At 45.6% G+C, this 60,948-nt stretch overlaps 2 protein-coding genes across 4 annotated transcripts; both read left to right on the top strand.

The window, feature by feature from the left end:
• The first annotated feature begins 3,091 nt into the window (after positions 1-3,091).
• POLE4 (DNA polymerase epsilon 4, accessory subunit) lies at positions 3,092-13,985 on the top strand. 3 transcript variants are annotated; one of them, XR_011363842.1, is made up of 5 exons: positions 3,092-3,414; positions 4,464-4,548; positions 5,226-5,267; positions 6,821-6,903; positions 13,883-13,985. XR_011363842.1 is itself a non-coding variant. In XM_069976633.1 (4 exons), the coding sequence occupies exons 1-4, from the start codon at positions 3,181-3,183 to the stop codon at positions 6,832-6,834; spliced, it is 375 nt and encodes a 124-aa protein (XP_069832734.1). In that variant the 5' UTR covers positions 3,092-3,180; the 3' UTR covers positions 6,835-7,216. The 3 variants fall into 3 exon arrangements, 1 of the variants encoding a protein (XP_069832734.1); XR_011363841.1 differs by lacking the exon at positions 13,883-13,985 and adding an exon at positions 6,989-7,216; XM_069976633.1 differs by lacking the exon at positions 13,883-13,985 and having other exon boundaries at positions 6,821-7,216.
• Positions 12,438-33,143, top strand: LOC138796576 (uncharacterized). Its single transcript, XM_069976185.1, has 9 exons — positions 12,438-12,521; positions 13,462-13,554; positions 13,883-13,985; positions 28,365-28,460; positions 28,558-28,700; positions 28,920-29,187; positions 30,417-30,595; positions 31,782-31,840; positions 32,098-33,143. The coding sequence occupies exons 1-9, from the start codon at positions 12,438-12,440 to the stop codon at positions 32,246-32,248; spliced, it is 1,176 nt and encodes a 391-aa protein (XP_069832286.1). The 3' UTR covers positions 32,249-33,143.
• Positions 33,144-60,948: the final 27,805 nt, after the last annotated feature.

Here is a 60,948-nt window from a genome sequence, read left to right as displayed (position 1 = left end):
GTATAGAAAACCTATATCCAGTCCTCTATACAGTGTGTCAGTATGGAGAACGTATATCCAGTCCTGTATACAGTGTATCAGTATAAAGAACCTATATCCAGTCCTGTATACAGTGTAACAATATAGGGAACCTATATCCAGTCCTGTATACAATGTATCAGTATAGAGAACCTATATCCAGTCCTGTATACAGTGTGTCAGCATAGCGAACCTATATCCAGTCCTGTATACAATGTATCAGTATAGAGAACCTATATCCAGTCCTGTATACAGTGTGTCAGTATAGGGAACCTATATCTAGTCCTGTATACAATGTATTAGTATAGAGAACGTATATTCGGTCCTGTATACAGTGTATCAGTATAGAGAACCTATATCCAGTCCTGTGCTGTACAGTCTGAGCTGTATACAGTGTACCAGTATATATAACATGTAACAGGAAGCAGCTGCAGCTCACAGAGCATTGTCTGTGTCAAACTCCCAGTCCTCCAGTTGTTGAAAAACTATTATTCCCCTCATTCCTGGACAGACAAAGCTTTAGATATCCAGCCCCGATGGGAGTTGTAGTTTTGCAACATCTGGAGGGCTGCAGTTGGGGTTGTAGTTGTGGAGCAGTATGCAGCTGTCAGGACATGCTGGGGGTTGTAGTTGTGGAGCAGTATGTAGCTGTCAGGACATGCTGGGGGTTGTAGTTGTGGAGTAGTATGCAGCTGTCAGGACATGCTGGGGGTTGTAGTTATGGAGCAGTATGCAGCTGTCGTGACATGCTGGGGGTTGTAGTTGTGGACCAGTATGCAGCTGTCAGGACATGCTGGGGGTTGTAGTTGTGGAGCAGTATGCAGCTGTCAGAACATGCTGGGGGTTGTAGTTGTGGAGCAGTATGCAGCTGTCAGAACATGCTGGGGGTTGTAGTTGTGGAGCAGTATGCAGCTGTCAGGACATGCTGGGGCTTGTAGTTGAGCAGCATGTAGCTTTCAGGACATGGTTTGGGTTGTAGTCGTGGAGCAGTACGCACCTGTCAGGACAGGCTGGGGGTTGTAGTTGTGGAGCAGTATGCAGCTGTGAGGACATGCTGGGGGTTGTAGCTGTGGAGCAGTATGCAGTTGTCATGACATTCTGGGGGTTGTATTTGAGCAGTATGCAGCTGTCAGGACATGCTGGGGGTTGTAGTTGAGCAGTATGCAGTTGTCAGGACATGCTGGGGGTTGTAGTTGTGGAGCAGTATGCAGCTGTCAGGACATGCTGGGGGTTGTAGTTGTGGAGCAGCATGTAGCTGTCAGAACATGCTGGTGGTTGTAGTTGAACAGCATGCAGCTGTCAGGACATGCTGGGGGTTGTAGTTGTGGAGCAGTATGCAGCTGCCATTGCCCCCTGGTAGTAAGCCCCCCCCCCCCTCAGGTAGCCATTATCCCCTGGTAGTAAGCCCCCCCCTCAGGTAGCCATTGCCCCCTGGTAGTAAGCCCCCCCCTCAGGTAGCCATTGCCCCCTGGTAGTAAGCCCCCCCCCCTCAGGTAGCCATTGCCCCATGGTACTAAGTCCCCCTCAGGTAGGTTAGCCATTACCCCCTGGTAGGTAGTACTCCTCTCTCCCATGTGGACAATGCCCCCTGCACAGTAAAAAAGCAAAAAACCCATATACTCACCTTTGCAGCTGGGCTCCTCTGTCCTCCAGCATCTCCTCTCCCTGTTCTGTGTACATGAGTGACGTCACTCATCTGCCAGAGCTATGGGGGAGAGAGTTGCCACTTGTGGCGGGAGGCAGAATGACTTTTGACAGAGCAGGAAGCCGATGTCTCCTGCTCTGCCAGTGTGACTGGGGTGCGGGGGCTAGGCTTGGAGGGCGGGGGGGGGGGGGGCTAGCGGGACACATAGGGGCTTACCGGGGACGGCGGGACATGACTCCAAAATCGGGACTGTCCCGCTGGATCCGGGACAGTTGGGAGGTATGAGTAACGTCACACCATGAGACGTATTCACATTGCTGCTTTTTGCCACTGAAATAAAATCAATACCAAGACTTTTATTATCCATCGTCATTGGTGTCACTTTGTTCAATGCTAAAAAATGAACTAATTACAAAAAAAAGTCACCGCAGCTTTAAGAGATCAGAGAGGTCCTTAGGGGGGATGGGATTCAGAAAATTCAGTGTGAAGAAGTTAAATAATATGATATATCAGGTCCAGATTAAAGCCCCTATTACACGGGCGACTGGAGGAGCAAACGAGTGCTATCAGACTGGTTTTCTTCCCGTTCCCCGCTGGCTGCTGCCGCAGCATGTTGAAAGGGGAAACAACAGCAACGATAAGCAGACATCGTTCATGTCAGCCGATTGTTGCCTCCTATTAAACGGGGCGATTATCAGCCGATAATTGTTCTATGTAATAGAGCCTTAAAGGGGTTATCCAGAGCTACAAAAACATGGCCACTTTCTTCCAGACACAGCCCCACTCTTGTCTCCAACTTGGGTGGGGTTTTGCTGCTCAGTTTCATTGAAGTGAATGGAGCTTAATTGCAAACCGCACCTGAACTGGAGACAAGAGTCGTGTTGTCTCTGAAAGTGGCCATATTTTTGTAGCACTGGATAACCCCTTTAAGGGTATGTGCACACTAAGGAATATGGCAGATAATCCACTGCAGATTCCGCAGCTTGCCCCCTGCTCGTGGCCACGTGCATCTTCCCCCATAATAGGAACCACCCAGATTCCTTAGTGTGCATATACCCCAAGGGTGTGTTCACATGTACAGGTTCTGCAGCAGATCCTGTACGTGTGTACGCACCCTTATAGGGGAATAAATGGTCACTGCAGATGATGGGAAATAGCTCCTGTAGCCTATAGAGCTGGCTAATCTCTCAAGACTGGTGAAGAGTCGGACCTGGTCCTTTTGAGACAATGGGAAATAGCCAATTCAATGTGAGATGGCAAAGTACTAGAACTATTCAGGACTTGACCACTAGGGGGCGAGAAGGTCCTTGCTGTGGAGCCTGCTAAACCCCATGACTGGGAAGGACCAGGTCCATCTCAATTATGGGATTTAGTCACTTTTCATGACGTAAAGCGCATGCGCCGCCGATACCCGTACGCCTGAACTACCAATAGGAAACGTCCCCTCCTCCCGAACCTAAACATTATAAGTCACGTGATATTTTCCCGCGCTCATCTCTGAGTACAGCTTCGCTTCCATGGCTGCTGAGGAGGAGGTGACTGCAGGTGCCGCAGCTGCGGTGTGTGAGGTTGGGGAGAACGAGACCGGCGGTAAGAGTGCGGGAGAGGAACCCGAGGAGACGGCGGCCCCCGCTCCGCCGCCACAGAAGCTCGGGAGGCTTCCCATGTCCCGTGTGAAGGCGCTGATGAAGTCGGATCCGGACGTGTCCTTGGCCAGTCAGGAAGCGGTGTTTATCATCAGCAAAGCCACGGTGAGGGCTGAGGGGGAGGGGCGGTGACGGCTAAGGGGGAGGGGCGGCCACGGTGACGGCTGAGGGGGAGGGGCGGCCACGGTGACGGCTGAGGGGGAGGGGCGGCCACGGTGACGGCTGAGGGGGAGGGGCGGCCACGGTGACGGCTGAGGGGGAGGGGCGGCCACGGTGACGGCTGAGGGGGAGGGGCGGCCACGGTGACGGCTGAGGGGGAGGGGCGGCCACGGTGACGGCTGAGGGGGAGGGGCGGCCACGGTGACGGCTGAGGGGGAGGGGCGGCCACGGTGAGGGCTAAGGGGGAGGGGCTGCCACGGTGACGGCTGAGGGGAGGGGCGGCCACGGTGACGGCTGAAGGGGAGGGACGGTGACGGCTGAGGGGAGGGGCGGCCACTGTGACGGCTGAGGGGAGGGACGGTGACGGCTGAGGGGAGGGGCGGCCACGGTGATGGCTGGATAGGGGTGGAGAGACGTTCCGGCCACAGTGAGGGGGGGGTGTGTCTTGTAGGGCTGTAAATAAACTATACGTTTTAATAGTTCTATTACAGAGTATTATAAATCAGTATACAGAAGCATCCCCGCGGGTTGTCCTTTTAAATATCTTGCTGCTGGTTTGTATCAATCAATAAGAATGTTATCCTTACCAGTGCACGTTTCTCTGGTGTCCTCCGCTGACTGCAGAAACTCCACTTCTGAGACAACTTCTTGGGAAAGAGCCCGCTCAGCCAATCACAGGCCCCGGGACTGTCCCATCTGTCAGTGATTGGCTCCGCAGGCTGTCACTCGCAATAAGAGTTTGTCTCCGAAGTGCAGGCTCCGCAGTCAGCGGGGGACGACACCGGGGGGAGGGGTGGCGCAGGTAAGGATTCTTATTGCAATATTTAAAAAAGGCCGACTGCTTGACAACCCCCTTGAAGTAGATATGTTTTCGCAGTTTCATGGCGTTCACCAAAGGTAAAAATGGAGGAAATACTACTGGATCACCGAGCTAGTAAGACAATTTACCTTATATACAAACATGTATATCAATATAATGACTTTGTTTTCAATAGGAATTGTTTATTGAAACAATAGCTAAAGATGCCTATGTCTATGCCCAAAGAGGAAAGAGGAAGACCCTGCAACGGAAGGACCTGGGTATAGATCTTTTTATACATTTCTTTACTTCCGGACAGGTCCATAGCTACTAAGCTTGTGTTGCATCATCCTAAAGCTCAGTACAGTAGGGAGGCTGGAGCTGGGGTAACTATTGTTTCTTGATTGGAGTTCACCTGCCTAGACTTCGTCCCCCACTGCTTCCTCCATTTAATTTGAGACTATTGATATAAAGGCAATTGGGCCTGTAATATCATTCACTATAGATCATACCTAGCGTAATAACAGATCCCTATAGATTACACCTATGCTAATAACAGATCCCTATAGATTACACTAATCCTAATAACTGATCCCTACAGTTTACACCTATCCTAATAACAGATTCCTATAGATCACACCCATACTAATAACCGATCTCGCCCATCCTGTTAAGTAACCAGATCTCGATCATCCCTAGACATAACCTGCAAGTATTTGTGCCCATCCCTTGAAGATCATTACTCTGCTTAGTATTAATCTTTATTGTGATCAGACACGTATAGACAGCATAATGGCCACATCTATACATTCCCTTGGAGCTGTATCTATTTAACCAACTACATTTCTCTTGCTGTAATCTCCCCATCACACTAGTTAGGTACTCCGTGCATTTGTTGCTGTGGTATTGGCTTATAATAAAGATATAGGTGTATATTTACAGTGTCTTTCTGTTTTAGATAATGCAATAGATGCTTTTGATGAATTCGCGTTTCTGGAAGGTAAGTTATAATGAGTTAGTTATAACTGACACTTTTTAAACTTAAAAATAATTTTTAGGGTATATTCACACGAACAGAGGCTGCAAATCCGGCAGCTCCTGGCGTCCTGCTCTCCCGTCCGGCCAATCAGTGGCTGCGACTGGGCAACACACTCATTGGCCGGACGGGAGAGCAGGACGCCGGACCCGTGCAGCCAGGAGAGGTAATGTATGCTTACAGCGGGGGAGCAGAAGGAGGTAGAATTACATACTCGCTGCGGTCATTCAGACCGCAGCGAGTATATAGTGTGTTGGAACTGCCAGGACCTGCTGGACTCGCAGCGAGAATCTCGCTGCGAGTCCGTTCGTGTGAATATACCCTTAAAGTGATACTGTCCCCTGCGGTTGCTCGGATGATGTTCTCAGCAGAGGCGGGGCTTCTAGGCCATCGAGCCCCCTTTTCCTGCCTCAGTACATGGCGTTTTCTTCACTAGGATTGTGTGCTTTCCCTGTCAGTATAGAGAGGGAACTCTGTGACACTATCCTCAATAAATAAATGAATGCAGGTATAAAATGCCATAAAAAAAGCGCAAAAAGCTGAAAAAACTAGCATTTTTTTGTGCCAAAGCCAAATTGGATTCACATGGGAGGGAAAAAATAAAGGAAGTACTTCTTTCCTGTTGGATCCTCTTCTGGTTTTGGCACAAAAAATGCTGTGTGAGATTCAAGCCTGTTTGGACATGGAGTCACCAGAAAGAACCCACTCTTTGTATTTTGTGCTGTCATCCTTACTTGGACTACTCCTCTAAATATGAGGCCATTTTGTGAGAATAGCTGATGCTGTTACTGGTGGCAGCTTCTCTATCAGTTTGGTTTTAGGACCCAAAAGCCTCTGTAATGGTGTGTGAAAAACAAAGACATACCCCATTCTGGGAACTGCACCCCTCAAAGATGTTATCTAGGGATGTCTTGCATCATTTTATCCCCATGGCTGATAGCGCCAAAAAACAAATATATATATTCATGGCGGCCCGCTTCTATGTCACCACTGCAGGGCCCTGAGGTACCAGAGAACTTACCACACCTGCTAAGTTATTTACCTGTGGGGTAGATTAAGAAGTTTTGTTTTCTTTCCTGGTATTCTACTTGATGTAACTGTATATGTAAGGAATGTGTAATACATCGGGGGGGGGGGGGGGGGATAAATAAAATGTGATCTTTGTAAGAAAATTAAAAAAAAATTACCCTAGTTTAACACAGATGTGTGCATCCCTACAAGTACCGCAGAGCCCCTCCTGTCTTCCTGGTTTCCGAATATTAGGGTCTTTACTAGCAATTTCATGAGAATGAAGGTGTAAGTGACTCCGATATGGCATTGTCCTGGGAAGTTACAGCGAATGTTTTTCTATGTATTTAGAGGGGGTTATTTCCCATATCTACCCTAGAAGGGGGGAATTAAAAAGTATTTATTTTCCTTTTGTTTTACACCTTCATAAGCAGCCCATCACCTACTTATAAGAGCATTGCACAGCTGTCATGTAACATTACATTGAAAGTAATTTATTTATTTTGTAGGCACATTGGACTGACCGAACAACAGAAACAGATCTCCTACTGATTCCAATATTACATAAAATTAGCAGAAGATTCAGCCTATAGTGAGTGTATACACATATAGCGGGTGCTATACAGCTACCATGTGGGACAACATCTAGGTTTACTTTTTCTAATTTTTTTTGTTAGTAAAACTGTGGACGTATACTACGTGGCAGTATGTATTATAATACTTCATCATTGTTCTCCTGAGTGTTCATTTGCCCTATGGGCTATATATAAAGCCCTCTTCTGCTGTACGGAAGAAATCCCGGGACTGTCCTTAGTGGAAAAACCTACTTTTGTTTTTAAGTGTACATAGTTAAGTGACTTTCTTGTTTGTATCATTGTTTATATATTAAATTATTATTGAAATCAGTTTTGTGTGTCAACAACTATCATCAACATTCTGCAACAAAGCAGGTCCATACTTTAAGCAGGTATATTTGCTTATTCCATACACTGCACACCAGGCTTTCTGATGAGAGCTGTCACTTAGCTGGCTGCTTCTGCCTCCTTGCATAGCCACCAATGCAAACTTCTGACCAGCCTCTGACACTTCCAAAGTTTGGTTGACGTTTAGGCTCTAGGGCTGTAACAGGGTTTGTTAGAAGCTAAATATACCAAAACACTTAGGGCCACATGTATCATCCGGCGAATGGATGATTTTCGGCGGAAAGTGCCGATTTGCGTCTTTTTTTATTCAAAAATGGCGGATTTGCGAATAAAATATTCGCAAATCGGCACTTTCCGCCGAGTACGCCAGGGGGCGGAAAGTGGGCGGAACGGAGGGCGCGGACTCAGAGTCCGCGCGATTTACCATCCGTTCCGCCAAAATGTACGCCGAAAACCTACTCCAGTCCTCAGCTGGTGTAGGTTTTCGGCGGTGCGCAACGGCGCGCACGGGATTTATGTAGAGGCAGTCCGCCTCTACATAAATCTCCGTAGCGCCGGAGTTGCGGGGGCATTTTTACGTCCGGCGTAAAAAACGCCGGACTTAATAAATGCCTCCCTTAGGGTAATTAAACAATTGCACATTTGTGATGCTGCATTCATGCGATGCAGTTTTTTGCAGAAACTTGTCATTTTGTCTTTTTTCCAAAATGGTTTATGGTTCTAAAATGGTTATGGTTTTAATGTGATTTAGGGAAAATGACAGTAAAAATAAAACCTGTGTATACAGGATCAAGTGTAACTTAACAATCCAATTGAGTTTTGTACGCTAATACGTAGCATACACAGAAAAGAATGCTACATATGACAGCATCATGATGCTCTGCTTGTCTCTGTGCGGACAGGAGGCAGGAGCGTTTAGAAGTCTCTTCCCAGTGTTCTGTTTCTACAGAGTGAAAAATACAAAGACATTCATTCAATGTGGAACTATTGGGCCAAGCGATGTGTGGAGAGTGCTCTGGGCCTACCTTATTGGCTGTGCTGCAGCTGGACACAGTGACATCAGAAATTGCCTGTGACTGGGGATGATGCGTTGTCACTTGAGTCGGGGACTATACAATTTTGTAGTCCTATTTTCCATTTCCTGTCTATGGAAAAGCTGCTGAAGCGGGGACTATTAGGCCCCCTTGACACGTCCGGAAAATCCACGACTGATTTCCGGACCCATAGGATTACATTAGTCACGGACACCCTTCAGGATTTTTCCTGAAGGGTGTCCGTTCTGGGAAAATAGGTCAGGATTTTTTAGATCCTGTCCTATTTTCATCAGGAAAGCGTCCGGACCTGTGGATTGCCTGGGAGAGCCCCCCCCCCCCCCCCCCCCCCAAAGGACCAGTGGAGAAGGCAGTTCCTGTCCTGCAGCGATCCGCCGCTGGGATTCTGCAACCCCCGCTGGGGCTAGCATGGTACATGAGGGGGAGATGATGGCATGGCACGAGGGGAACACGATGGCATGGTACATGAGGGGGAGATGGTGGCACAGTACACTAGGGGCTGTGTGGGTACTTGGGATGTATGTTGGAATAATAGACCATATTGAAAAAAGTTTTTTTTTTTCCATCAGAAAATCCTAAAGACATTTCCTTATGGTTTCCTTAAGGTAAAAACCGATTATTGTCAGGAAATCCTGATGCTTTCCTGATGCCATTTGAGGCCTCCTGATCAGGATTTTCTGACAGTAAAAACTGACACTGACGTGTAAGGCCCCATTCACACGTCCGTGTCAGTTTTTACTGTCAGGAAATCCTGATCAGGAGACCTCAAATGTCATCAGGAAAGTATCAGGATTTCCTGACAGTAATCAGTTTTTACCATCAGGAAAAACCTTCATGATTTCCTGATGAGATAATATGGTCTAGTATGCAAACATAAATCACAGGTACCCACACAGCCCCTAGTGTACCTGGATGGCCACAGGCTGCAGAACTACAACTCCCATCATGGCCTGCCTGCAGAGCCATGATGGGAGTTGTACTTCTGCAACCTGGATGGCCACAGGCTGCAGAACTACAACTCCCATCATGGCCTGCCAGCAGAGTGCAGTGCAGAGGTCTGGGCGGTGGTCGGAGGTCCTATTTTCCAGAACTGACACCCTTCTGGAAGGGTGTCAAGTGTCTAATGTTAGCCTATGAGTCCGGAAATCGGTCCGCATTTCCTGATAGGAAATCTGGACAGATTTTCCGGACGTGTGAAGGGGGCCTAAATGGGGCCTTGGTGATTCAACAAAGTCATGGTAACAGAATGCAGAAAACAGAAAGTTTGATGCAATGTTGCCAGGACAGAAATGGTGTTTTTACCTGAAAATATTGCTGTTGTGGTAAAATAACATAGACTTGACTGGTGGGGAGCATAAAAGTCATAATTAGGGATGAGCGAATTTACAGTAGTAGCTAAACAAAGTGCTTTGCTAGGCTCTGTAGTCAGCTGTTAGGCTGAATCCTCTGTGATTCACAGCACAAAGCTCTGAATGGGGCACCTGCCCCCCTGACACTTCTTGTATTGCTTTTAAGCCCTGAATGTGTCAAAGTACTCACAACAGGCAGAAGAGTAGAAACTTTTTTTTTAATGAAGTGAATAACAGATATGCAGAATAGAATAGCTCTATCAGAATATGCAAAGTTGTTTTTAATGACAGGGCCCATTTAAACATTTTTATAATTTTTACTTAGCAAGAAAAATGTTTAAGTAGTAAAATAATACAAAAGCTACTGTATGTGTAGCATTGTAATTGGACTGACCTACAGAATCAAGATAATGATAAAGATTACATTGAGTGACATTCTTAATGGTGCGTTTACACAGACAGATTGAAGGCCCTATTCCACCAACAGATCTGACGACAGATTATCTGCCAAAGATTTGAAGCCAAACCCAGGAATGGATTTGAAAAGAAGAGAAATCCAGTCTTTCCTTTATGACCTGATCTCTGTTTATAGTCTGTTCCTGGGTTTGGCTTCAAATCTGTTGGTGGAATAGGGCCTTTAGCTGACAGATCTTGGAAGCCAAAACCAGGAACAGACTATAAACAGAGAACAGGTCATAAAGGAAACGCTGAGATTTTTCCTCTTTTCTAATCCATTCCCTGTCTGTCTAATACATCTGTCTGTGTAAACGCAGCATTACACCCATTGCAATCCTGAGAAATAGGCAGATGAAGCGCATGGCAGCACAGTTCCCCGGCTGTCAATTAAATCCAACTTATTAACTCCATTATATAGCTCATTCAGTGTCTAGCAGGTTAGATCCACTTGTACTATAGCTGATAGCTTTAGTCTACCAATAGCAAGTAGGCAGCTGATAAAATCTTTCGGCTGCATTTGCTGCTGAAAGCTGCAAACACCTTTTGGATATTTGTTTGGCCAAGGAGCTACCAAATTAAAATCTCATCTTTACATCTCAGTCAAGGAGTAGTGGCTGAGCTGCTTAAGTGGAAAAGCCTGGCTTTTTTCTTTTCTTTTTGCTTGCCCTCACTTTCAAGGCCCTTCTTGTTTGATGTACAGAGCTCTGTATATCAACCAAGGAAGGTCTGGGAGCCATGAGAAATAAAAAGACTTTATACTTTCAGCCCCAGTATAGTCTAATTAGCGTGTAGATGTTAGCAATTTTCCAGCAGTTTTCTTATTAGCAAATAGAGCTTTTGGAGAGATTGTGTTGAAACAAAACCTCACCCACCATGTTTAAGTAGTGGCAAGGGGCTAATGTCTGTCTGTTGTGGATCATTCAATTTTTTTTTTTTTTTTTAGCAGCTTTGTAAATGATGTAACAGAGGGTCTTCCCACATGCAAGTTTCTATCCACTGATAACCAATAATAAACGAGAAGCAATGTCAAAACCAGTTAGAAACATTAGCAATATGTGCACCATACCGAGAGAGTGTCAGTCTCCTACCCCATTGTCCCCTGCTCTACACCATTCTGGCTGAAAGGGCAGGGCCTTCCCACATGCAAGTTTCTATCATTTACCTATGCAAAGAGGCATAAATTGTAGTTAAAATATGTACCAGTTTTGAGCTGCTGTAGACATCTGAGCAGGTGTGATAGATTTATCGACAGCCGTGTGTCTCTTAATAAATCCAGAGCAGGCCCCCCTTAGTAAAGCCTTAAAGGGGAACTCCAGCTTTTTTCCCCCCTCTTTTCCTCAATTAACACACATTGCAAAGTCATAATTTTGTAATGTGTGTTAAAAAGCTGCCTGTAGCCGTTCCACCTGCTCCCTCCTTTTTCTTTGCCCTATCCTCTCCTTTTTTTCTTACATCAACCCACCCCACCAATCACTGGGAGGTTTAGTTCGCTCCTAAGAATAGAGTTTAATTCCCTGGAGGGGGTTAGTTGGTTAATTAGTTGGTTACTAGTCGGTTGGTGGAGAGTGAGCCAGACCTCTCTTCTTAAAGCGTAACTGTCATTTCAGGGCCATTTTTCTGAAAACATTAAATAGCAACAGTACAAGCGATTTTAAGAAACTCTGTAAAAGGTTTTTTGTACTAAAAGAGTTTCCTTCTGTACTGAAAAAGCAATCTCCCAGCCTCCCCCCTCACATCAAATGAAGCAGGATTTCTGTCTCCATTATGTGGCTATGGAGAGGGGAGGGGCTGTTAGGAGTGACTGAGCATGGAGGATTTCTGCAAAGCACAACACCCTGCAATCTTCTCTCAGTAAGTTCATAGATAAGCACTGACCTTTCTGACACCTGAATTTAGCGTTTTAGGTGCCCAGAGAGTCTACAAACAGCTGACCTTCATGTCACCTCTTCCTGCTCCCTCATCTCCCTCAGCCCCTCCCCCCTTCATAGGCTTACATTGGAGAGAGCAGAGCCCGTCTTCACTGGCTTCTCTGTAATGAAGACGTGTTTGCCTGATAATGCACAGATAAGAAGTCAGGGGGGGAGGCTGGGAGATTGCTTCTTGAGTACAGAAGGAGGCTTTTTTGGCTGATAAAACCTATTACAGAGTTTCTTACAATCGCTTATACTACTGATTTCTGCAATAAAAAAAAACATGACAGTTACGCTTTAAGCAAGAAGCTACCTCAAGTATGCAATGCTAGTCACCTCAGGAGGAAAGGATGTTGTCCTAGCCAGAGATAATTTCTACACAGGGCAGTGACTCCAGTGGAACAAAGTGCAGTTAGCCTACGTATCTCACTGCAGAATGCACAGCTATCCTGGAAAGGTTCGAGAAGTATGCTTCACCCAGCTCAAAGACCTGGGACCTCGTATTACCCTGTCAGGACAGGTACCCTGACACTGTAGGGCATTAGGTGGTAAGTAAACATGAGTACGAGTATCTTCTTTTCACATTGCAACTCTCCGCTACGCTATCCTGGCAGAGTACATTTGACAGGGCACTCGAGAAGCTGCTCTACTCTACTCTCTTCTGTTACACAGACTACCACTTCTTCGCTCTCCTACCTGAAGTTATTGAAGTGTATTGCATTGAAGTACAAAGTACGTTCTGGTTAAGTCACTGGAGACTGCATATCATTTTGCACCAACACACACCAGCGTACACCTGGCTTATCCAGATTCTGCGGAAGCGGGCTCCATCCAACTGGCAGTCAGTAACAAAGCCACTCCAGGCTACTGTGACAAGTGGCCAAGTGACTCTACACCCACTTAGCAGCCATAATACCTTTCAGCTAACCCCAACGAGACATTACCAACATCCCTTGCTCAGACCGCATATGTAGTGATTTAGTGTAGCTAGTGATGTAGTGTAGCTTTATTTCACTACCTCTGCATCTATTGGGTTTTGGATATACACTGCCTCCAGCTCTGAGCATTTGTCAGCCAATTTCCCTCAACGTAGTATCCCTTTTTATAAAAGAAATAATAGATGTAAGACATCCTCTTAAATAGGCTTTCAGGGTGTACCACAAACACAAAGGGTCCCATACTCTCCATGGGACCTGAAGAACTCTCCTAGTTGGTATACGGTCCATAAGGCCAATTAATTGAATCCAGAAGGTAAGTCCTCCTCACATCCTTCGCTGAGGGAGTTAAAGACACTGTAAGAGCCCTATTACATGGGACGATTATCGTGCAGACAATACACAGTATGCTGTTACTACCTGTAATGCTTATATTAGAATAAAGTAAAGAACTTTTTGAATTTAATTAAATTTTTCTTTTCATCTCCACGCACATATTGTGATCAATAATCTTTTATCTTTGAGGTTGAGCCCAACAATAAGGACTTATTCGATATTATCTCAATCCGATATTATCTTACATGGGATATACTGTGTATGCATCGTTATTTTGTCCAGGTGGGATTGGCAGTGGCGGCCCCGATCCTCTGTGCCGTTTAGCATCATTTAATTGTGTTACTGCATCATTTTTTTGAAAATGCTGCAGTACTACAATGAAACCCTAGCATGTGTGAACATAACCCTAATTTCACTGTAGACTTTTGCACAACCAGTAAAGTTGCAGCACCTGCTTGCGGCTGGTCGGAGATGGTGAATCATTCAGGGGATTGGGGGATCCAGCCAAGTCTCCTGTGACATCATACCCTGCCCCCTTTTTGCATCATCAGCCTGTGCTCATCAACCACACAAAATGTGAGACCGATGCATGTAATCTTTGTCTCCTAAGGTGGGAGAGCAGAGGAAGCAGGAGACAGTGTGGATTGGTACAGTGGCCAGTTTTCTTCACTTCCTGGATTTCAATCAGCTACCAGTGTGGCAGAACTGTTCAGGTATGGTAATACATTGTATAGACACATCAATATAACTTTTAATGTACTTTTAATAGAAAAAAATGTTTTCCTTATGTGGAGTTCCCCTTTAATTGTTCGCTGTAGTTCTGCATTTGTTCACTAGATGCGTCTCCTGGAGACACAATAGATGGGTTAAAGGGGCTATCCAGCGCTACAAATATTTTAGTTAGTACGATGGGACCTTCTACGCCGCTCTTTAGTTTTATACACCCCTCGTCTTCCTCACCTTCAATCCTAATATCTTCCCTTATAACTGTTTCTAATTTATCTCTGGACTCTGACATTGGGTAAACTTGGAGAAATTTGTAAATCTTCTGCCCTTAGAAACCTGTGGGGGCAGAGATGCTGGTCCTCGAGATGGGCCCTAAAAAAAGGCCTGAGGAGCCTATTTCTAGTTCTCCCACAATTATAATACCCAAATTTGTAGTGGATTTTAGGGAAATAAGCATAAGCAACTGGGAGAAGCGAAGAACATATTTTTTATAGTAATCCCATATAGCGATCCACTGTGTGTCACATTTGTTAAAGCAATCCCGTATAGTGATCCACTGTGTCACAGTTTTTATAGTAATCCTGTATAGCGATCAGGGGCGGTCTTGGCATTTCTGGGGCCCCAAGCGAAGTTATGTCTGCCCCCCCCCCCACTCGACACGCGTTCCAAAACAATAGACCGCTGTGTGTTGCCCCCAGTAGTATATACCCCTTGTGCGCTACCGCCAGTAATATATACCCCTTGTTTGCTTCCCCCAGTAGTATATAGACCCCTGTGTGTTCCCCCAGTTATATATAGCCCCCCGTGTGCTCCCCCCAGAAGTATATAGACCTCCTGTGTGCTGCCCCAGTTGTATATAGACCCCCTGTGTGCTGCCCCCAGTTGTGTATACCCCTGTGTGCTCCCCCACTAGTATATAGGCCCCCTGTGTGCTCCCTCAGGGGTATTTAGCCCCCCTGTGTGCTCCCCCACTTGGATATAGACCTCCTGTGTGCTCCCCCACTTGGATATAGACCCCTGTGTGCTCCTCCAGTAGTATATAAACCCCCTTTGTGGTTCCCTCAGTAGTATATAGGCCCCCTGTGTGCCCCACCAGTATTATATAGACCCCTTGTGTGCTGCCCCAATTGTATACAGACCCCTGTGTGCTCCCCCAGTTATATATAGACCACCTGTGTGCCTCACAAGTAGTATATAGACCCCCTGTATGTTCCCCCAGTAGTATATAGACCCCCTGTGTGCCTCACAAGTAGTATATAGACCCCTGTGTGCTGCCCCCAGTAGTCTATAGCCCCCCTGTGTGCTCCCCCTGTTATATAGCCCCCCTGTGTGCTCTCCCACTTGGATATAGACCTCCTGTGTGCTCTCCAAGTTGTATATAGACCCCATTCTGCTGCCCCAAGTAGTATATAGACCCCTCTGTGAAGCCCCAGTAGTCTATAGCCCCCCTGTGTGCTCCCCCTGTTATATAGCCCCCCTGTGTGCTCCCCCCAGTTATATAGACCCCAGATGTGCGCTCCCCAGTTAAACAGACCCCTGTGTGCTCCCCCTCCCATATAGTATATAACACAATAAAACAAACACTTATACTCACCTGGGTCCGGGCGTCTCCTCTTCTCTTCACTCTTGTGGCCACAGGAAGGGTTTTCCCTGCGATCACAAGAGGCCGCACTCCCCTTGTCCTGGCGCCGATGCTCCAGTGATGTCACTGGAGCGTCGGCACCACAAGGACAAAGCTGCCACTTGTGAGCGCAGGGTAAACCCTTCCTGCGGCCACAAGAATGACTGACAGGAAGGGAGCCAATGTCTCCCGCCCTGTCAGTGCTGCTGCATGTAACTATGAGCGCTCATTACGAGTGCTCATAGTTACAGTTCAGATGGCAGCAGCGAGCGCGGCAGCGGCCCTGTCCAGCGGTCTTGAGCACAAGAGCGGGGCGTGGGGGCCCCCCTGGATGTTGGGGGCCCCAAGCGATCGCTTGGGGTGCTTGGTGCCAAAGACCGCCACTGATAGCGATCCACTGTGTCACAGTTGTCATAGTAATCCCATATAGCGATCCACTGTGTCACAGTTGTCATAGTAATCCCATATAGCGATCCACTGTGTCACTAATGTTACAGTAATCCCGTATAGCGATATACTGAGTGTCACAGTTAAAGTAAACCCATAAAGTGATCCATTGTGTGTCACAATTGTTATAGTAATCCCGTATAGCGATCCACTGTGTTACTGTTGGTATAGTAATCCCTTATAGCGATCCTCTCCCATACAGTAATAATTCCACTTTTTGGTGTCATGGGCATTAAATTAAGTAGGTAAGTGGGTTGCCCCCTGTATGTAGGATCCCCTGCTATACCCCCATATAGTAATAATGCCCCTTGCTGTGCCTCCATATAGTAATAATGTCCCCTACTGTGCCCCCATATAGTAATAATGTCCCCTGCTGTGCCCCCATATAGTAATAATGTCCCCTGCTGGGCCTCCATATAGTTATAATGTCCCCTGTTGTCCTCTATATAGTAATAATTCTCTCTGCTGTGCCTCTATATAGTAATAATGTCCCCTGCTGTGCCCTCATACAGTAATAATGTCCCTGCTGGGCCTCCATATAGTAATAATGCCCCCTGCTGTGCCCTCCATATAGTAATAACCCCCTGCTGTGTCCTCATATAGTAATAATGTCCCCTGCTGTGCCCTCCATATAGTAATAATGCCCCTCTGTGCCTCCATATTGTTATGTCTCCTGCTGTGCTCCCATATAGTAATAATGTCCAGTGCTGTGCCCTCATATAGTAATAATGTCTCCCGCTGTGTCCTTCATATAGTAATAATGCCCCCTGCTGTGCCCTCATATATTCATGCCTCCTACTGTGCCCCATATAGTAATAATGTCCCTGCTGTACCCCCCATAGTAATAATGCTCTCTGTGGTGCCCCATATAGTAATAATGTCCCTGCTGTACCCCCTCTGCCTGCAATTAACCTGACGCCCCACACACACTACCTCACCTGACCTGCCCCCACACACACTACCTCACCTTATCTCCCCCCCCAAACTACCCCCCCCCCCCACACACACACACTACCTCACCCCCCCCCCCCCCACACACACACACACTACCCCACCCCACCTGACACTCCCCCCCCCCCTCCACACACACTAACCCACCTGACCCCCCCTCCCCCCACACACCACCAGGCATGCTGGGAGTAGCAGTTATTCAATAGGTTGGGTGAAAAGTGCAGTAAATGAGGAAAGCCCTATGACCATGGAGCCACGGACAGTGCGCTGGGCACATAGTGCTCTTCCTGCCAGCCTGGATTATTACACTGTTCCCATAGTCATTGGTCAGTGCCAGGTCCAGTGCGCTAGGGCTCCAGCCTATCAAAGGCCTACACATGTGTGATGAGCATGGGCCAGTGAGGAGGCGCCAGCTCCCCGAGGTACCCAGGGGAAGACTCCGACTCCATCATGCATAGACACCTTTTGGCTTTCCAGGCCATGATAGGAAATGTCATTTTTGAACAGCTGGAGGGCCGCAAGTTGTTTATCACGATTCAAAAACATAATCTTTTGCTTTAAGTAAAGTGAATAGCATCCGCTGCCATACATAACATTATACATCAGTGGTGTGTACTTGACAGAATGAGGCTATGTTCACACTGCGAATGATTCCGTCCATAGATCGTACGCCGCCGTACATGTGCGGCTGAAACTACGAGCGTGGGAAAAATAAACATGCGGCCAGATGCGTACGAACCGCAAACATACGCCTGTAATACAGTTATGCTTTCCTAGCTTGTTTCGAAGCGATCTGAGGCAGGTCATTTACTTGGAAATCTTTGCCCAGACCCGTAAACCACACAGAACCTTTTGGATCGAAAAATCAAGTTCAATTTGGCTGAAATAAGTACTTTGTAAGGGACCGCATGGAAATCCACGGGCGTGAGTTTCAACATTTCCGTCCTCAAACAACGGTCTTGTCCATTTTTCACGGCGCCGTATACAATCCAGCCGTAAGCTCATACGTAGTGTGCACTGTGCGGGCGCATATCGTATACTTTCAAGCGACCGCATCAACCTCAAAACTACGTACGCAGTGTGAACATAGCTCAGGCTGGGTTCACACTACGTATATTTTAGTCAGTATTGTGGTCCTCATATTGCAACCAAAACCAGGAGTGGATTAAAAACACAGAAAGGCTCTGTTCACACAATGTTGAAATTGAGTGGATGGCCGCCATATAACAGTAAATAACTGTCATTATTTCAATATAACAGCCGTGGTTTTAAAATAACAGCAAATATTTGCCATTAAATGGCGGCCATCCACTCAATTTCAACATTGTGTGAACAGATCCTTTCTGTGTTTTCAATCCACTCCTGGTTTTGGTTGCAATATGAGGAACACAATACTGACTGAAATATATGTAGTGTGAACCCAGCCTAGATCTGTGACTGATCCTGTGAGAACATTCATTGCCTGTCACTTACGATTATGTTAGTATGCTAGTTTCCTTTTTGCATAGAATAAATCAGCCATTTACAGTGGATAGAAGACTCATTTGGTGCCAATACTCTGTAGGAAGATTATTACACACACTGGTTTGTGATAGATGTGAAAGATGATCTTAAAATCAGGGTTGCAGTACCAGCCTACACCACTAAATATCACTCTATCAATTAGAAACTACCCAAAAATAAAATTGTATACAATAGGAAAAGACAATGGGCTTAGTTCATAAAAATACAAAGAATTTTTATTATATATAGTAGGTACCAATACATAAACAACATTTACAGTATAAAATGAAGTTAAAAAGTATGACCACAGTAAAAACACATATAAGACAGGTGTCAGCAATAAGTTATTTTACCCATAGCAATTTTTCAATATGGGAATATATCTATAAGGTGCACAAAATCACGTACTGCCCTACTACTGCCTCTGTTTCATTCAACATATAGGCAACCAAAGCCAAATGGCCATTGTAATATTTATAGTTTATTGCACCTATCCATATTGTCCGACACCACACAAGCCGTTCCTACGTACGTTTCGCTGTTACACGCTTCCTCGGGGAACTGCCTACTTCTGATCTCACCCCCCTTAAATATGCTTCAATTCTAATTGACAACCCGGCACTTTCCGGGACTGCGGCATGCTGGACCGGAAGCGGAGGCCGCGTCACATCCGGTCTGGCAACTCACCCCGAGTGCGCATGTCCGCAACGATAACGTCACGGACATGCACACACCAGGTACTGAGGCCGACAGGATGCGACGACGACGTCAGCAACCGCCCCAGTGCGCACGCCCGGGAATGCTAGGTCACGAGACTCTATTTGACCAATCGTGGGTATACTCTCTATAACGCTGAGAAATACTATCAAAACCATTCAATACATGGGCGAGCCTGACTCCTAGCTCTAGCAATGGTATCATATGCACATGATTGTAAACAATTACCAAATAGTCATTGCCATAAAAGAAATAATCTGTATATGTGTATAAAAAAGGTGAAAATAGTGAACATGATTATAATTAAAATATCACAATTAAAAATAATTGATTATAGTGAAATAGTGAGCATGTGAAATATATCACTATGATAAAAAACACGCAAAAAAAACAAAAAAACGCATGATGAAAAAAATCACTAGTGTGAATGGTGATAAAAAGAATATATTCTAAAATTATATTATCAACCAAAAATTGTGTAACTCATATATTATATATATACACAAAGTGGAATACATGTATATATACACCCAAATTTCAAAATATAAGGCAAGAAATTGTTCATTGTATATAGCAAAAGAATAGCATGACTCATCACATTGCTTTTCAACGTTATGTAACATAGCGTTTCCCATGTAGAAAACTATTTCTCACAGCGTTATCAGCCTCATTCCCCCAACCAGAAGGGGGTCCCAAAAATGTCCATTAGATGGTGTTTTTCTCCAAAGTCCCGATAGTTTAGAACAAATAAAAAACCTAGTAATAGTAATAGTAAGAAAACCTGCAAAAAGATAGTTTTGCAAAGTGAAAGAAGCAAAGAAAGAAAAAGAAGACAGAAAAAAGGATAAAAAACAAATATTAACCCCTTCCCCCAATATGACGTCCAGGGACGTCATGAAAAGCAGTGGCAGAATGCATCATGACGTCCCTGGACGTCATGCTTTCCCTGCCTCCCCCCTCTGTCCCAAGGTGAGATCGGGCAGCAGGAGGAGGCTGTGTCACACAGCCTCCTCCTGCTGCCACTGCCCGGAGGGGAGCCGCGCTCCCCCCCCGGGCAGTTAACCCCATAAACGCCGCGGTCAATGCGACCGCAGCGTCTATGGGGAGATTCAGTGTCCCCCGCCGATCGGGCGGCGGGGGGAGGCTGCAGAACGCTGCCTCCCCCCACCGCCACTCAATCTGTGTCCCCTGGCCCCCTCCCCTCGTCCCCCGATACTGGCTGATCGCCGCTACTACCGTTTTAGCGGCGATCCGCCGGTACCGGGCATTACCGGCGCCGCCGATAGCTTTCATCTCCCCCCACCGTGAATCCACGGTGGGGGGAGATGAAAAATGTCCCCTCAGACCCCAGATCAGCCCCCCGATCACCCTACCCGGGCGGCCATCAGATCCAAGATGGCCGCCCCCATCCCTGCGAACAAACGATGTTTGTTCGCAGGGATGGAAATTAATTAGTGATCAAAGCCCCATGCTCTCCGCCACCGGAGGTAGCGGAGAGCATGGGGCAGTGATCGGGGACCCCCCCGTGTGGGCCCGGAGCAGGCGATCGGCGGTATATTTTATATACCGCCGATCGCCTGTTCCCAGTGCTGATCAGCACTTTTTATCCCCTGTCACCATAAATCATTGGTGACAGGGGATAAAAAGTGTCACTGTGCCCCCCCCAAGTCGCCCCCCACCCCCCCAGTCACCCCCGTCCCCCAGTCACCCCCCCTTCCCCACATACTTTACCTGATCCACGGAGCTCCGTCCTCCTCGACGTCCAGGCTGATTCTGAAGTGCGCATGCGCTCCAGAATCAGTTATCTCAAAAAATTTAAAGTGACAGAGACCAATTTGGTCTCTGTCACTGAACTATGATTACTGTGATAGAAAATATCACAGTAATCATAGTAATTCAGTGAAAATTAATGTATAAAGTACAAAAAGTGAAAAACATACAAAAAAATAAAACACACACTTTTTATTATAGTAATAATTGCACTTTACTCCCAGATTACCCCTAGCCCCCCCAAGTTACCCGTAACCACCGCAGGTTGCCCATATCCGCCCCAGATTGCCCGTATCCGCCCCAGATTGCACGTAATCACAGCACATTGCCCATAACCACCGCACGTTGCCACTAACCACCGCACGTTGCCACTAACCACCACATGTTGCCCATAACCACCGCACGCTGCCCATAACCACTGCACGTTGCCACTAACCACCGCACGTTGCCACTAACCACCGCACGTTGCCACTAACCACCGCACGTTGCCACTAACCACTGCACGTTGCCCATAACCACCGCACGCTGCCCATAACCACCGCACGTTGCCACTAACCACCGCACGTTGCCACTAACCACCGCACGTTGCCCATAACCACCGCACGTTGCCCATAACCACCACACATTGCCCATAACCACCGCACGTTGCCCATAACCACCGCACGTTGCCCATAACCACCGCACGTTGCCCATAACCACCGCACGTTGCCCATAACCACCGCACGTTGCCCATAACCACCGCACGTTGCCTGTAACCACCCCAAATTGCCAGTGAGCCCCTCCAAATGGTCCGTAATCAGCCCCGATTGCCCGTAACCCCCCCATATTGCACGTAACCACTGCACGTTGCCTCTAACTCACACGTTGCCAGTGACCCCCTCCAGATTGCCCGTAACCACACCAGATTGCCGTAACCACCCAAAATTACATGTACCCACCCCTGATTACCTATAAACACTTCAGTTTATCCGTAACCACCCCAGATTGTCTGTAACCACCCCATGTTGCCCGTAACCACCCCAGATTGTCTGTAACCACCCCATGTTGCCCGTAACCACCGCAGATTGTCTGTAACCACCCCATGTTGCCCATAACCACCGCAGATTGTCTGTAACCACCCCATGTTGCCCGTAACCACCCCAGATTGTCTGTAACCACCCCATGTTGCCCGTAACCACCACAGATTGTCTGTAACCACCCCATGTTGCCCATAACCACCGCAGATTGTCTGTAACCCCCCCAGGTTGCCCCTAATCACATGTAATTCCCCCCAGATTGCCTTTAACCACCGCACGTTGCCTCTGACCACCGCACGTTGCCCCCGACCACCGCACTTTGCCCCCGACCACCGCACGTTGCCCCCGACCACCGCACGTTGCCCCCGACCACCGCACGTTGCCCCCGACCACCGCACGGTGCCCCCGACCACCGCACGGTGCCCCCGACCACCGCACGGTGCCCCCGACCACCGCACGTTGCCCCCGACCACCGCACGTTGCCCCCGACCACCGCACGTTGCCCCCGACCACCGCACGTTGCCTCCGACCACCGCACGTTGCCGCGTTCCCAGATTACCTATAAGCACTTCAGTTTATCCGTAACCACCCCACGTTGCCCGTTACCACCCCACGTTGCCCGTTACCACCCCACGTTGCCCGTAACCACCGCAGGTTGCCCATAACCACCCCAGATTATCCGTAACCACCCCACATTACCTGTAATCTCATTTTTTAATTGTATTTTAGTAACTGCGCTATTCTAATAACCATTACTAGCTGCGGTTTTGCTCCAGCAAATTAGCGCTCCCTTCCTTCTGAGCCCTGCTGTGTGCCCATACAGTGGTTTATGCCCACATATGGGGTACCGTTGTACTCAGGAGAACCTGCGTTACAGATTTTGGGGTACATTTTTCTCCCATTCCTCGTGAAATTGAGAAATTTTAAACTAAACGAACATATATTGGAAAAATTCGAGTTTTTCATTTTTACTGTCTTATTTTGAATACTTTCCTCTAATACCTGTGGGGTCAAACCGCTCACTGCACCCCAGGATGAATTCTTTGAACGGTGTACTTTCCTAAATGGGGTGACTTTTGGGGGGGTTCTCTTCTGCTGACACTACAGGGGCACTGCAAACGCACCTGGCGCTCAGAAACTTCTTCGGAAAAATCTGCACTGAAAATGCTAATTGGCGCTCCTTCCCTTCTGAGCCCGGCTGGGTGCCCATACAGTGGTTTATGCCCACATATGGGGTACCGTTCTACTCAGGGGAACCTGCGTTACAGATTTGGGCATGCAGCTTCTCTCCTGTTCCTCGTGAAATTGAGAAATTTCAAACTAAACAAACATATTATTGGAAAAATTCAAGTTTTTCAATTTTACTGTCTTATGTTGAATACTTTCCTCTAATACCTGTGGGGTCAAAATGGTCACCACACCCCAAGATGAATTCTTTGAGGGGTGTACTTTTCAAAATGGGGTGACTTTTGGGGGGGGTTCTCTTCTACGGACACTACAGGGGCTCTGCAAACGCACCTGGCGCTCAGAAACTTCTTCAGCAAAATCTGAACTGAAAATGCTAATTGGCGCTCCTTCCCTTCTGAGCCCCGCTGTGTGCCCATACAGTGGTTTATGCCCCCATATGGGGTACCGTTGTACTCAGGAGAACCTGCGTTACAAATTTTGGGGTGCGGATTCTCCCATGTTCCTTGTGAAATTGAGAAATTTTAAACTAAACGAACATATTATTGGAAAAATTCGAGTTTTTCATTTTTACTGTCTAATTTTAAATACTTTGCTCTAATACCTGTGGGGTCAAAATGGTCACCACACCCCAAGATGAATTCTTTGAGGGGTGTACTTTCCAAAATGGGGTGACTTTTGGGGGGGTTCTTTTCTACGGACACTACAGGGGCACTGCAAACGCACCTGGCGCTCAGAAACTTCTTCAGCAAAATCTGCACTGAAAATGCTAATTGGCGCTCCTTCCCTTCTGAGCCCCGCTGTGTGCCCATACAGTGGTTTATGCCCACATATGGGGTACCGTTGTATTCAGGAGAACCTGCGTTACAATTTTTGGGGTACTTTTTTTCTCTTTTTCCTTGTGAAATTGAGAAATTTCAAACTAAACAAACATATTATTGGAAAAATTCGTGTTTTTCATTACTGTCTAATTTTGAATACTTTCCTCTAATGCATGTGGGGTCAAAATGCTCATCCTACCCCAAGATGAATTCTTTGAGGGGTATTCTTTCGAAAATGGAGTGACTTTTGGGGGGATTCTATTCTGCTGACACTACAGGGGCACTGCAAACGCACCTGGCGCTCAAACTTTTTCAGAAAAATCTGCATTAAAAAAGCTAATTGGCGCTCCTTCCCTTCTGAGCCAGGCTGTGTGCCCATACAGTGGTTTACGCCCACATATGGGGTACCGTTGTACTCAAGAGAACCTGTGTTACAAATTTTGGGGTGCAGATTCTCTCATGTTCCTTTTGGAAAGGAGAAACTTTAATCTAAACATATATATTATTGGAAAATTAAAATTAAAATTAAAATTTTTTAAGGCCTAATTGTGAATACTTTCCTCCAGCCCCTGTAGGGTTAAAATGCTCATTATACCCCTAGATTAATTCTTTAAGGTGTCTAGTTTCCAAAATGGGGTCACTTATGGGGGTTTCCAGTATACAAGCCTCCTAAATCAACTTAAAAAAAGAACTGGTCCCTAAAAAAAATCAGTTTTGGAAACTTTCACAAAATGTGATAATTTGCTAATAAATTTCTAAGCCCCATAACAGCCTAAAAAAGTAAAATATGTTTCCCAAATTATGCCAGAATAAAGAGGACATATTGGTAATGTGATTTAGTAACTAATTTATGTGCTATGACTTCCTTTTTTAGAAGCAGAGAATTTCATAAGTTCATAAAATGCAAAATTTTCAAATTTTTCATGATATTTTGATGTTTTTCACAAAAAACACACAAAGTAATGACCAAATTTTGCCACTAATATAAAGTGCCATATGTGACGAAAAAACAATCTCAGAATCGCTAGCATACGTTAAAGCATCACTGAGCTATAAGCGCATAAAGTGAGACAGGTCAGATTTTGAAAAATGAGCCTGGTCATTAAGGCCAAAACAGGCTGCGGCGGCAAGGGGTTAATACATGGATTTACAAAAATGAAACAAAGCTACAATTCTCATTCATGCCCATGGGGGCCAGGGTACCTAAAATAGTGATCCAACGACATTCCTTTTGAGCTAAAATCTTCCGCACATTGCCCCCTCTGATTCCAACTTTGACTTTCTCAATCCCTCTCACCAGAAAACTCTTTGGGTCACTGTCATGATAGAGTTTAAAATGTTTGGGTATTGTTTTTAAAGTTTCGATTTCATCGATATTTTTTGCCGCCACAATTCCCCTTACATGCTCCCTCACTCTGATCTTTAACTCTCGTGAGGTGAGTCCCACATATATCTTGCCACATCCACACGTGGCGTAATACACCACGTGTGTACTGCTGCAAGATACGTAGTCCCTAATTTTATACTCCCGTTCTCCATCAGCCAAGGAGAAGGAGTCTGTTCTTAATATATTGGGGCAGGCCACACAGTTACCACAAGGGTAACATCCAGTTCTCACATGTGTCCGTCCAAACGGATTTTCTGGTTTTGCCACATAGTAGCTTTTAACGAGAATATCTTTTAAATTCTTCCCCCTTCTTGCCGTCATAGCTGGAACCTTGGGCAACTTTGCTGCTAGCACTGGGTCTGTACATAAGACCGGCCAGTGCTTTTTGAAAATTCCCCTCACTGTTTCCCACTTGCAATTAAATGTAGAGACAAATCTAATCATACCATCATTTTTATTATTTTTGATCTTTTTACCCGTCTGTAATATATCTTCTCGCCTAGTGTTTTTTGCTCGTCTAAAGCCCTTCTCTATCGTTCGATTACTATAACCCCTTTCTCTAAAACGACCCTTAAGATCCTCTGCCTGGGTTTTAAACTTTTTTTCAGACGAGCATATCCGTCTCATACGCAGAAACTGACCAGTAGGTACAGCTCTGATAGTGGCTGGAGTGTGTGCGGAAGATGGCGCATCCGAAACCTATTGAGAAATGAGTTCTGAACAAATTGAATTAACAGCTTAATAATTTAGTGGAATCCTAAATAAAAACCGAGGTCACTTTCATTTACTGTCAATAAGGATTTAGTCTTTATTCATTTCTCACCTATTGTTTGTAAAGTCATTGTTGTCTTGACAGTTAAACAACTAAACTAAGGGCCCTATTACACTGTGCAAATTATTGTTATATCATTTGAATTTAAACGATAATCTTTTTGTGTAAATGAAGGCAACACTCAAATGACCAATGAGAAATCTTTTGTTTGGCGGGGACACAAAAAAAAAAAACGTTAATTGTTCGCTAATCTTTCGCTTTAATTCCTCATTCATTCACTGTAATTCCGCATTTGTTGTTTAATTGTTCAGTGTAAATCTTCATAGTTCCTTCATGTGCTGGAATCAGATGGAGTAAACAATCGTAGTAACAATTGTAACTAATGGCTATCGTTCTGTGTAATATAGTGAAAGAGTTCAGGTTAACAATAAACGTTATAGTTTGCGATCATTAAAAGTCGCTTTGTCTAATAGGACCCTAAGGGACAAGACTAAGGGTATGTTCATACTGAGCAAATGTGGCGGAGTTCTGCAATGGAGCTCTCGGTGTGACACTGTTTCTCTATATGTAATGACATGTCAATTCTTTGAGCAGGAGCGGAGGTGCGCGAGCCTTCCCATAGAGAAACAGTGTCACATTGAGGCAGATGGGATTTCACGGCGGAGAACTCCGCCATGGAATTCTGCCACATTTGCTCAGTATGAAGGTTCCCTAAGGGAATAAACTAAGAGACATTGAGGGCTTTCAAATTTCCTGAAGACAAATTGTACTAGTTAGTTTGTTATTAGACGAGCCGATGTCGGCCCAATCAATACTGTAAACAAGTGCCGATCTGCTAGATCATTTACTGGGCCTATTACATGGCCCACTAGTCGTTTATAAAGGGAAGCACGGACATCGTCAGCGATATCCATGCAGCCTTTGCCTAAATACTTTTTACATTACCTATCCACGTTCCCATTCTCCTGTGTTTTTCATACTTCCTACCTGGTCCCATATGCTGCACCTTCAGAGCTGACAGGCCGGTCAGCTAATCACTGGACCACCGCGGCCAGTGAGTGGCTGAGAGGCCTGTCAGATGAAACAAGCCACTCTGAAGCTGCGGTGCGCGATACCGGGGAAGAAGCATGCAAAATGTAGGAGGAGACCGGGAATGTGGCTAGGTAATGTAACAACTGTTGAGTCATCCAGTTTTGGTTCAGGGCCCAAAGAAAAGATCAGCAGATGATTGTTTTATTGGCTGATTGCTGTCTCTATTACACGGAGAGATTATCAGTTTGTGTAATAGGGTCCTAAATTGAGGTATATTCCTTTATCATGGTGATAGGTTAACTAGAGTCCTCATCCTTCACCCATATTCCTATATTTCAGAATGCTAGCTATATTGTTCTCCTTTCTGCAGAATGGCAAAACCCTTGAAGTCTCAGTTTATCAGAAAACTGCTGTGAAGTTAAACACTGAAGCGTCATGAAAGCTTTATAACTACAGATAAAAGCCAACTGAGAAGAATGGCTTTTCAACTATTTTCTTCCTTTTGAAATAAAGGAGACTGAAAGCTACTTAGGGCTTCATTTGGCTAGCACAAGTGGTTTGTGCTCACACCTCAAGCCGAGCCGATCAATAAAACCAAAAGATGACCTGAGCTTAGGGGGTCATTTGGTATTTAAAGCGACCCTTTGATGTGGCCCCTGACCACTGTCTCCCAGACATTTAAGTGGGGAAATTCAATTAGTTGAAGGGTTTTTGACACCACTTTTGTGTTGTATTAGGATTACAATCTCGCTGGCCTCTTATTGTAGCCTCTGCATCAATATACATTTTAAATCTGTCTGCCTAAGGATATAAAAGTCTGAGCTGCAAGTGTAGAAGCTCATCCAGAATCTTGAAGACAACTTTAGGAATCAGACATGGAGTATTCATTTCTGCTGAAGCTTAATATCTGCACTTTATTTTGCCTCTTTTGTGCTGCCTGTAAGTATTCCCATTATACGTATAGTTTTATTTACTTATTGATTCTATTATCTGTTATTTCCATAGTGCTGAGACGACGTTTGCAGAGAGAACACTATCATTTCCTCTATCACAATAGAGTGATCTCTTCCTTATGTAACTTCAATCTAGTATGCTTTACATTTTTTATGCTTCCTGTGACCTAATGTAGTAAACCTTCCTGCAGATGACGAGGTGATAAATCGGCCGACTGACAGGAAGAATTTATTTACAGAAAGAGGATGCTGTAAACGCCAAAGCAACTTTGTCTACATTGGACAAGGTAAGTGCTTGTGTGACCAGTGCCATAGGACTTATGCCTGATATTATTCCTTTTTGTTGTGCATTTACAATAATACTGTGTATGCTTCTCTGTGTAGATATATCAGGCAGTCCTGTAAGCGTGGATGTCGGCTTATGCAGATCTCACTGTGGAGTTCCGCAGAGAATAAATTCTCACAGTTCTGGATTCCCTGGGCTTCCCAAGCATTCATCAATGCTGGATTTTCTGAAGCATAAAAAGGTTATTATTATTATTATTATTATTATTATTATTATTATTATTATTATTATTAGTAGTAGTAGTAGTAGTAGTAGTAGTAGTGGTATTATTATATTATATTATCTTTTCTATGTTTGTGACTTTTAGATTCGCTGTATAAGCCTCAGATTTTATTTTCTTCTAAAGCAGTGTACTATGTTTGATTTATACATTTTGTATAAATCTGTCGTGTTTTAATAGTTACGTGAGAGAATGCCTGAAGCAGCGCTGACACCAAGCTCAGATCCATCGTGTCCCCATGAAACCAGCTGTCAGCCAACAAAGGTTGGCCTAGAGAGGGTTCTGCTATTCCAGGGAATTCAAGAGGTGGAGGTGATCGAGGACTGTCAGTGCAATCCCATCCCCCAGGATTGTATCCGAATGCCATTTCTAAAGACCTTCTTTCCAGACACACCCTTTGAGTCAACAGTGGATGTTGGGAAATGCTCCAGTCCTACAGATAGTTCAGGTATAGTTAACTTGCGTCTATTTATATTTAGTGACCTTTAAATGCATAGACCCAGATTTATTAATCTGTGGAAAACAAAAAACTGGTGTCATTTGCCCACAGCAACCAATCACAGCTTAGGTTTCATTTTACAAGAGCTTGTAGCTGTGATTGGTTGCTGTGGGCAAATGAAAACAGTTTTTTGTTTTCCACAGATTGATAAACCCATAGGGGTAGATTTATCAAACATGGTGTAAGATAGAATTGTCTTAGTTGCCTCCGGCAACCAATCAGATTCCATCTTTCATTTTCCGAAGAATCTGTGAGGAATGTAAAGTGGAAACTGATAAGTTGCTAGGGGCAACTAAGCCAGTCCTACTTTTCACTAGTTTGATAAATCTCCCCCATAGTGGTTAGATTCAGAAAGATAGCCAATGATTCACAAGTATACCTGTACATTTCTAATGACAAGAACAAGTATGCATCAGACATTGCTAATGACAAGAACAAGTATGCTTCAGACATTGCTAATGACAAGAATAAGTATGCATCAGACATTGCAAATGACAAGAACAAGTATGCCTCAGACCAGGGGTGTAACTACCACTGTAGCAGTCATAGTGGCTGCTACAGGGCCTGCTGCATCAGGGGGCCTGCTGGCCCGCTCCTGCAATACAGTGGGCCCCCTGAGCTGAGGTGGCCTCCCCGGTTCTGCAAATGTCCCTTTTACTGCAAGCACTCCTGATGAGCACTTGCAGTTATGACTTGGTGGTTAGGGAGGTGGCTGGCCCTATCAAAAGTTTGCTATGGGGCCCGGCCATTTCTAGTTACGCCCCTGCCTTAGACATTGCTAATGACAGGAACATGCATGCATCAGACATTGCGAATGACAGGAACATGCATGCTTCAGACATTGCTAATGACAATAACGAGTATCCATTAGACATTGCTAATGACAGGAACATGCATGCATCAGACATTGCGAATGACAGGAACATGCATGCTTCAGACATTGCTAATGACAATAACGAGTATCCATTAGACATTGCTAATGACAGGAACATGCGTTCTTCATACATTGCTAATGACAATAACAAGTATCCATTAGACAATGCTAATGACAGGAACATGCGTGTATCAGACATTGCTAAGAACATGCATGCATCAGATATAGCTATGACAACATCTGGGATACCTTATTGGCCTCTGGCACCTAAGCTTGAGTAACTTTTAATTATATCACTTCACAGGTCTTCAGTGCGCTCCAACTAAATTTGACACCGTAGTAGTTGAAAGTCCAAATGGAGCAGAAGTGGTGCAGACTGTGGAGACATGTGAGATGAAGGAGAACTGTTACAGGGTCTCCTATCTTGAATATTACTATGAAGTCCTATATAACATTAAGGGCGGCAAAGAAGAAAGACTTAAGGTAATTCGTCTGTAATAACTCAATATATATACCACATGTCTCTGTTAAAGGGAAACTATCAGCTGGTTTGTGCATATGAACCGGCTGATAGTTCCTGGTAGTCGCTTACTTCCTCTTATCGGCGCCAGTTTTCCGAAGCTTGTAAGTACTGTGGTTTTGGTGAAATTCTATCCTATAATAATTTGCATATTAACTGGTTGGCAGCACTGGGGGACGTTCCTCAGCCCCCCAGAGCACAGTTTGGCCCATCCACTGTCTCAGATGCTCACATCTACTTATGCATAAGCAAACAGGCTAAAATATGCATCTAAAGGCGTGAGCATCGGAAGCGGTAGGCAGGCCAAACAGTGCTTTGGGGGGCTGCTAACAAATTAATTTTGTACGAATTTCACCAAAATGGCAGGACAAGCTTTAGAAGACCGGCGCCGGTAAGAGGAAGTAAGTGGCTACCAAGAACTGTCAGCAAGTGCATACAAATAGTTTCCCTTTAATTAGAGCGATAAGTACACATCCAATGCTGTGGTCTAACAGTTATTTGTGTAATATATGTGACTAAGCTTCATTATACATTGCTGATATACATAGTTACATGTTAGTTTTATAATGCTATAATGAGCTAATAAATATGAGATGTTCCAGTATTATGAGAATAATAAATACTAATGTATAGAGTATAATAAATAAATAAAAGTGTATAAGTATAATGTATAAAGATTATAATAAGTGTATGAGTATAATGTTTGCAGTATAATAAGAGTGTATGAGTATAATGTATAGCGTATGAGTATGAGTATAATGTATGCAGTATAATAAGAGTGTATGAGTATAATGTATACAATATAATAAAAAAGAGTGCATGAGTATAATGTATAGCGTATGAGTGTGAGTATAATGTATAAGTCTGTGATTAAACAAGAAAACAATAAAGTGTTAAAAGAGTAAAGTAGTGTATGAGTATAATGTATAGAGAAAAATAAATGAGTGTATGAGTATAATGTATAGAGCATAATAAGAGTGTATGAGTATAATACATAGAGTATAATAAAAATATAATATGTTTCCTTTTCTATTCAATGGACAAGGCCCTCCCTTCTTGTTTTGCCCCCCACCCCCCACGTTTTGCTTTTTGTATTGTATGCAGAGATGGGAATGTGATTTGAAAGTCTTTGTCTTGTAAATCTTGTAGGAAATTGATGTAGGACGGTGTTTAGGAGGCTGCTCTTCAGGAAACCATTGTCTGCTCAGGTAAGCACAGCTGGATGACATTCCATCCTTTCTAGTGATAAATAATTGTCATGTAGACCAGAACACTGGTGTAGACATATGTAGATACTAAAAAATCCTGTGTTGTTTATCTCACAATATTATATGCCTTTTATATTTTTATATTTTTTTTCTCAACTTTTCCAACTTTTGATGCAATTCTGTGTTTATAGCACTACTACCAGGGTGGAGGATGCAATATAACAAAGCTAATTATAGAATATTTCTTATTTCTTCAGGGATTCTCGAAACAGGGATCACTGCTTAGTGTGGGCTGAAGGATCAGGCAATGGTTGTGTACCCCAGGAGTATGAAACACATACTTTCAGAAGCAGGAATGGACATATTCGCTCTGTGTTGGCCATTAAGACGTGCAAATGTCAAATGTAAAAGTAACAATATAACATTTCTAGGGCACTTTGTAGTTTATACTGGCGTTAAATAGATTTTTGTTTTGCTCATGATACAGTGTCTCACCTTATATAACACCTTGTTACCTTTGCATATTATCTGGGTGCTATGAATCTTTTTGTTACATTGTTTATGGGCTAATACTCTTCTGGAAACACCTACTAAACTACACCAGTAGTGCACCCCTATCTTATACAAGACAGATATATACGAGCAGGGAGGTGTACTGCATCATGAGTGATACAAATTATCTATCCACTTATACTGCTTTATGTACAGTGTGATGACCAGGAACTCTCAAAGTTGTCTTTTTAGCACTATTATCAGTGGCCTGAGATATCGATTCTCGGCTACATTTCCTCTAAACAAAGGCACTTGTTTCTAGGTGCCTATGTGTAAGGTCACAGTTCAACTTTTATTTCTTTGAAAGGTGTGTTTTTACATGCAACAAAAAAGATCCCTATATGTAAAGTGACAAATTCCAGTTGTATGAGGTTGATAAGGCTCTGTTCACATCTGTCAGGTGGTTTCCGTTATGGTGGGTCTGTCTCACAACAAACCCTACTTACTTATTATGGGGTCCATCAATGGCCATAAATTACAGAATCTGTGGTCTCGGGCACATATGTGAACATAGCCAGGATCACTAAAGATGGGAATCATTTCTGCATGTACACATTTATGCATTGTGAGTAAATTGTGCTCAGCATTTAGAAGCCTTTGCTGTCAGACATGTGGGCTTTGAATCTATTCTTTCTTGCTCTTAGAGAATAACTTTAATAAATTCCAATGATTTTAAGGATCTGAATATGTTATGTATTCCGTGACATGTCGGAGCTGTGTACTTACCTGTAAATGTATATATTTATTTGTAGTGTTGCAAAATTGTAAATAAATGTTATTTTGAATAATTTTTTTTATAAAAAAAAATATATATTGGCCTATTAAAGGAGTTTTATAAGAATAAAATGTGTTCTAGTGCAGCTCTGTATACACTGGTGCTACAGCTTTGTATTTACAGGATCTGGAACATGGTTTTTCCCCTATTGAGGTTTGTTTGGCCTGTAAAACACAGTTATCACTGAACTCAAGGAGAACAGCGAAAAAAATTCCAATGAAGTACTCAATCAAGAGTCTCCACTGATGCCCCCAAAAATTTAAATATGCAAAACAAGAGTCTGTGGAGCCTCAGTTACGAGTCTCAAAACACGGGATAGCCAGATATCTCTAGCCTGTTGCCAACGGGGTGCCTCCATGATGGGGAGAGCACCACACCACCCTGATAAATAACCCCTAAGTCCCACTCGGTTGCAAGTATTGGAACATAGACAGGGAAACAACAGGGTGGCCCCTTTTGTCAATGTCTAACTCAAGGTGCGAGTATTGCAATCATGACAAGGGCTTACAAAGGCAGGCCTCCACCCACAGACAGCCGTTTCGGGGTATTTGCCCCTCGTCAGTGTGGGGTAGGATTCTGGCTAGTTGGGGCAATGACAAATCAACCAACAAAACACAGTTATCACTGAACTCAAGGAGAACAGCGAAAAAAATTCCAATGAAGTACTCAATCAAGAGTCTCCACTGATGCCCCCAAAAATTTAAATATGCAAAACAAGAGTCCGTGGAGCCTCAGTTACGAGTATCAAAACACGGGATAGCCAGATATCTCTAGCCTGTTGCCAACGGGGTGCCTCCATGATGGGGAGAGCGCCACACCACCCTGATAAATAACCCCTAAGTCCCACTCGGTTGCAAGTATTGGAACATAGACAGGGAAACAACAGGCACCCCGTTGGCAACAGGCTAGAGATATCTGGCTATCCCGTGTTTTGAGACTCGTAACTGAGGCTCCACGGACTTTTGTTTTGCATATTTAAATTGTTTGGCCTGTATCCTGAATGGGGAAAAGCACCAAAACAAAAAAGGATCTCACAAACAACAAAAGGGTTAGGCAGTTAAAATCAAATTGCCTCCCTTCGTCTTCACCTCCCCCACATCCTGTGGGATTGGGGCTTGTCATTGAGTCAGGAGATCCCCATACACATTTCATGGTCATTTGGTCCAACTGAAATCACCAAAATGTGGTAAAATATGTTTATTATGTAAAGCCAGCTTGGATATCTTGGTGAACCTACCTGCTTTTTGCCGCAATAGCTGTTATAATATAATGTCTAACAAAGGAAATAGTAGTGCAAAAATTTGCTTTGGTGTAAGAGTGGATTTGGATTACAAGCACGGTCCCGGAACGAATTATGCTCGTAATCCAAGACACCACTGTATACATATATATATATATATATATATATATATATATATATATATATACAGGGCCGGCCTTTGGGGTGTGCGACCTGTGCGCTTGCACAGGGTGCATCACTCTCGTCTAGCTGGGGGGGCGCTGAGGCAGAGAGACAGCTGTGCAGCTGTCTTTCTGCCCGAGCGCTTCCCTAGCTGGCCGCCCGGCGCCCCCCTCCTGTGCTGGCTTCCCCCAGCCTCCCCTCCCCACGGGCGCCGCGTACTGTGTCCTATCAATCTTGTGACTGCTTGCGGTCACAAGATTGATAGGACAGTACGCTCCCGGCTGATGCGTGCTCCCTGGGAATTCCCCAGCAGAGCACGCATCAGTGACCTCTGCGTCAGCCGTCCGCCATGTACTTCCGGCACAGGGAGGAAGTACCGGCCCCAGCGTGCGCTGAAGTCACTGGTGTGTGCGGTGCCGGTGACTTGCCCAGAGAGCGCGCATCGGCCGGGATGAGACGAGAGCCGCGGCGGGGGAACGAGGAATAGGTGAGTTGTGTGTGTGTGTGTGCAATCAATAGGGAGGCATCTATAAGGGAAGAGACAACAAGGGGGCAATCTATAGGGGAGGCATCTATAAGGGGGGGAGACAACAAGGGGGCAATATATAGGGGGGAATTTATAAGGGGGTAGACAACAAGGGGGCAATCTATAGGGGGGAATCTATAAGGGGAGACAACAAGGAGGAAATCTATTGGAGAGGCATCTGTAAGAGGGTAGACAAAATAAGGGGGCAATCAATAGGGGAGGCATCTATAAGGTGTGAGACAACAAGGGGGCAATCTATAGGGGGGCATCTATAAGGGGGGAGACAACAACAGGGCAATCTAAAGGGGGAGACAACAAGGGGGCAATCTATAAGGGGGGAGACAACAACAGGGCAATCTAAAGGGGGAGACAACAAGGGGGCAATCTATAGGGGGGCATCTATAAGGGGGGAGACAACATTAGGGGGGCAATCTATAAGGGGAGACAACATAAGGGGGCAATCTATAAGAGGGGACAACATAAGGGGGCAAGCTATAAGGGGGCTATCTATAAGGGGGACAACAAGGGGGGCGATCTATAAGGGGGCAATCTATAAGAAGATACAACATAAGGGGGCCATCTGTAAGGGGGATGGACAACACAGGGGGGCCATCTATAAGGGTGACAATACGGGGGCCATCTATAAGGGGATGGACAACACGGGGGCCATTTATAAGGGGTACAACACAGAGGGGCCATCTGTAAGAGGGGCCGAGGGGACAACATGGGGGAATCTGTAAGAGGGGCAGAGAGGACAACACAGGGGGGCCATCTGTAAGAGGGGCAGAGAGGACAACACAGGGGGGCCATCTGTAAGAGGGGCAGAGGGGACAACATGGGGGGGGCATCTGTAAGGGAGACTACAAAGAGGGGGCCATTTATAAGGGAGGGCTACAGAGAGGGGGGCCATATACCATAGGGGGACTACACAGAGGGTGGTTCTTAAGGAGATCCACATAGGGCCATATATAGGGAAGTCTAAACAAGGGGCCATCTATAAGGAGGCTACACAGGGGGGCATATACTATAAGGGGGTCACATAGAGTCAGCCTACCCACTAAATAAGGGTGTAAAGGGGCCAATACAGATGTGCAGTTAGTATAGAGATGAGGATGGTGCCAGAGTGAGGAGACTAATATGTTTCTCTGGCAGATTCTGTGGATTCGTGGCTCGGAGAAGTTCTCATAACGGCCCAGGGCAGATGGAGAAGAAGATGAAAAGAAAAGAACTCCGATCAGAGAAGACGTCTTCTGTGAGTCACTGGATATAACTGCACTGTAATGTAAATGATGTATAGAACCTGTGTAGGGCTGGCTCTACCTCTATAGTGATCTGTGTACAGAGGATTTTATTCAGTAGTGGCGGTAGTTTTAGTCAGTATGTGGTGGTGTTGTTCAGTATCAGTGGTGGTGTTAGTCAGTATGTAGTGGTGTTATTCAGTAGCAGCAGTGGTATTAGTCAGTATGTGGTGGTGTTATTCAGTTTGCAGTGGTATTAGTCAATATGCAGTGGTATAAGTCAGTATGCGGTGGTAATATTTGTTACTTGTAATCTGGTACTGTGTTTTATTGGATTTAGTATACTGATTTGGTCAGTAACAATATGATAGTGATGGTAGTGGTTGTGGTGTGGCGGTAATATTTGGGAGGGTCGGGTGATGGGTGCTGGATATTGTCTGGAGGAGTAGGAGCTTTATAACACCTTAAGGGGGTCTCAGCAGACCCCGTGGGGGGAGGGGGGTCACCGAAAAAAGTTTCGCACAGGGCGCCAATTACCTTAAGGCCGGCCCTGTATATATATATTAATCCCTAGACGTCCTGGGTCGTCTAGGGGACTTCAGAGCGGGGCCGTGTCGAGGTGCCTTCCCAAAGAAGGCCTACTGTTGTTGGCTGTCTCCTAATTAAGTTGGAGAATGGGTCCGGATCCCCTCTCCCACACCATGCACTTAGAATGAAGACACAGACAACGTATCTTGCAAACAAGTCTGGTGTAAATGGCCCCAGTTTTATTATGGTGATCACATTTTATAGACAGATAAAATATAGGGTGGTAACAAATGCTAATAAGACATAGATGAGGCGGTGCTAGTGATTTAGATATTCAGTCATGCGCAATAGCATCTATATTAGTATCCATTATTATTATTCAAAAAGGTTAGAATAACACATTCTGTGCAATGATACTTTCACATTATTCCCACTGTAACAGACAGGCAACTTTCCTCTGAGAATGTCCTTGAACACTGATAAACATGTCTCTGAGGGAAATAGTTCTTGAGACAAAACATTCTTTCTAGTGTCATATCAGAAGTTTTCTAAGGTAAGCAATGTTCCAACTATCTCTGAGAACCCACCTTTGTTTATACCGAAAAAAACCAATGGATATGAATGTAAAATGCAAAGTCATACACTATATACGTCGTCAACTTCAAAAAACTAATAACTACGGATATATTTTGACAGATATGGTATTAAATGTTCAATTAAAATTGTTTACATAAGGATGTTGATACATACATAAGGATGCTAAAAAACATTTGTTATCTGCTTATGAGAATTATAGAATAACATTTATTATCTGCTGGGAACAGGTTTATTATCTGCTGGGAACAGGTTCAGTCACATAGGAGAGTTCCATAATCTCGAAACCAGCTGTATATCCTTGAACAAGTTCAGTGAAAGTTCCATGAGAAAAAGTCTTATTGTTTCTTTCAAACTTTGGATGGAAAAGGATTTATTTTTCTTTCAAACTTTGGATGGATTAACTCATTCCTCTCAGGCCGCGTGATCCCTGGTGCCGCTTGTAGCCCGAGACCGCGGCTATTAGCGGGAACGGTCCGATCGCCATGCCCGTTAATTAGGTATTTAGATGCATCTGTCAAAGTTGACAGCTGCATTTGAATACTTGTAGCCTATTCCCTGGTTTCTAGTGAGGGTATGCCCCCCCTACCCCCCCAGGGTAGTCGCAGAGGAGCGATCCCTGTGTCCTCACCCGGCTAGGGTCTGCACCGTGATGTCGCTGATCCCGGCTTGGCACTCGATTGCTTTCGGCTGCAGCAGCCGAAAGCAATCGAGTGACGATCTCATTGAGCTATGCAGTATAACTATACTGCATAGATCTTAATGAGAGATCAGTGTACTTATACTAGAAGTCCTCCAGGGGGGCTTCTAGTATAAGTGTCAAAAAAAAAAAGTGTTATTATTAATAAAAAAAGCCCCCTCCCCTAATAAAAGTTTGAATCACCCCCCTTTTCCCATGTTATAAATAAAAATAAATAAACGTGTTTTGTATTGCCACATGAGCAATCGCCCAAATTATTAATTTTATCACATTCTTGATGTTGCACAGTAAACGGCGTAAGCGCAAAAAATCCCAAAGTGCAAAATTGCGCATTTTTGGTCGCATCAAATCCAGAAAAATTGTAATAAAAGGCGATCAAAAAGTCGCATGTGCGCATTTAAGGTGCCGATAGAAAGTACACATCATGGCGCAAAAAATGATACCTCAAACAGCCCCAAAGACCAAAGCATAAAAGCGCTATAAGCCTGGGAATGGAGCGATTTTAAGGAACATATATTTGTTAAAAATAGTTTGAATTTTTTACAAGCCATCAGATAAAATAAAAGTTATACATGTTACATATCGTTGTAATCGTAACGACTTGAGGAACATAAATAACAAGTCAGTTTTACCCCAGGGCGAACGGCGTAAAAACAGAAACCCTTTAAATAAAAAAAATGTGGTTTTCATTTTCACCACACATTTAATTTGCAGTGTACTTTATGAAACAATTCAGCCTGTGATTACAAAGTACAATTACTGGCGCAAAAAATAAGGGCTCATGTGGGTTTCTAGGTGTAAAAATGCAACTGCTATGGCCTTTTAAGCACAAGGAGGAAAAAAACGAAAGCTCAAAAATTTAAATTGTCCCGGTCTTCTAAGGGTTAAAGAGCTAGATTCAGCCACTAACCCAAAGAATTCAAATAGGGATATCTGTATATATTGTACAATTATGTTGTTCAAAATCATTACTGTTTTCCAAACGTTTAATTTGCTTCTTCAGAAATAATCATAAATATAACAATAGGCAAATAAAGTACACAAGAAATACTAAGGGAAGACTGAAATCTAACAAGCTTACATCAAAGAATGAAAATCCTACATAGAAATGAATAAGCAATCCATTTTTATTAATGCTTCATATAGCCTAATCGAAAAAGAACCACAGCCCACATTGGGCAAACAATAAACCAAAGTCCCTAATAATATAATATGACCAAAAAGAAAAGAGAGAAAAAAAAATCGGATAGACCAAAGAAAGAAAAAAGAATTTTCACGTCTAGGAGCACATTTGATGGAGAGAGAGAGAGAGAGAGAGAAAGCATCAGGTACAGCATTAGCTAACCCTATATAGAGATAGAGAGCATCAGGTACAACATCTGGTAACCTTATATAGAGATAGCACTGGGTACAGCATTGGGTAACCTTGTATAAAAATAGAGTGCACTGGGTACAGCATCGGGTAATGCTAATGGAGATAGAGAGCATTAGGTACAGCACTGAGTAATCCTATATAGAGATAGAGAGCATCAGATACAGCATTGGGTTACCTTATATAGAGATAGAGAGCATCAGCTACATCATTGGGTAACCGTATATAGAGATAGAGAGCATCAGGTAACCCTTCTATACAGATAAAGAGCATCAGGTTTGGTTAATCCAACATAGAGACAGAGAGCATCAGGTAACCCTATATAGCTCAAATACACAGTGAGCCAAAATTAAAAACTTGGATGAAGTTGCGGGCCAACCTTGATATTTAATGAAAAGTGCATGTGGCGTTTCTGGCACTGCCTATCCTAAAGTAATTGTCCCCACATGATAGTTACCCATTATATCCCTCAAGCAGTAGGAAGTCCCATAATTGTGCCCCCTGTAGTAGCCCCCCCTCCCAATAGTGCCATACATACTAGCCAGGCCTACTATTAGATCCCCACATAGTAGCCAGCCCTCACAATAGTGACCCATATATTAGCCAGCACACCTAATAGTGCCCAATATAATAGCCAGCCCCCCGATAGTGTCCCATAAAGTAGCCAGCCCCCAAAAGTGTCTTATATAGTAGTCTTCCTTCCAATAATGCCCAATATAGTAGCCAGCCCTCCCAATAGTGTCTTATATAGTAGCCACCCCTCCCAATAGTGTCTTATATAGTAGCCACCCCTCCCAATAGTCTTATATAGTAGCCAGCCCTTCCAATAGTACCCAATATAGTAGCCAGCCCATTGTCCCATTGTCTCTTATATAGTAGGCAGCCATCCCAATAGTCTCCTATGTAGAAACCAGTCCCTAAAATAGTCTGATATGTAGAAGCTAGTCCCTAAAATAGTCTGTTATATAGTAGCCAACCCTCCCCAATAGTCTCTTATGCAGGGGTGTAGTGAGGGGGGGCAGGGGGAAGCTACTGACATACCTGTGTGTGCTGGGAGCAGTGGCGTCGCTACAGGGGTCACAGAGGTCGCAGTTGTGACCGGGCTTGGTGAGGGGGCAGGGGCGTAGCTAGGGGTTCAACCTGGGGGGGGGGGGGGGGCGAGCAAGTCTGAGTGGGCCCCCAACCGATTAGGTTACCCATAGGGAAACTCAGCAGACGACAATGTTTTCTGAATAATAAAGTGTATATTTTACTACATTATTTAAGGTGAATAAAAATTAAAAGCTCTGGCTTTCTACATTTAACAAAGAGAACAACATAAAAATTAAAGGAATTATCTAAGATTAGGAAACATCGCCACACCAATCTCAATTTGTGTGTAGCACTGCAGCTCAGTTCCACTGAAGTGAATGGAGCAAAGTTGTAATTTCACACACAACCTTGAAGCAGTGGTGGCTCTGTTTGTGGAAGAAAGCAACTATGCTTTTTTTAATCTTGGAGAACCCCTTTAACCAGACTTACTATGCTTACGTATAATAGCGTTATAGGTAACAAGCTTTTAGTCATCTATCTATGGGTCAATTTACACAGAGAAATTATCTGACAGATTATCTGCCAAAGATTTGAAGCCAAAGCCAGTGATGGATTTAAAAAGAAGAGAAATCTCTTCCTTTATGACCTGTTCTGTGGTTATGGTCTGTTTCTGGCTTTGGCTTCAAATCTTTGGCAGATAATCTTTCTGTGTAAATGGACCCTATCTATCTATCATGTGAGTTTACAGAGTGGGAAGGGAGGATAGAAGACAGAGGAGTAGCTAGCATTTCCCCTTCAGGTAAGCTCCTTATAGTGTCCAATATAATACTGCTACACACTGGCCCCTTTGAATTCTGCCACAAACTGCACCCGGTCATCTTTGTATCTCTTATCCTATAGATAACAAGGTGAAACAGAAATACCCCGCTCCCCACCGCAATGCCTCCCGCGGCAGTGTCGGTCCGGCCCCCGGCTGATACACGCCCTCTGGGGACATCCCGGGGATTCCCCAGCAGAGCGCGCACCAGTGACCTCAGTGTACGCCGTCAGCCTGCTGTTCCGGAAGTACAGGCCGGCGGCATACACTGAGGTCACTGGTGCGCGCTCTGCTGGGGAATCCCCGGGACGTCCCCAGAGAGCGCGTATCAGCCAGGGGCCGGACGGACAGGAGAAGAGAAGACAGGCGCAGCGGGGGAGCGAGGTGCTAGGTGAGTTGTAGTTTGTTTGTTTGTTCTTTTGTCTGGGGGCCATCTATAAGGGGAGAGTGCACAGGGGGGCTATATACTACAGGGGGAGAGCAGAGGGGGCTATATACTACTGGGGGGAGATCACAGGGGGCTATATACTACTGGGGGGAGCTCACAGGGGGCTATATACTACAGGGGGAGAGCACAGGGGGGCTATATACTACTGAGGGGAGCTCACAGGGGGCTATATACTACAGGGGGAGAGCACAGGGGGGCTATATACTATTGGGGGAGCTCACAGAGGGGGCTATATACTACAGGGGGAGAGCACAGGGGGGCTATATACTACAGGGGGAGAGCACAGGGGGGCTATATACTACAGGGGGAGAGCACAGGGGGCTATATACTACTGGGGGGAGCTCACAAGGGTGCTATATACTACTGGGGGGAGCTCACAAGGGTGCTATATACTACTGGGGGGGCTCACAGGGGGCTATATACTACTGGGGGGAGCTCACAGCGGGGGCTATATACTACAGGGGGAGCTCACAGGGGGCTATATACTACAGGGGGAGAGCACAAGGGGGCTATATACTACTGGGGGAGCTCACAGGGGGCTATATACTACAGGAGGAGAGTGCACAGGGGGGCTATATACTACTGGGGGAGCAACAGGGGGATATACACTACTGGAGGAGAGCACACAGGGGGGCTATACACTACTGGGGGAGCAACAGGGGGGGGCTATATACTACCAGGGCAGTCACCCCCTTTGTACCTTATATCAAAGGGCTGGTGAGAGAGAAAAAATGCCAGTTTTCCCGCTAATAAGCAGCAATTCTGTATGTAAATAGTTGAACGTTTGTGAAAAGTAACAAAGCACATTTCCTACTGATGTTCAGCTCGGACCTTCACCTGACTATAGACCCCGGTAAGTGGACCTTAACTAAAAGTTTTTGAGTACCCCTGACATATAGGGTGCCTTCACACACACCGGATTCGCAGCGGATTTTGCTGCAAACTCGCTGTGTGAAATCCACTGCGAGTACGGTATGTGTAAAGCTACCCATAGAGAGATTTATCAAACTTTGTGCATAGGAACAATGGTGGAGTTGCCCAATGCAACCAGATTCCAGCTGGATCCTGACTGGTTGCTATGGGCAACTAAACTTTTTGCACAAAGTTTTTTTTAATTTTTAAACCAACATTCGGCTAAATAAAGAAAAAGAAAAACCCAATAAACCAATTCTAGTATCTTAGGCGGAAAAGAGGGGAAGACACAGGGAAAAGCAGGGAGGGGAGAAAAGGGGAAAAGGAATGAAGGTGGTAAGAGAATAGTTACTTACATGCAATCCATACCTGGGTGGTGAATGATGAGCGGAGGTAGGGAGCCCGGACGCCTCGGAACCACCCCACTCACGGGTGGATCTCACCAGGAGGGGGGGGAGGGGGGAGGAGAGGAGAAAGCTACCGATCAAGGCTGTGTCAGGCTGACTGTCCTGTAGCGGGGCGAGGCAAGGAAATCCAGCCAGGCATACCAGGTGGAAGTGTAGGTTGAGACCGCCTTCGGTGTGAGCGAGAGGAGGTCCTCCATATGTTGAGTATGGGTGATCTCCTTTAACCATTCTTCCAGCGACGGGACGTCTGCTGAACGCCAGTGTCTGGGGATTACGGTTTTAGCTGCTTGTAGCAGGTGGCGGGCGAGGGAGCGTTTGTATTTCTGCTGGGCCATGGGAAACATAAACAGCAAAACAGACTCCGGGGTATTGGGGATGACAACACCAGTGATCTCCGAAATGAGGGACAGAACCGCCCTCCAAAATGGTTGAAGGTTGGGGCACCCCCACAAAATATGTACCATGGTCCCCGATGCGCCACTGCATCTCCAACACACGTCTGGAACCGAAGGGAACCAGCTATGCAAGAGCACAGGGACCCTGTACCATCTCGACAAAATTTTATAACATGTCTCCTGCGCCTTCGTCGCGACAGACGTCTTGTGTGTGAGGAAGAAGCAGCGGGGCCATTGTTCCGTGGTAAATTGCTTTCCGATTTCCCTTTCCCATTTCCCACAAAAAGGGGGGAGGTCCTCAGATCTGACAGAGAGTAGAATCCCATAGATAGTTGAGATGGCGTATGTTGGAGGGGAGGAGGCCAGGCATAGGCGTTCAAAGTCCGTGGGGGGACGGGAGAGATGTTTACCCCTTGCGACGGTAGAATGGAAGTGGGTGAGTTGCATATAAGCGAACGGTGCTCTTGCGACTGGTGTATCAGCGGGGAGGAAGGTGGAAAGGGGTTTGAGAGCGCCCTTGTCTAATACCTGGGTGAATCTCAAAGGATTACGCTTGGAGAATCCCAGGAAGAGAGCAGGGGAGGCTCCAGGGGGGAACTCCGGGTTGTCAGTTATCGGCAGTAAGGGGCCTAGGGGGTCAATTAGGGAAGAGGTGGATCTACTCGTATGGAGGGACGCGAGCGTGTGGCGGGTGGAGTAGGACATAGTGCAGGTATCTGATAGTGTGGGGGACCACGTCCATGGAAGCGTGGCTAAAGATTTGGAGGCAAGTGCTTGGGCCAGGCGGACCCATAGTTTTGAACTTTCATTGTGGATCATGTCTAGGATTCTAGCATGGACGCACGCCAGATAATATAAACGGCTGTCCGGGAGGCCAGCTTTGCACAAAGTTTGATAAATCTCCCCCCATGGGATCATACAGACAACACAAACAGAAATGATGGCATCTCACCTAAATTCTGGTGAGGTCAGAATATGGCAGCAGCCTGGGGTGAAGGAGAAAGAGCGGAGACCGCTGCTTGTCACTATGGAGGTGTCCAGCTTCTGGAGCGCGGGTAGTGGATTGGATGATGGCATCGTGGGTAGTGGACTGGATAGGATGAAGGCATTGTGGGTAGTGGACTGGACAGGATGATGGCATCATGGTTAGTGGACTGGAGAGGATGATGGCATTGTGGGTAGTGGACTGGATAAGCTCATGGCATTGTTTGAATATAATATAATATGATGCAGTACACAGGTGGAAGGAGACTACTTTTTTCAAGGCATGTCCTTTTAATTTATAATTCACTTATATTACTGTAAATGTCTTATTGGTCTCATGATTGCCATCTTCATTGGACCTGTTCTATTCTGTTTTTTTTTTTTTTTGCTGATATCATGTAAACTATGTCCACCCTGCAGTGCTGTGCAATGTACCAGTATACTCCAGCCTTGATCCATGCATCAGAAGTGGCATACTTGTACATTACACAACACCGCTGCACATAGTTTACATCAGTGCTTCTCAATTCCAGTCCTCAGGCCTCACCAACAGGTCATGTTTTGAGGATTTCCTTAGTATTTCACAGGTGATATAATTATACTCAGTGCATCAGGTATTCTTTGTATGGGATAGCCTCAAAACATGACCTGTTGGTGAGGCCTGAGGACTGGAATTGAGAAGCACTGGTTTACATGATATCAGCAAGAAGACAGAACAAATGGTGATCACAATCATGTGACTTATAGTGTCAGGAACCGGACAGCAGGACAATACAAGACAGTGATCCCTGATGCTGAACCCCGCCCACTGTCCCTACCTGATTGCCGCAATCCGCCCTAAGATGGCGGCGGGCAACTTGGCGGCAGTCCCTGTACTGTCTTGGTGGGACACAAAGACAAGACAGACAGACAAAACACAATAAAGAATGGTCGACAGTCACAACAATCGGGCAGCGCAGTACAAAATCACAATCCAAAAGCAAGGTCAATAAACAGGTAGTATGGTCAGGGGCAGGCAGCAAGCAGGGATAGTCAAAATACAAGGCAAAAATAGTCAGGCTAAACAGAGGCAGAAGCAGGCTGAGACAAGCTCAATATCCGGCAGTGAGAGGCAGGTTGGCACACACTATATAGGAGACCAGAGGTCCAGTGCAGAAGCTGATTGGACCAGACCCCTGATCTCCTCAGAACCCCTGGGGCAAGAGCAACCTGACTGGCAGGGAGAACAGTCTATCAGACAAGCTAACCAGCATCAGAGTTAACTCCGGAGTAGCCAGGAGTATCTCAGGCAAAGCGGGTGTGGCTGAACAAACCCAGAGGAAATAGGCCAGTGTTCAGACAAGGTTGAGGACACTGCACAAACATACAAAAACACTGAATATCAGTGCCATCTCAGCCGCGCAGCACGAGCTGAGGGGCGCACGGAGTTCATCCCAGGCACATTCATGACATATAGGACATGCAGGGCCGTATTTACCACTAGGCACTCGTGGTCCGGTGCCTAGGGCAGCACCTTGCAGGGGGGGGGCAACACCAGGGAGCAGGGGGACAAAACCCCCCGAATTTTTTTGTTTTTATTTTTCTAGTTTCCCTCCTCCCGTTCAGACGTGCCAGTAAATCTGGTGTCTTTTCCAGGGGGGTGGGGGGTATGGTGATGTTGGTCAGGTCTGGTATCGCCAATAGGTTCGTGAAGATGGAGCGTCTTCAGGTTTAGTGCCTAGGGCAGCAGCAACTGTTAATACAGCCCTGAGTACATGTACAGAAATAGGACATATACAGAAGTCTATTACAATGGGACTTAAACTGCATATAGTGGAGTGAATAGTGAATGTAGGAACAGACAATACAAGTAGTCTCCCTCCACCTGTGCTCACAGCATTCCAGGCACCTATGGGTTAATCCCCCTCCCCCTCTTCTGCATTCAGGCTCCTTTCTCTTTTTCATATGAACCTTCTGCTGTAACACCATGCGGGACTCGGAGGAGAAGGAAGGGAGCCTGGAGACAGTACTGGGAAAAGGCTGCCATGTCTCCACACTCCTGTCAGTGCCCCCAGTACATTACAGCAACAGTTAACAATAAAAGGTTCAGTTAACAATAAAAGGAGCACTGAGTGCAGGGGAAGGGGATAAGCGCCCTGTATTGCTGAGAAACCTGACAGCCGCCCCCCAGCCTCCCTGCAGCACTCACCACACGCTCTGCTCTCTCCAGCTCCACAGCCGTGTGCCCCGTCCCCTCCCTGGACTCCGGCAGTGCTCCTCCAGCACCACCTCTTTCTTTGCCATGTGCTGATGCCGTCTACAGACAGCCCACAACAGATGTGTTAATGCCGTCTGCAAAAGCAATAGCTTTTGCAGACAGCATTAACTTGCTGACCCTTCAGTGGGCCCCTGCCTGAGTGGGCCCAGGAGCCACTGCCCCCCCTGCCCCCACCTAATTTCGCTACTGCCCCTGCTCCTTCCCCTGTGTCACGTGCTGACTTCAACTGTCCCTACAACAGACCTTTGAATGGAAGCGCAAATACACTGCAACTCACCCACATGCACAAGCCCTAAATGTGCACATAGGCATATTGTTTAGCCTGGAGATGCTAGAGGCTGGTAGAAACAGAGGCTTTTAGGAACCTCATGGCGGTTGCTGTCTCTACTGACTCTACTGTGTCAGGCCTAATTTTTGTGAGGTTCCACGCTTGCCGGTAAAGGCCACTTTATGGTCTTTTTTTTTACTCTTCAATTAAAATTTTCAAATCAAATTGACTTCAATTCAAATGCTATTTTGCAGGGCTGTCTGGTCATCTATTGTATCTCCAAGATACACACCACTTTTCAAAGGAACAGACAGTGAAAATGGTGGATCCTAATTTAGCATCCTTGTGTTATCTGTGGATGTCAACTTGCGGGTGTTCTCTGCCCTCCTTTCATTTTTTAGCTGTTTCAGTAGTCAGCTACTGGTCAGTCTAGTAATTTAAAAGACAAGTTATTAAGGGGGGGGAGGGAGGAGGGGAGCTGTCTGCTTGTCAGGCACTGGCAACATTCAAAGGACTATAAAAAAATGGTGGGTCCTAATTTAGCATCCTCCTTGTGTTGCCCAGACAATCTGTGGATGTCAACTTGCAGGTGTTCTCTGCCGCCCTCTAATTTTTTTTTAGCTGTTTCAAAGGCAGTAGTCAGCTGGTCGTGTTAAAGGCCACTTCATGGCCTTTTTTTTTTAATCTTCAATTTCAATTTTCAAATTAAATCAACTTCAATTCGACTAATAGTCGAATTCAAATTCGACTATTTTGCAGGGCTTACTGTTTTACTGTTCATCTATTGTATCTCCTTTGGTGTCAGTTAAGTTTTTGGGTGGTTCATATGCTACCTGTGTTTTATTGGTTCCCTGTGTTCTCACTGCCATGCTGTGTCAGGCTAAATTTTGGGGTGGTTCACGTGCCCACGCGGTGGAATTCCACCCTCCATTGTGGGTTGCCAGATGCCAGAGTGGACGTGGATGTCTGCTATCTGTCAGGTACTGGGCCCCTTTGAGGAGTCAACACAGATGGTCAGCAGTGATGCCGCCATGATAAGCCTCACCATCCCGCTGCTGTGTCTGCTTCAAATCTCCCTGCTCAGCCTTTGCCTTCGTCTCAGGAGACGAGGAAGAACATCCGCTGCTAGATAGCCAGCCCACCCTCACGTCTTTTTATCAGCACGAAGTAGAGGAGGAGGAGAAGACTGCTGCCACGACTGAAGAGGGTACCCATGCTCAATCCTTAGCTGTTGAGCGTGTATGGCCTAAAGAGGAGGTATTGGTGGAGGAGGAGGAAATTGAGAGTCAACCTATTTAGGAGAGGGAATTCTTGCGTGTTGGGACCCTGGCGCACATGGCTGACTTTATGTTAGGCTGTCTTTCCTGTGACCCTCGGGTTAAAAATTTTTTTTACAACACCGATTACTGGGTGTTCACCCTCCTGGACCCTCGGTACAAGCAGAACTTTTCCACTCTCATTCCTGCCAAGGAACGCAGTATGAGAGTGAATCAAAATTAACAGGCCCTGGTGCAGAAGCTGAAAATTTACTTGCCATCTGACACCACTAGAGCCAGAGATTGTAGTTCTGTGGGCCAAAAAGCGGGGGGGGGGGGAGCAGGCAGCTTGTCAAGGGGCAGGGGGGAACACTCTCCAAGGCCTTTGACAGTTTCATGGCACCCCAGCAAGACTATGTCACCTGTCCCCAGAGTAGACAGAGTGGGGGGAGGCCTTCAGAAAGATGGTGAGGGAGTACCTTGCTGACCATACCAACGTATACAGTCTGTGGGTAACTGCAGGTATATAGTATATGCCACCCGCTTACATAGGGCAATTAGCAGTGAGCTTTAATGTGACTGTAGTAAGAAATGAAGAAATAAGAAAATATAGTGGTCACACTAGTTTTTGGAGGTTGTTGAATAAAATCTGTGGATAACTGCAGCTATATAGTATATACCACCCTCTTACACAGGGCAATTAGCAGTGAGCTTAGATGTGACTCACCACTTCTCCCCACCACTGATTTGATTTGGGTTTGACTTGGAGGTGCTGGGCTGCCCTGCCTCTAGCCTGTTGTCAGAGCGGGTCTTCAGTGCAGTTGGTGGCATCATCACTGTCTTGAATGATTGTTGGGAGGCTCACCTGCTACCGCTTCTACCTGGGTCACTCTGACCTCACTGCCATGCTGTGTCTGGCATAATTTTTGCGAGGCTCACTTGCTACCTCACTTGTAATGGTTCTCTGTGTCCTCACTGCCATGCTGTGTCAGACCTAATTTTTGGGAGGTTTCACGCCTGCCTCATCTAAAGGCCAGTAACGGACACTTTGTGGTCTTTTTTTTTAATGTTCAATTTCAATTTTCAAAGCACACCGCAAACATCTCATAAATTGTTCAGTGATCGGAGCGTTCCTATCATAAAGTAGAGCAGAGGGCTGCATAGACGGTTGTGCATAGGGCGCCATTTGGCCTGGCTGTAAGTTAGGTTAGCGTTGGTCTGTGGACTATTTTTTGTGTGGGCCAGTGACTTACAGGAGGATCCGATGGCCGTAGATGCAGGTATTGAGCTGCCAGCTCTGTGTCGGAAGGCCTGCTTTGTGAGGCGGTAAATGAGTTAAATGTTGGTTTTCTGCCAGTTTGTCCTGAGATTTGGCTTATAATGAAGCGGAGCTAAACCACTACACCTGCGCTATTAATACCCAACCCCCCCCCCCCTGTACTTCTTCCTTCTACTCCAGAAGTAGAGCCTATGCAAATTAGAGTCAAGAACGCCTTAACCAGGGTTGAGCACCACACTGAAAATGGCTTCTGCCTGTACTGAAGCAAATCTGGGCATTCATTTGAGCGCGGCGCATATCTGTACGGTTCCCACGCTCCCAGCATCTTATTACAGGTGCTGCCCGGGCGGGGGGGAGAGTCCGTTACAGGCATTTCACCTCCGTGTTCTGTGAGGAACACGGAACGTGAAAATGCAGCCTTAGTGGTAGTCACAAGAAGCACTCAGGCATCCAGGCACCTTCTGAGTCTTTTTTATTGTCGGTGTCCTTGTCTCTTGATTTGTCTGTAGGCCCCGATTGATTCTGGGACAGCTGTCAACTATGTTAATTTTGCCTTTGTGGGCCTAGACTTTGTGGAACTGGAGCATCCTTTTCCCATGATGAGAGGGAGTATCCGCTTCAACCAACCCCCCCCCCCCCCCATATACATTTGCAAGTTGGTTCTCGCCATTTTGAATCCTTGATTTCTTTGTCATGGACAATTTGGCAACGGAAATTGTTTTGGGACCCCATGGTTGCATAATGATATCCCCTCCTTTGACTGGAGTAAAGAGAAAGTGATTGAATGTCCCCAATGTTCCTCTCACTGTATTTCTCTGCAGTTGTCTTGTTGCAAAACCCCTGAGGCTTTTTCTAAATCCCCTGGGGCACAGTTGCAGAAGATATTGAGGAGAAATCTGAAATTCATTCGGATGTTAGTAAGAGTGAAAGCTGGGAGGGGCATGAGGATTCCGAAGAAACCAATAACCCTAGACCCTCATCTGACCCTGAATTTGAATTTGTGTTGGTTGAGGGTCTGAAGGCCCCTCATTAAAAAAGGAGGTACTGTCATGCCTGTTCATAGACTTCACTTTTGGCCATGATTCAGTGTCTGAATTGTTTAGTTCCTTGCATCAGCCCGATTTCTGGGCAGAAGATAGCTTAGATTTAGTGGTGATGGACAGCTGCCTTCATCTCTATTCCATGTCAGTCTGTGTTCTGCGTGCTCTAGATCTGTGAGGTCTGGTCCAATCACACTTTGTTCTGTGACTTGACATCTCCTAAGAAGTCCACTTTTGTTCTAGGACCTTGCTTGCAAGTCTCTTGTAGCCTGAGCTGGCATTTATTTTGGATTGGATTACTTGTATTTTGACCTTTTTGCCTGTCCTTACCTCTGCTTTTGGTGTTTTTGTACCATTCTACTATCTCCAGTTTGACTTGTATCTGCTTGACTATTCTTTATTGTGTTTGTCCATCTTGTCTGATTCTGTGTTTCACTTAACCCAGTGTAGGGACCAACGCCAAGTTGTTGCTTGCGGCCTGGTGCAAGTAGGCAAGAACAGGGGCCTAGCACTAGGGATTACACTGTCTGTATGTCTTTCCCTGTCTAAAGTCTATGTCCTGGAGTCCCTAAAAGTCAGAGACATATAAAATCTTTTTATTGGTTGAGGTCTGATTGTTGAGCTCCCAAGCAATAGGAGAACATCCAGGGTAAAGTTTATGCTTAGCACATTTTCTCCTGACACCCTGTCACACAAAAAAAACATATTTGGTATTGTTACATGTGGAATTATGCAAGCTACTTAAAGTGTGCCTGTCATATCAAAAAACTTTTGACATGTCATAGAGACATGAGTGTTCAAACCCGTACCAATCGGGAGAACAAGCAGGGGAAGATAAAAGAGTTGGAGAGTTGGACTTATAAAGGAGCTCTATGAAGCTTGACTTGTTCTCCCGATTGGTAGGGGTGTACACACTCAGACCTGGACCGATCAAAACTTTTGACATGTCTCTATGACATGTCAAAAGTTTTTTCTAATGACAGTGACACTTTAAAGCGTAACTGTCATTTAAATGTCACTTTTCAGAAATCAATAAGTTTCAATAATACAAGCGATTTTAAGAATCTGCGTAATAGGTCATATTAGGCAAAAGAGTTTCCTTCTGCACTCAAAAAGCTGTTTTGCAGCAAACCCGTCTTTACTTTGCTCCTCTGTAATGAAGATGACTTCGCTTGATAATGAGCAGATAAGAGAGGGGAGGGAGGCTGCAAAACAGCTTTTTGAGTAAGAAAGAGGCTTTTTTGCCTTATTAAACCTATACAAAGTTTCTTAAAATTGCTTATACTATTCATTTCTGCAAAAAAAAAAAAAATTACTATTACACTTTAAATACAATTTTTAGAGATGAGCAAACGTTTGAAAAGTTTTGTTCATTTGGTTCGCCGAACTTTACCACAAAGTTTGCGTTAGTTTCGAACCGAACCTAAACAAACAGCATTATAATATGAGAATGGTTGCAGCTATTTTAATGGTAGTATTACAGAGTATAGGTTCAAGACGCAGCAGTAGGTAATACCGTGAAAAAAAGTGAAAATTTAATAGTGGGGAAGCCTCCTGACGTCATTTATTATTATTATTTATTATCATATATTATTATTATTATTTATTTATAAAGCGCTCTTAATTACAGAGCGCTATATAATAGATAGTGACAGGGTCGGACTGGGCCACCGGGGAGCCGGGGGATCCCCCGGTGGGCCCCACCCCCTCCTCCCTCTTGCAGGGCCCTTCCTCTGAGCCAGAGAGGGGCCTCCCGTTTGGAAGCTGCCTAGTATCGGGAGCTCAAGGGGGCCCCCTGCTGGCTCCCACACTGCTGGGTGAGTTCAGCACCGCATCAGGGCCCGTTCTTTCTATAATCATTGGCCCTCCCCTCCCCCTGCTCACCTGGCTCCTTACATCAGCTCTGGGCCTCAGCGCTGACCTCTTCCTGCCTGTCACCAGATACTGAGAGCAGCAGCAGCAGCAGGGCCTCCTCCATCCACCCTCCCCTCTGCAATCACGTGACTCTCCTGTTGCTGTGTGCAGTCGGTGCACAGGAGATGGGGAGAGGCTGCAGGCTGCCCGGCCTGCCCGGGAGAAGAGAAGATGGAGACAAGAAGACTGAAGCTTCCTGCCCTGCTGAACATGTGAGTGTGTGTGTATATACTTGTCTATCTGTCATCAGTGTGTGTCTGTACATGTGTCATGTGTTTATGCATGTGAGTAATATATATGTGTGTTTTCTATCATGTATATAGTGTATATTATGTAATGTAGTTCTATAGATGGTTTATATGTGTAATCTGCATGCTTTTGTATCTGTGTATCTATGTTGGTGAGTCTGTGTGTGTTAGTATGATTAGATGTATATATGTAAGGTGTGTTGTGTCTGCATGTTTGTGTATGTCTGCAGTAATTCTATATGAGTATATATGTGTACAGTGTGTATGGCTGCAGTATGTCTGTGTATATATGTATACAGTGTGTATGGCTGCAGTATGTCTATTTGTGTATATACGTATACCGTGTGTATGTCTGCAGTATGTCTATTTGTGTATATATGTATACCATGTGTATGTCTGCAGTATGTCTATTTGTGTATATACGTATACCATGTGTATGTCTGCAGTATGTCTATTTGTGTATATATGTATACCATGTGTATGTCTGCAGTATGTCTATTTGTGTATATATGTATACCATGTGTATGTCTGCAGTATGTCTATTTGTGTATATATGTATACAGTGTGTGTGTCTGCAGTATGTCTATTTGTGTATATATGTATACTAGGGATGGTCCAAACCCGCCGAGTTTCGGGTTCGGCTGAACCCGAACGCTCGGCATCGGATTACCGCTGTCTGCCCGCTCCGTGCAGCGGGCAGACACAGCAGGAGGACCGCCTGGAAAACTGGGATACAGCCTATGGCTATGACTGTATCCCAGTTTTCCAGGCGTTCCTCCCGCTGGATCCGCCCGCTGCACAGAGCGGGCAGACAGCGGTAATCATTGCGGATGGTTCGGGTTCGTACGAACTCGGTTCGGACCATCCGTAATGTATACAGTATGTATGTCTGCAGTATGTCTATTTGAGTATATATGTATACAGTATGTATGTCTGCAGTATGTCTATTTGAGTATATATGTATACAGTGTGTATGTCTGCAGTATGTCTATTTGTGTATATATGTATACAGTATGTATGTCTGCAGTATGTCTATTTGAGTATATATGTATACAGTATGTATGTCTTCAGTATGTCTATTTGAGTATATATGTATACAGTATGTATGTCTGCAGTATGTCTATTTGAGTATGTATGTATACAGTGTGTATGTCTGCAGTATGTCTATTTGAGTATATATGTATACAGTATGTATGTCTGCAGTATGTCTATTTGTGTATATATGTATACCGTGTGTATGTCTGCAGTATGTCTATTTGTGTATATATGTATACTGTATGTATGTGATGAGAAGTTCACACTTTGGAGGTCCAGTTGTGCAGGAGATCCGTGAGGCTTAGGCTCTGATCAGCCTAGGATTCTCACATCAAAGATGATAGGAGTTGTAGTAGATATAACAGTAATAGATTTGATTTGACATTGATTTGTCTTACTCCTACGTCTACTACAACTCCTATCATCTGTGATGTGAGAATCCGGACTCAGCTGATCAGCGCCCAAGCCTCACGGATCTCCTGCACAACTAGGACCTCCAGAGTGTGAACTTCTTCTCAACTATTGTACCAACTCAAGAATAAAGATATAAGCAGCAGACACAGACACAAGTGGGATAATGCCCCCCTCACCAGACTGCACCCCCTCCGGAGCAGCAGTATCAGTGATAGGTAGGATAATACCCCCTCACCAGACTGCACCCCCTCCGGAGCAGCAGCAGTAGTATCAGTGATAGGTAGGATTATGCCCCCCTCACCAGACTGCACCCCCTCCAGAGCAGCAGCAGTAGTATCAGTGATAGGTAGGATTATGCCCCCCTCACCAGACTGCACCCCCTCCGGAGCAGTAGTATCAGTGATAGGTAGGATAATACCCCCTAACCAGACTGCACCCCCCTCCGGAGCAGTAGTATCAGTGATAGGTAGGATAATACCCCCTCACCAGACTGCACCCCCTCCGGAGCAGCAGTAGTATCAGTGATAGGTAGGATAATACACCCTAACCAGACTGCACCCCCTCCGGAGCAGCAGTATCAGTGATAGGTAGGATAATACCCCCTCACCAGACTGCACCCCCTCCGGAGCAGCAGTAGTATCAGTGATAGGTAGGATAATACCCCCTAACCAGACTGCACCCCCTCCGGAGCAGCAGTATCAGTGATAGGTAGGATAATACCCCCTCACCAGACTGCACCCCCTCCGGAGCAGCAGTATCAGTGATAGGTAGGATAATACCCCCTCACCAGACTGCACCCCCTCCGGAGCAGCAGTATCAGTGATAGGTAGGATAATACCCCCTCACCAGACTGCACCCCCTCCGGAGCAGCAGTATCAGTGATAGGTAGGATAATACCCCCTCACCAGACTGCACCCCCTCCGGAGCAGCAGTATCAGTGATAGGTAGGATTATGCACCCTCACCAGACTGCACCCCTCCGGAGCAGTAGTATCAGTGATAGGTAGGATAATACCCCCTCACCAGACTGCACCCCCTCCGGAGCAGTAGTATCAGTGATAGGTAGGATAATACCCCCTCACCAGACTGCACCCCCTCCGGAGCAGCAGTATCAGTGATAGGTAGGATTATGCACCCTCACCAGACTGCACCCCCTCCGGAGCAGTAGTATCAGTGATAGGTAGGATAATACCCCCTCACCAGACTGCACCCCCTCCGGAGCAGCAGTAGTATCAGTGATAGGTAGGATAATACCCCCTCACCAGACTGCACCCCCTCCGGAGCAGTAGTATCAGTGATAGGTAGGATAATACCCCCTCACCAGACTGCACCCCCTCCGGAGCAGCAGTAGTATCAGTGATAGGTAGGATAATACCCCCTCACCAGACTGCACCCCCTCCGGAGCAGCAGTAGTATCAGTGATAGGTAGGATAATACCCCCTCACCAGACTGCACCCCCTCCGGAGCAGTAGTATCAGTGATAGGTAGGATAATACCCCCTCACCAGACTGCACCCCCTCCGGAGCAGCAGTAGTATCAGTGATAGGTAGGATAATACCCCCTCACCAGACTGCACCCCCTCCGGAGCAGTAGTATCAGTGATAGGTAGGATTATGCCCCCCTCACCAGACTACACCCCCTCCGGAGCAGTAGTATCAGTGATAGGTAGGATAATACCCCCTAACCAGACTGCACCCCCTCCGGAGCAGCAGTATCAGTGATAGGTAGGATAATACCCCCTCACCAGACTGCACCCCCTCCGGAGCAGCAGCAGAGGCAGCACTAAAGTAGTAATAATTCTTGTGATTTTATTCACACCCTCTAGCGCGATGTTTCGTTTTAGCTCTGAGAAAGGCAAAACATTGCACAAGAGGGAGTGAATAAAGTCACAAGATTTTTGACTACTTTGGTGCTATCTTTGCTGCTGAATTATTGTACCAATTCTCCTGGTTCCGTTGAAAGGGCTGCAAGCGGCATCAAGGTGTATAAACCACCGCTAAAGTGACTGGCGGTATTGGGCTTGTAGCATGACCGCCCAAGGTGAGCAGCAAGTTTAGCCACTTACACACATTTGTTCTGCAGTAATAAGCTATGTGCGCCGCATGGTGTTCTCTCTCTTCTACTAGTATAAAATGGCAGATTACATCTTAAAGCCATGTTCACACAACATATGTTTTGCATAAATCTAGTTGTTGCAATTTGCAATAACAGCCGCGATTTATGCAAAACATACGTTGTATTGGAATGAATGGAATCCCAGATGGAGCGTATACACAGAGTATATGCTTCAGCCCCACGAAAAACTGACATGTCATTTTTCTGCGGCCGCTAATAAGCCGTACAGACATGGCAGTTCACACAATGGAGCGTGCAGCTCCGGCCACACGCTCCGTTGTGTGCAGTGGTGAATTCGGATGCAGGTGCACACTGGTTCCCACACTGGCTATGTTCCCACACTGAAGAAAGGCTACGTTCCCACACTGTAGAAATTTAGTGGATGGCCGCCATTTAATGGCAAATAATTTTAAATTTCAACAGTGTGTGAACAGAGCCTTTGTGTTTCAAATCCACTCCCGGTTTTGGTTACATAAAAATGACCAAAATACTGTGTGAACCTAGCTGTGTGACACCATGCTTACTGCTTTCTTTCCACTGCAAAAACGCTTTTCCTTCCACTAAAAACTTTTGACATCATGCAGACATGTGAAATGTTTTGATCAGTCGGGGTGTCAGTGCTGAGACCTCATCTGGGGGCTAGATCATCACTCCATCAGTCATGTTACACATAATGGGCTCCATAGACTATAATGGAACCCATCTCCTATAATGAGTGCTCTGCCCCTCACTTGCATTATGATGGATTGAGTGACATTCTGGCCATTGTTGGGTGTCTCACCCCTGAGACAGATTAAACTTTTAATCACATCTGTCTGACATTTTGTATTGACCTTAAAGGGGTATTCCGGTGAAAAATATTTTTTCAAACTAACTGGTGTGAGGAAGTTATACGAATTTGTTTATTACTTCTAATTAAAAATCTCCAGTCTTCCAGTACTTTTCAACTGCTGTATGTCCTGTAGGAAGTGGTGTATTTTCTCCAGTCTGACACAGTGCTTTCTGCTGCCACTTCTGTCCATGTCAGGAACTGTCCAGAGCAGGAGAGGTTTTCTATGGGGATTTGCTGCTGCTCTGGACAGTTCCTGACATGGACAGAGGTGGCAGCAGAGAGCACTGTGTCAGACTGGAGAGAACACACCACTTCCTGCAGGACATACAGCAGCTGATAAGTACTGAAATACTGAAGATTTTTAATTAGAAGTAATTTACTAGTCTGTAACTTCTGACATGAGATTTTAAAAAAAATATATATTTTTTTACCAGAGTACCCCTTTAACGCTGACCACTGATATGACTTTCATTATGGTCCTTTAAAGTCTTATTCTATCCCAACAGCTTGTGGTGAGGCTAGAATAAACAGTCATGGGTCTCCTCTGCTGGAGATTGTAATAGAGGAGCAGACTAGATGGTAATTTTTTCCCTTCATCTTCTGAGGCTGTGTTCACACATGACATTTTTTATGTGTTTTTACAGCAATATTGTTGGAATTTCATTAAAGTTTCTACATAAATGGTGCGTGCAGTTTTACCACAACTGCATAAATCAGTAACAACTGTATAAGTGACTGGCAGTGCACTAGCGTTGCTGGTCACATACACAGCTCTATGCAAAGTCGCTGTACTAACGTGAAAGGTTTGGCGCTGATTATGTCTTTATATGTTGGGTGGGCCCCAAGAATCAATTTCCCTGGTGGGCCAAGGTACCCCAGTCCGACACTGGATAGTGATAACAAGCAGGGACAATACAAGATCAACACATTACATGGGGGCAAAAGACAGGCTGGTACATGGGGGAAGAGGACCCTACCTGCTCGGGGGCCTCAGCATGAAAGTGGCCGGCCTCATAGCGGGTACCTCAGATGTTTCAGACGATGCCTGCACCTGCTCCATCAGGTCTCCCAAACTGGATGATGCAGCCCCGCTTTGGGAAGAGGAGATGGAGAAGAAGGTACATGACTCCCTTGACAGGCCTGTACTCTCAGGGTTGGGCTTAGGGAGCTATAGAGATTTAAGACCATCCCCGTCCCCAAACAGCCATTGTGGAATGACAGTGGCTTCCAGACTCAGGGGCCTCAGTATGACAGTGGTTGGCCTCACAGCGGGTACCTCAGATGTTTCAGACGAGGCCTCCACAATCTCCATCAGGTCTCTCAAACTGGATGATAAGTTAAGCTAAGGGAGCTGTAAAGATTTCAGACAGTCCTTGTCCCCAAACATCCATTGCAGAATGATGAGTGCTTTTGGACTCAGGGGCCTTAGCATGACAGTGGTTGGCCTCATAGCAGGTACCTCAGATGTTTCAGACAATGCCTTTGCTTGTTCCATCAGGTCTCCCAAACTGGATGATACAGCCCCGCTGTGGGTAGAGGAGCTTGTGTGGGAGCACTCTCACGGTGCTCCTATCTGCTCGCCATGCTAACTGCTTCTGAACTCTCTCCTCCCACTCAGGGCCGTTTTAATACACTGGTGGTCCCGGTGCAAAGCCCTCTTCCCTTCCTCCCCCCACCCTGCTTTATCATAATCGGTGCTCCACACACAGCATAATATCCTGAAAGTGCCCCTACACTGTATTAAGAGCCCCAATACATACAGTATTTCTCTTATAACACTATTTCCAATATTTCCAATGGTACCATTACATAATTCCGCCACACCATGACCCCTATCATTACAATCCTATAAGTGTGCAGTTACATTCAGTGACTCACAGGGGGCGTCTTCTCTGATCAGAGTCTGTCACTTGTCTTTCTCTCTCCATCTAGCCTGGGCCACCTTAATGTCTCCCCCGGCTGTAAATCTTCTTTCCAGAATCTGCCAGAGAAGCATTTTAAGCTCCAGCACATACAGTAGTTGGGTCCCCTGTACCCCTATATAGTAGTTACACCCTTCAGTGCCCCCATAGTTTTAAGGTTTCCCTGTGCCCCCACTTAATAATTAGGTATGCTTTGTGCCCCAGTATAGTAGTAAGGTCCCTATATAATATAGGACCCTTTGTGCAGCCCCAATGTAGTATAGACCCCTGTGTGCTGCCTTCAGTAGTATATATGCAGTGTCCCAGAACATGCTGTCAGTTTCTCACTTTAAGGGTACAAACCCACACACCGTATACGCAGCAAATACGCAACAAATACGCAACAAATACGCAGCAAATACGCAGCAGTTTGATGGTGAAGATTTAATGCTGAGTTCAGTTATTTAGATCTAATCTGCTGCGTTTTTGTTCCGTATTTGTTGCGTTTTTGCTGCGTATTCGCTGCGTATCGCAGCAGTAAATACGCTGTGTATACGGTGTGTGGGTTTATACCCTAAGTCTGCTTTTATTGCTATAGCCATGCCTGTCCTAGAAACTATATGCACTGCAACTGTTTACTGTGTAATCCCTATAACTCTCAGGTTCATGTGTATATCTTGTGTGCATAACTATGTGCAGTGGTATGCAAAGGCTGGTGATCACGTGACCGTGCCCCGTAACCATGGTTCCTCCAATGGCCGTCGAGCTTTGGCCAGGGGTTACCATGTGACTTCCTCTTGAAAGTCAGTCTTTTCCCTGCCACAAAGGGGATAGGATGTCTGTGTAAGTTCTGCCCTCTACCTCAGAGAGGACAGATGTGTTCCTGCGGCCCTCTTCACCTTTAGAAGAGTGGCTGGTGCTCTGCTGTAACAGTTCCTGGCTGTCCGCCTACTCAAGTGCCTGGAGTATCCTCTCATCTGGGTGTCGTTCCTGTTCTCAATCTCCTCATCAACTCAAGATATTCACCGCAAGTATTATAATCCACCCAGCCTCTCTATTCCTCTATCGCTACTACTTCCATCATCCGGCACGCTTCACCTCAGCCTATGCAGCACCACCTTTGCTCTGTCTGTTTAACCCTGCTATATACCCGGTTGCATCCGGAAGAGACTGTTGCTACCAGTTACCTCAGTTACAATAAACTTGTAACCACGGCTGTTACTGAACACTGGCATTGGTGTCACCTTATCTGGTGCCCTGACTAGGTACAGCGAAGAATCGCATGCCCAGTATCCCGCATAGAACCGCAGACCGGCCTACAGCTGTGCCACCCTCGTGCCAATACCGTGACAACTCTATACCCTGCAGCTGCCCCGGTTCCTGCCTGCTAGTAACACCTGCACTGCGGAGTGGCCCTCACGGGTCAGGGCATTGCATTTACCCCTTGTGCGCTGCCCCCAGTAGTAAATACCCCTTGTTTGTTGCCCTTAGTAGTATATAGACCCTATTGTGCTGCGCTCAGTAGTATATAGATCCCATTGTGTTGCCCCCAATAGTATATGGACCCCATTGTGCTGCGCCCAGTAGTATATAGACCCCTGTGCTCCCCTAGTATATTGCCCCCCCGTGCTTGCCCAGTAGTATATAGCCCCCCCTGTGCTCCCCCAGTAGTATATAGCCCCCTGTGCTCCCCCAGTAGTATATAGCCCCCTGTGCTCCCCCGTAGTATACAGCCCCCCTGCTTGCTGCCCCCAGTAGTATATAGCCCCCCTTGTGCTCCCCCAGTAGTATATAGCCCCCCTGTGTGCTCCCCCAGTAGTATATAGCCCCCCTGTACTCCCCAGTAGAGTAAAGCACCCCTGTGCGCA

The sequence above is a fragment of the Dendropsophus ebraccatus genome, chromosome 7 (assembly GCF_027789765.1).
Source record: "Dendropsophus ebraccatus isolate aDenEbr1 chromosome 7, aDenEbr1.pat, whole genome shotgun sequence".
Lineage (NCBI taxonomy): Eukaryota > Metazoa > Chordata > Amphibia > Anura > Hylidae > Dendropsophus > Dendropsophus ebraccatus.
Note: the sequence above shows the minus strand (reverse complement) of the source record. Positions and strands in the feature narration are given on the sequence as shown.

Coding starts and splice junctions, on each gene's coding strand:
- POLE4 (XM_069976633.1), top strand. CDS start 3,181: ATGGCTGCTGAGGAGGAGGTGACTGCAGGTGCCGCAGCTGCGGTGTGT. Junction 3,415..4,463: donor TTATCATCAGCAAAGCCACG/GTGAGGGCTGAG, acceptor TGTTTTCAATAG/GAATTGTTTATTGAAACAAT. Junction 4,549..5,225: donor CCTGCAACGGAAGGACCTGG/GTATAGATCTTT, acceptor TTTCTGTTTTAG/ATAATGCAATAGATGCTTTT.
- LOC138796576 (XM_069976185.1), top strand. CDS start 12,438: ATGCACAGCTATCCTGGAAAGGTTCGAGAAGTATGCTTCACCCAGCTC. Junction 28,461..28,557: donor CTTTGTCTACATTGGACAAG/GTAAGTGCTTGT, acceptor TTCTCTGTGTAG/ATATATCAGGCAGTCCTGTA. Junction 30,596..31,781: donor GCAAAGAAGAAAGACTTAAG/GTAATTCGTCTG, acceptor TAAATCTTGTAG/GAAATTGATGTAGGACGGTG.